This window comes from Amblyraja radiata, chromosome 10 (assembly GCF_010909765.2).
Source record: "Amblyraja radiata isolate CabotCenter1 chromosome 10, sAmbRad1.1.pri, whole genome shotgun sequence".
Taxonomy (NCBI): Eukaryota; Metazoa; Chordata; class Chondrichthyes; order Rajiformes; family Rajidae; genus Amblyraja; species Amblyraja radiata.
This window is the reverse complement of record NC_045965.1, coordinates 67,607,396-67,679,484: the sequence shown is the minus strand read 5'-3', so window position 1 is coordinate 67,679,484 and position 72,089 is coordinate 67,607,396. Positions and strand designations below refer to the sequence as shown.

The 72,089-nt window shown below is 46.3% G+C and overlaps 2 long non-coding RNA genes across 2 annotated transcripts; both read right to left on the bottom strand.

Annotated features, from left to right (window-relative positions):
- Positions 1–25,345: 25,345 nt before the first annotated feature.
- LOC116978156 lies at positions 25,346–38,074 on the bottom strand. The gene is made up of 3 exons (XR_004413398.1): positions 38,062–38,074; positions 36,012–36,015; positions 25,346–25,465 (listed from the first exon to the last, which is right to left on the bottom strand). It is a non-coding gene; the product is annotated as an uncharacterized LOC116978156 (long non-coding RNA).
- Positions 38,075–40,509: 2,435 nt separating this feature from the next.
- LOC116978155 lies at positions 40,510–57,591 on the bottom strand. Its single transcript, XR_004413397.1, has 3 exons — positions 57,559–57,591; positions 44,439–44,442; positions 40,510–40,520 (listed from the first exon to the last, which is right to left on the bottom strand). It is a non-coding gene; the product is annotated as an uncharacterized LOC116978155 (long non-coding RNA).
- Positions 57,592–72,089: the final 14,498 nt, after the last annotated feature.

The following is a 72,089-nucleotide window of genomic DNA, read 5'->3' as shown; positions in this document are numbered from 1 at the left end:
TTTATTGTGGTTGTGTTCTTTATTATTGTACCGCTGCTGGCAACCCAAATACCACCGACCTTGGTTGTGTGGCAATTAAATTATTTCAATTCAATTCAATTCAATTAGTCACTGCCTGCCTTTCTGAAAAAAGACCCGTTAATTCCTCTTTGTTTCCTGTCTGCCAACCAGTTCTCTATCCATGTCGATACCCTCCCCCCAATACCATGTGCTCTAATTTTGAACATTAATCTTGTGTGGGACCGTATTAAAAGCTTTTTAAAATTCCAGATACACTACATCCACTGGCTCTCCCTTATCCATTCTAATTATTACATTCTCAAAAAATTCCAAAAGATTAATCAAGCATGATTTCCCCTTCATAAACCCATGCTGACTTTGCCAAATCCTGTCACTGCTTTCCAAATGTGCTGCTATTACATCTTTAATAATTGAAAAGGTCTGTAAACATGTCAACAATCAAATAAGGGGCAAATTCTCATTGAAAGTGGTGAGGACGGACAAGACGTACACCCTACCTGAGGGATACGCTTGCAAGTGTAGTCATAACCATACCATGGAACGCCCATCACAAGCTTCCTGGATTCAACGCCCAGTTTGATGTAGTCGGAGAGACCTGAAAGGACAGATTGGTGAGGTTGGGTCCCAGTTATTTCAGTGATATGCGGCCATTAATGTGTCATCAGACGTACCTGTTAACACATCGTGGTAGGAAGAAATTGACTTTGCAACACATGTTTCCTGCATGTCTTTGTGAATGTTAAAGGATTCAACAAATAACAAGTCAATCACAGATGAAATCACCAAAAAGTCAAAGCATCTTTCATTCTTACAGTTCGGAGTCCAAGGCACATTAATGGAGATCTAGAGAGCAAGAGAAACAAGAATCCAATTGCACCTTGTCATTTACATTGGCTCCCATCACTGTTAAATGCTTAGTTTGGAGATGCAACATGGAAACAGGCCCTTCGGTCCAACGAGTCAATGCTGACCATCGATCAACCATTCACACTAGTTTAGTTTAGTTTATTATTATCGTGTGTAGTGAGGTACAGCAAAAAGCTTTTTTATTGCTCACTATCCATTCAACGAAAAGACTATACGTGATTACATGTATTATTGCAACATTTAAGAAACATTTAGAATGGTAAATGGATTGGGTAGGTTTAGAGGGGTATGGGCCTCCCCCATCCCCCCAACACGCCCGTATGTATAAACCTATCACTTGCAGACAGGTGGAACTAGTGTAGCTGGGGCTATAACTCTTGCCGAATAGGAGAGGGGGGAAGAGGGTGTGATTGTGGTGAAACTGGTCCATGATTATGCTGGTGGCCTTGCTGAGGCAGCATGAAGTGCAGGTGGAGTCCATGGAAGGGAGGTTGGTGTGAATGATGGTCTGTCTACATCCACAACTCTCTGGAATTTCTCATGGTCTTTGATTGAAGCTGTTCCCGAAACCTGCTGTGATGCATTGTTATAAAATGCTTTTTATGGCGCTTCTGCAAAAGTTGGTGAGGGTTGTTGGGGACTTGCCAAACCCCCGAAGCTTTCTAAGGAAGTAGAGGCGTAGTTGTGTGCATTCTTGGCCATTGCTTGATGTTCTATGTTATCCCAGTTGTGCATCCACTCCCTACACATTAGGGGCAATTCACAGAGACCATTAAACTACAAACCCGCACGTCTTTGGCATGTGGGAGGAAACTGGAGCGTCCGGAGGAAACCCATGTGGTTACTGGGAGAACGTGCAAACTCCACGCAGACAGCACCCGAGTTCAGGATGGAACCCAGGTCCCTGGTGCTGTGAGGCAGCAGCTCTACCAGCTGTGCCATTGTGCTGCCCTATATGGTTTTTAAATGAAATCCCTTCTCAGTATTGGTCAAGAAGAGTAACTGAGCTGGTCAGGCAGCATCTCTTGTGATGTTTCTGGTTGGGACCCTTCTTCAGACTGATTGTTGAAGGGGCAAAGTTGGAAGAGAGGTCGGGGTGGAACAATGCAGGGAGATTGATACAGAAAAAGACACAAAGTGCTGAAGTAACTCATCCCTGGAGGACATGGATAGGCAATGTTTCGGGTCGAGATCTTTCTTCAGACTGATTGTGATGGGTGGAATAGGGGGACATGGAAGCAACTTGGAAGAGAAAAGAGGGTCAGGCAACATCTCTGTGGATAGGTGACGTTTCAGTTTGGGATCCTTCATCAGACAGGTTGGAGTGGGAGGAGGGGGTGGGAGAAAGCTGGAAAGGAGAGGTGGGGTTGGGACAAATCCTGGCAAGTAAAAGGTGTATACATACAGGTGAGTTGGGGGGGGGGGGGAGTGGGGTGATTAGTGGATGGATGGACAAATGCCAGAGATGAAATGAGATAAGGTGAGATGCATGAATTGTGAGGCTAGAGGTAGGAATGTAGGTGGAAGGGGACAAGAGGAATGGCTAGTGGGAGAAAGGGCACAGGGAAGAGAAAGAATATAGGGGGTAGTCGATTAATTCCTAAAATTGTATGTTCATACTATGGAGAGACAAAGAACTGTAGATGCTGGTTTATAAAAAAGGCACAAAGTTCTGCAGTAACTCAACAGGTCAGACAGCAATTCTGGAAAAAAAAGGAAAGGTGACGTTTCAGGTCTGAACCCTTCCTGAACTCGAAACCTCACCTATCCATGTTCTCCATAGAATCTGCCTAACCCGCTGAGCTACTCCAGCACTTTGAGTCTTTCAATGTTCGTACCGTTGGATTGTAAGGTACCTGGACGGAATAGGAGCTGCTGTTCCTCCAGTTTGTAAAAAAAAAAAAAAATTGTCTCTTTTATGCAGTGAGCATCATATTGGAACGCAAGGCTTGAACCTTTGGCTTTTTTACCTTACTTCTAGGTAATGCATTGTAAAAATAGGACGCAGTTTTGTTCACCATCCGGGTCAAAGCATGATAATTCTTAGATCCTTTTTTAAATTTAGCACTGAGATGCATATAAATTCCATCCAAGTTATATTTTTCCACACTCCATGCTGCGACAAACAGACGTGTTCGCATCGTTGCGTCGTTTCTCAAGTGACTCACTGTTATATCTACTGAAGAAAGGTAAAAGAAAGACAGAGTTTAGACAGTTCTCAGGTCATAATGGGCATGTTACAGGGCACAATTGCAGGACAGAACTGACATTAACAACAAGGAAGGAGGATTTAGATGGAGTTTGCTCCTCAGCGTTGCTTTTTTAGGGTGTGGAAGGGATGCTATGGTGGAGGCAGATAGGATCCTCGGGTCCTGACCTTGAATAAAGGGGACTTTAAAAGTGTGAGATGGGAATTGGCTAGGATAGACTGGCGAATTATACTTAACGGGATGTCAGTAGCGATGCAATGGTGAAGATTTAAAGACCACATGGATGAACTCCAGAATTGTTCATCCCTGTCTGGCGAAAAAAATAAAATTGGGAAGGCGGCTCGACCCTGGCTGAAGAGAGAGGTCAAGGATAGCGTAAAAGCCAAGGAAGAGACAGAAAATTGGCCAGAAGGAGCAGCAAACTAGAGGACTGGAAGAAATTTATGAGTACAAAGGGGTAATTAAGAGGGGGGGAAATGAGCATGAAAGAAACGAAAAGCATGAAAGCGGGGAATATAAAAACTGAGTGTAAAAGTTTCTTTAGGTAGGTAAAAAGGAAACAAATGGTGAAGACAAATGTAGGTCCCTTACAGTCAGAGACAGGTGAATTTATATTGGGAAACAAGGAAATGGCATAACAGTTAAACGAGTACTTTAGTTCTGCCTTCACTAAGGAAGACTCAAACAATCTGCCGGAAATACAAAGGGACCTAGGATTTAGTGGAAATGAGGAACTGAAGGGAATACACATTAGTCAGAAAATGGTGTTAGGTAAATTGTTGGAACGGAAGACAGATAAATCCCCAGGCCCTGGTCTGCGTCCCAGAGTAATCAAGGAGGTGGCCCGAGAAATCGTGGATGCATTGGTGATCATCTTCCAATATTTTCTCGACACTGGATCTGTTACTGTGGACTGGAGGGTAGCCAATGTAACTCCATATTTAAGAAAGGAGGGAGAGAGAAAATGGGGAATTATAGACCAGTTAGCCTAACATCAGTGGTGGGGAAGAGGCTGGAGTCGATTATTAAATATGTTATAGCAGCGCATTTGGAAAGCAGTAACGGGATCGGTCAAAGTCAGCATGGATTAATGAAGGGGAAGTCATGTTTGACTAATCTTTTGGAATTTTTTCAGGATGTAACAAGTAGAATGAATAAGGGAGAGCCTGGACTTTCAAAAAGCATTTGACAAGGTCCCACACAAGAGATTAGTGTGCACAATTAGAGCACATGGTATTGGGGGTAAGGTATTGACCTGAATAGAGAACTGGTTGGCCGATAGGAAGCAAAGAGTGGGAATTAACGGGTCCTTTTCAGAATGACTAGTGACTAGTGAGGTGCCGCATGGCTCAGTGCTGGGTCCCCAGTTGTTAACAATATACAGTAACGATTTAGACGAGGGAATTAAATGTAATATCTCTAAGTTTGCGGATGTCACATAGCTGGGTGGCAGGTTGAGCTGCGAGGAGGATGCTATGAGGCTGCAGGGTGACTTGGACAGGTTGGGTGAGGCTTTTGTATAGGCATATGGATGTGTGAGGAATTAAGGGATATGGATCACATTCAGGCAGAGAAGATTGATTTAACCTGGCATCACGTTTACGAAAGAACTGCAGATGCTGGAAAAATCGAAGGTAGACAAAAAAGCTGGAGAGACTCAGCAGGTGAACATCTATTCACCGATGATAACACCTGGCATCATAGTCGGTCCAGATATTGTGGGCTGAAGGGCCTGTTCCTGTGCTGTTGTCTGTGTACTCTGGTTGGTTGAACTTTTGTTGAATTGTGGAAAAGAACAAAGAGCGATGAAAACTAAAATTATGCAATAGTTATGTGAGAGAGATAATTTAGCTGAGAAGGTGTCTGGGGATCGGCCTCCACAGAAGGAGACCCTCCAGGCGGACATTCACACTTGACTTTGTGTGACAGAACATTGAGCATAGCAGAGAATAGCACAGGAATAGACCATTTGGCAAAATATGTCTGTACTGAACTTGATGCCAATACAAACTCTTATCTGTCTGTACATAATCCATATCCATTTATTCCCTGAATATCCATGTACCTTTCCCAAAGTCCGTGACATCAAGCCCACAACTAACTCCCTGAAATGGCCGAACAAGCCATTTAGATCAGGGGTATTTATATGACCAACAATTGATGTTGTCCACAACCTGTGAAGGAATAAAACCTGGAGAAACAAAGAAGCAGATGCTGATTTACCCCCATAAAATGCGCAGTGCTGGAGTAACACAATGGGCCAGGCAGCATCGCTGAAGTGCATGCATAGCTGGCGCTTCGGGTTGTGACCTTTCTTCAGGCTGATTGTGGTGGGTGAAAGCTGGACCAGAGGATGGGCAGGACAAACACTAGTGAGTAGATGTGGGTGAGGGGGGTTGTGATCGGCAGATGGCCGAACAAACGGCAGAGATAAAAAGCAAAAATAATTAGATAAGATCGGAAGAAGTGTGAATTGTGATCCCAAAGCAAGTAATATAGGTGGGAGGGTTGGGGGAAGAGAGAAATGGATGTGCAAACAGGTGGGACATGGGGAAAAGAGAGGGGAGAGACTGGAGGGGAGAAGGTGGGGGAGGCTTGTGGATTTGTGTGTGGTCTTACTCTTGAAATGGAGGAAGCCCAGGCTAGAAAGGTCAGCATGGGAATGGGAAGACAAGTTAAAATAGTTAGCAAATGGGAGATCCAGTAGGCCTAGGGGGACCGAACGGAAGTGGTTGGTGAAATGGTCACCGAGTCCATGCTCGTAGCGCAGATGGTCAGACAAAGATGGAATAAAACGTGCTGAGATGCCGACTAAATTCAGCTCTACACCGGTCTTAATGAACTCTTGGATCTTTGATGGTATTCTCTCAATCATCTGGGGTAAAATTAGTTACCTTTCATGACAAGTCTAATGTTATATGAATGGGCGATACAGTAGAACTTAGCTTCCACATCACCAGACACTACAATCGTTGTAATCTTCGACCACTGATATTGCGCCCAGTTGTTTTGTTCAAGGTGAAATGCAAAGACCTGGAATAAAATTAGAATTGCCATATAAATTAAGAAATAACAATTTCCTGCAATTATACAGAATTATCTGCTCTCAGACCCTGAAGAAAATTGAGGGGTGTTGGTGGACAGATTTAGCCTGCAGATGATGTTGGTGGTACTTTTTGTTGCAATCCTGAATGGTAGAGTTGCTCCCTCACAGCATCAGGTTCTTGGGTTCGATCCTGACCTCAGGTGCTGTCATGGAAACATAGAAACATGGAAAATATGTACTGGAGTAGGCCATTCGGCACTTCGAGCCAGCATCGCCGTTCAATATGCTCACGGCAGATCATCCGAAATCAGGACCCTATTCTGGCTTTTTCCGCATATTCCTTGATTCTTTTAACCCAAAGAGCTAAATCTAACTCTCTCTTGAAAAAATCCAGTGAATTGGCCTCCACTGCCTTCTGTGGCAGAGAATTCAACAGATTCTACAAGAAGTCCAGATAGGACCTTGGTAAGGCCATAAAAAAGGCCAAAAAGGGACTTCTGCTCCAAACTGGAGGATGAGACAGATGTTCGGCAGCTGTGGTGGGGCCTGAATGCAATCACCTCCTGCAAGGCAAAACCAGGAGGCAGCTCGAATATCGGCGAAACATCACTCGCTGACGAACTCAATGCGTTTTACGCACGCTTTGATAGGGAGAATACTGATGTGCCTTCCCGAGCCCCCATTCGCTGTGATGGAATTTCAGTCTCAGTCACAGAGGCCGACGTCAGGAAATCCATCAGAGGGGCGAACCCCCGAAAAGCGCCTGGACCTGATGGTATACCCAGTCGTGTTCTAAAAACCTGTGCGGACCAACTGGCTGGAGTTTTTACGGACATTTTCAACCTCTCACTTCTGAGGTTTGAGGTCCCCACCTGCTTTAAAAGGGCATCAATTATACCAGTGCCCAAGAAGAGTAAGGTGACGTGCCTCAATGACTATCGACCAGTGGCACTAACGCCGATGGTGATGAAGTGCTTTGAGAGGTTGATCATGGAGCAAATCAACTCCTACCTCGACAAAAACCTGGACCCACTGCAGTTCGCTTACCGCCACAACAGATCAACGGTGGATGCGATCTCGCTGGTCCTCCACTCCGCACTGGACCACTTGGACAACAAAAACTCATATATCAGGCTGTTATTCATCGATTACAGCTCGGCATTTAACACAATCATCCCCTCCGTAACCAGTCACAGTGCGAACTCCATCATCAAGTTCGCTGACGACACCACTGTTGTGGGACGTATCACTGATGGGAATGAGTCAGAGTATAGAAGAGAGATCGAGCAACAGTCCATATGGTGCCAGCGCAATAACCTGGCAGCAAAACCAAGGAACTGATTGTGGACTTTGGAAGGATTAGGAGGGGGACCGACAGCCCCATTTATATCAACGGGTCGATGGTTTAAAGGGTCAAGAGCTTCAAATTCCTGAGCGTGCACATCTCTGAAGATCTTTCCTGGTCCGAGAACACGAATGCAATTATCAAGAAAGCTCATCAGCGCCTCTGCTTCCTGAGAAGCTTACGGAGAGTCGGTTTGTCAAGGAGGACTCTCTCTAACTTCTACAGGTGCACAGTAGAGAGCATGCTGACCGGTTGGATTGTGGCTTGGTTCGGCAATTTGAGCGCCCTGGAGAGGAAAAGACTACAAAAAGAAGTAAACACTGCCCAGTCCATCATCGGCTCTGACCTTCCTTCCATCGAGGGGATTTATCGCAGTCGCTGCCTCAAAAAGGCTGGCAGTATCATCAAAGACCCACACCATCCTGGCCACACACTCATCTCCCTGCTACCTTCAGGTAGAAGGTACAGGAGCCTGAAGACTGCAACAACCAGGTTCAGGAATAGCTACTTCCCCACAGCCATCAGGCTATTAAACCTGGCTCGGACAAAACTCTGATTATTAATAACCCATTATCTGTTATTTGCACTTCATCAGTTTTTTTATTCATGTGTGTATATATTTATATTATGGTATATGAACACACTTATCTGTTTTGTAGTAAATGTCTACTATGTTCTGTGTGCTGAAGCAAAGCAAGAATTTCATTGTCCTATACAGGGACACATGACAATAAACTAATTTGAATTTAACTTAACCTTTCATAGCAAAAGGATTTGAGTATAGGAGCAGGGAGGTTCTACTGCAGTTGTACAGGGTCTTGGTGAGACCACACCTGGAGTATTGCGTACAGTTTTGGTCTCCAAATCTGAGGAAGGACATTATTGCCATAGAGGGAGTGCAGAGAAGGTTCACCAGACTGATTCCTGGGATGCCAGGACTGTCTTATGAAGAAAGACTGGATAGACTTGGTTTATACTCTCTAGAATTTAGGAGATTGAGAGGGGATCTTATAGAAACTTACAAAATTCTTAAGGGGTTGGACAGGCTAGATGCAGGAAGATTGCTCCCGGTGTTGGGGAAGTCCAGGACAAGGGGTCACAGCTTAAGGATAAGGGGGAAATCCTTTAAAACCGAGATGAGAAGAACTTTTTTCACACAGAGAGTGGTGAATCTCTGGAACTCTCTGCCACAGAGGGTAGTCGAGGCCAGTTCATTGGCTATATTTAAGAGGGAGTTAGATGTGGCCCTTGTGGCTAAGGGGATCAGAGGGTATGGAGAGAAGGCAGGTACGGGATACTGAGTTGGATGATCAGCCATGATCATATTGAATGGCTCGAAGGGCCGAATGGCCTACTCCTGCACCTAATTTCTATGTTTCTATGTTTAGTCCCAATTCTCTAACTGGAAACGTTTTCCTCGTCTCAGTCCTAAATGGTCTACACCTTATTCTTAAACTGTGACCTCTGGTTCTGGACTCCCCCAGTATCAGGAACATTTTTCCTGCATCTACCCTATCCAATCCTTTAAGAATATATAATATGTTCCTACAAAATCTCCTCACCGTTCTAAATTCCAGTGAATACAAGCCCAGGCGACCCATTCTTTCATCATATGTCAGTCCCGTCATCCCTGGAATTAACCTGATGAACCTATGATGCACTCCCTCAATAGCAATAATATCCTGCCTCAAACTAGGGGACCAAAATTGCACACAATACTCCAGGTGCGGTCTCACCAGGACCCGGTACAAATTCAGTTGGGCCACCTTGCTCCTAAACTCAAATCGTCTCACAATGAAGGCCAACATGCCATTAGCTTTACACCAGCTCTTTATGTCTAACTTCTGTACTATTCCATGTTTTATTTTCTAATTCTGTCCCTTTCAGAGCATCTCTGCTTCCATCTGAGGAGATTAACTTACCACTGACATCTACTATGAACCCACTAATTACTAAAATGTACACATAGAACATAGAAGAGTACAGCATAATAACAGGCCTTTCAGCCACAAGATCTGTGCAAACATGATGCCGAGACCAACATTTATCTCCCTGCACATAATCCATACCTCTCCATTCCCAGAATATCCATGTGTCTATCCAAAAGTATCTTAAATGCCACTATCACCTCTACTTCAACCACCACCCCGGCAGCGCGTGCCAATCACTCACCACTCTCTGCATAAAAAACATGTCCTGCACATCTCCTTTAAACGTTGCCTCTCGCACCTCAAAGCTATGTCCAACCCCTTCTTCTCTATGTATATCTTTGTTGGGTACGTTGAGCAATTCCTGTTCCATGCGCACACTGGCCCTATCTCTGAACTCAATCTCTGCTACATTGACGACAGCATCAGGGCTACTACCTCCTGCACCCATGCAGAACTCACAGACCTCATCACATTTACTACTAATTGCATCCTGCACTCAAATTCACTTGGAGCATCTCTGATATCTCCCTTTTGTTTCTTGATCTCACCGTCTCCATCACAGAAAATAGACTACCGATTGACACAGAAACATAGAAAATAGGTGCACGAATAGGCCAATTCACCCTTCGAGGCAGCACCGCCTTTCAATATGATCATGGGTGATCATGCTAAATCAGTACCCCATTCCTGCTTTCACCCCAGGTACTTTTCCCAGCAGGAGATGCAACACCTGTCCCTATATTTTCTCCCTCGACTCCGTCCAAGGACCCCAACAGTCTTTTCAGGTGAGGTAGAGGTTCACTTGCACCTCCTCCAACCTCATCTGCTGTGCCCCGTGTTCCAGGTGGGGATTCCTATAAATCGGTGAGACCAAGCGCAGACTCATCAATCGTTTCACTGAACACCTCCGCACAGTCCGCCTAAACCTATCTGATCTCCTGTTGCTCAATACTTTAACTGCCTCTCCCATTCCCACATTGACCTTTCTGTCCTTTGTCTCCTCCATTGTCGAAGTGAGGCCCAGTGCAAATTGGAGGAACAGCACCTCATATTATGCTTGAGCAGCTTACACCCCAGTGCTATGAATATTGACTTCTCTAACTTCATGTAATCCTTGCTTTACCTCTCTTCCCATCCCTCCCCCTTCACAGTTCTCCGACCAGTCTGACTGCCCTGATTACATTTTATGTTTACTTTGTTGTTACCTTTTCCTAGCTAACAATAATCTATTCTACATTTTCCTTGATGTCCACTCCTTTTGATGTCCAATTCTCACACCTTGCACTTGCTTATTTCTGTATCTCCCCCTCCCCTGACTCTCAGTTTGAAGAAGCGTCTCAATCCGAAATGTCACCCATTCCTTCTCTCGAGAGATGCTGCATGCCCCGCTGAATTACTCCTGCATTTTGTGTCTATCTTCACTTTAAACCACCATCTGCAGTTCCTTCCAACAAATTGTGCATTGTAAGTCAGATACCCATTTAAGATGGAGAAGAGTGTTGTGTTCCCTCAAAGATTTGTAATCTTTAGAATGTTTAATTGCAGAGTGTTCAGATCACTCACTAAACTAGTTTAGCCAGGCTAGGAACGAAATGCAGAACAGTCCCTAGGAGTCAAAAGTCCACCTACATTTGCTCCCATTGCCATGTTATGTTCTGGTGTCCACACAACTAGAATATAGAACAGTACAGCACAGGAACAGACCATCCACGATGTCCGTAACGAACATGACCCCAAGTTAATCTATCAGTTTCCCATCAAATCTTTCCCCTCGCAACTTGAACCTATGCCCTCTGGTTCTTTATTCCCCAACCCTGGGCGACATCCTCGTAAATCCTTGCTCCACTTTCCATCTGAAGAGATAAAAGGCTACGCAGTGCTTTCCGCCTCATCACTCACCTCAGCTCGGGCGCGATGGCTTGAAGAGATGGGTTTGCACAGAGCTTGATTCTTACACTTACAAGCATCCTTGACCGTGACTATGTTTTGCATCCACAGTGTGTTTATGACCAAAGTCAGCACTGATTCCAGTCTCCATCTCATCCTCTCTTTCTGACTCTGCCAGACCTGCTGCAACGAGTGTTTTATGTATGGTAATCCACTGAGAATGAAACCTCCGATTCCTTTCTATATCTCTCTCTCTCTGCAAGTGGTAACAATGGAATATTGACGTCAAGTTCACGCAATCAAATGTAACTTTGCAGGAACAGTGATTTCCTCTCCTCTCCTGCAGCCTTGAACAACAGTCAGCACTGACTCCCTCTTTCATCTGACCAATATTCAACTCCAAGACACTAATCCCCTTCCCTCACAGACTCGGACAAAGTTTGTCCCTCAAGGAGGGTTTGATTTTCACCCTCCTCCACCATTTACACCTCTCCACACAAGTTGAGGCAATAATAATTAAACTCACTGACTCCCATGGCTATCTGGAATACACTTCTTCCCACCATGCTTTCTGTAAAGATTCTATCCCTTACTCCCAATTCATCCATCTACACGGCATCTGCACCCAGGATGAGGTGTTCCAAACCAGGGCATCAGAGATGTCCTCATTCTTTAGGGAACAAATATAGAGTACCACTTGTCCTCACCTTCCAATTTCAGGTATTCCTTGTTTTCTCCCTCTTTCCCCTCCCCTTCCCAGCACTCCCACAGCCCACTGTCTCTGCATTTTCCTTTCTTCTTCCCGCTCCCCACCCTCACATCACTCTGAAGAACGGCCTCGACCCGAAACTTCACCTATTCCTTCGCTCCATAGATTCTGCCTCACCCGCTGAGTTTCTCCAACATTTTTGTCTACCTTCGATTTTTCCAGCATCTGCAGTTCCTTCTTAAACAATAATAGAAAGATTAAACGAAAGCTTACTGTTTGAAGTTTGATCTTTATTTTATGAAAAGATGAAGTGAGGGATTACGTGAAAAGCCCGCCAGCCCGCATGCGCATCAATCTTCAGAGCAACTGTATGAAGCCACAGACCAGTTGTACGGATTTAAACTATAGAAAGATTAACGACCCTAGACTTACCGGATGATCTTTGGTTGAGAATCAGGGTTGGGAGTGGAGGGCACGTAATCCCTCACTTCAACTTCTCATAAAATAAATATCAAACTTCAAACGATAAGTTTTTGTTTAATCTTTCTATTTTATATCGAAGTCACGTGAGTGACAACGTGAAGCCTTCAAAGCTCTGTGGTTTCATGCAGTAACCCAATCTGTGTGTGAAACACTTAAACAGATAAACCATAAATGGTAGAAAACATGGGTTATTAATACCATGATAATAACTTGCATACATGGCCATTTCTCTTAATCGGACCACAGTCCCAATTGGCTTTGAGTTAGACAATAACTCATGCAACACTGTTCAGTATTCTATCTGCAAACATCCAGGCATATTCAACCAAATTTTGTAATTTCTGAAAGCGCACTATGTAAGCCTCCTGCTGTATGATCAAAAGGAAATATCCATTCTATTGGCTGCTAATGAGCCATCAGCAATCTCTTGAGAAACTATTAAATAATAATGAAGAAACTATCCTTCATCTCATAGGTACTAGCAAGCTCAGTGTACCTGTATACATAATAACACCCCCAATCTCCGATCTGGTGGGTATGCTGTCAACTCCAAATGTACGCAACCATGCCTGTTTTGCTTGATGAGATAATTTCCATAACAAGGTACCCTCATGTCAGTTATGACCCAGAGACCGAGCCAGACATTCTTGGCTGTGACTATGTTTTGCATCCCCAGTGTGTTTATGACCAAAGTCAGCACTGATTCCAGTCTCTATCTCATCCTCTCTGTCTGACTCTGGCAAACCTGCTGCAACAAATATTTTATGTATGGTAATCCACTGAGAATGAAACCTCCGATGCCTTTCTATATCTCTCTCTCTCTGTGTAAGTGGCAACAATGGAATATTGACGTCAAGTTCATGCAATCAAATGTAACTTTGCAGGAACAGTGATTTACTCTCCTCTCCTCTCCTGCAGCCTTGAACAACAGCCAGCACTGACGCCCCCTTTCATCTGACCAATATGCAACTCCAAGACACTAATCCCCTTCCCTCACAGACTCGGACAAAGTTTGTCCCCCAACCCGGATTTGATTTTCACCCACCTCCTCCATTTACACCTCTCCACACGAACTGAGGCAATAATAATTAAACCCACTGACTCCCATGGCTATCTGGACTACACTTCTTCCCACCCTGCATCCTGTAAGGATTCTATCCCTTACTCCCAATTCATCCATCTACGCTGCATCTGCATCCAGGATGAGGTGTTCCAAACCAGGGCATCGGAGATGTCCTCATTCTTTAGGGAACGAATATAGATGAGGCTCTCACCAGGATCTCTTCTATACCCTGTAGCTCTGCTCTCACTCCCCATCCCCCTATTCATAACAAGGGCAGAGTCCCCCTTGTCCTCACCTTCCACCCTACCAGCCGTCACATACAACAGATAATCCTCTGACATTTTCAACACCTCCAAAGTGACCCCACCACTTGCCACATCTTCCCATCTCCTCCCCTTTCGGCTTCATGCACAGACCGCTCCCTCCATAAATCCCTGGTGAATTCGTCCCTTCCCACCCAAACCACCACCTCTCATGGTACTTTTCCTTGCAACCGCAGGAAATGCTACACTTGTCGCTTTACCTCCCCCCTTGACTCCATCCAAGGACCCAAGCAGTCTTTCCAGGTTCAGCAGAGGATCACCTGCACCTCCTCCAACCTCATCTATTACATCTGTGGCTAGGTGTCAGCTGCTCCTCATCGGTGAGAACAAGCATAGGTTGGTCTCACCGATAGTCTCATCCAACACCTCCACTCAGTTCGAAATAACCAACCTGATTTCCCGGTGGCTCAGCAATTCAACTCCCCCTCCCATTCTGAATCCAACCTTTCTGTCCCGGGCCTCCTCCATGGCCAGAGTGAGTCCCATCGTAAATTGGAGGAGCAGCACCTCATTTTGCTTGGGTAGTTTACATCCCAGCTGTACGAACATTGACTTCTCCAATTTCAGGTAGTCCTTGCTTTCTCCCTCTTCCCCCCCCCCCTTCCCAGCTCTCCCACAGCCCACTGTCTCCGCCTTTTCCTTTCTTCTTCCCGACCCCCCCCACCCTCACATCACTCTGAAGAAGGGTCTCGACCCGAAATTTCACCTATTCCTTCACTCCATAGATTCTGCCTCACCCGCTGAGTTTCTCCAACATTTTTGTCTACCTTCGATTTTTTCAGCATCTGCAGTTCCTTCTTAAACAATAATAGAAAGATTAAACGAAAACTTACCGTTTGAAGTTTGATCTTTATTTTATGAAAAGTTGAAGTGAGGGATTACGTGAAGAGCCCGCCAGCCCGCATTGCGCGTCAATCTAAAAGACACCTTGCACATGTGAATAACCAATCATTTAGTGTCCCACTTATGGGACTATAGAGAATGACAAAGCAGCACAAGCAGTGTCAATTGTGCTATCACATAATTGCTTCTCTTAGCCCAAACTGAAAGCAGCACAAACCTCTGTTACTTCAGTTTAAAAGTAACTCACATGTCTTGTTCACAAACTTCCCATACAATCGTGCAGAGGTAGCTGCCCGAGAAAAAGGCTGCACCAGCCATCACTCGTGACTTCGAGTAAACAGGAGCTTCTTTCAACCACCTTACCATGGACACCCTGAATGAATAGGCAAAGTTGGCACTATTAAATTTCAGGTTGCCTCATCCTGAATATCCTAAGAGGCATCATCTGAGAAACCCCTAAGTCTTATCAGCTACAAATGTTGCATGTCATCTATAAACTCGATGACACAATGCTCTTTTGATCTGAGTAGGGCAGCATTAGCTTTAGAATCTCTGTAAATAGCCTAGGCCTGAAGCCAACCCCTTGGTAGAGTTTAAACATTCCACCACTGGCTTTGTTATCAAAACACCAGATATACTGTATCTGTGCCTCTTGTGTATATATATGGCAAAGTATGCATCTTCAAGATCGATAGAGGCCCTAATTCTCTGAATCAGCTCAATTGCTGAAAGCCAATCATCCATCTTAAACTGGGTAACCAAACACATGATCAGATTAGCCAAATCCTAACCTGATTTGGGATGCTCCACGTTTCTGCAATCTTGAGAAATATCAGAAATATATTCCTCTTGTTCTTGGGCAGACTACTTATCCTTTGTGAGATGTCACTGATTCCACTTGGAACCATCGTTTCCTCCATTGACCATACGGACGGAAATTTTTGGCTTCTCTGTTGCATTATCTATTTATTAATTTATTTCGCTGATAACATATAATCAGAACCTTATGACTAGAGCTGAAACACAGCATCCACTTGATGTGGGAATACGAGTTCCCTGTCAACTCTTGACTGTCAGAGTCACCACGAATCCTCAGCGTTCTTCCTCAGAGTGGAAATTAGCATAATTCAAACCTGAACCAAGAATGGCTTTGCAGTCCTCTGACTGAAACCACCTGTCTGAGTCGCCAGTGTGCACAACACAATCACTTCGACCAGCCACTCAATCAGGAATACTGATATTGAGAGCCTACAGATTATTATATATACATTTTTGATTCACAACATGAACCTGCAGGTCAGATAAAAAAATACTACATGCCAGACAGGCTTCCTGCTGGTAGCTACCTATCCCAGGGAGGATGGCAATGATGTTTCCAATGAACTGGCAACTCCACTAACTGAGCAGAAATTTAAACATGTGTTGAGAGAGACTTCAACTACTTCACTCTACTGAGCAGCCTGATAACCTCAATCACAGATGTTGAGGCAGTGCTTTCCTGGTCAATATGACCCATATGGCCAGCCAGTTCCAAGATGGTCTACCCTGAACCAGGGTAACCAAGCTGTTCCTACTTGGAACTTACAGAGGTTACTATGCAAGGCACCCTGCCAATGTCTCTGCATCAACCCGATCTTCTCCAGAGACAGTGAAAGATACTAGACAGCCCATGCTGCCAGTAAATCCAAACCTGGGCCGACAGACTGCTCCATTTCGGAGTTTTACGGAGGTTAATAAAGAGACCTTACCTGCCAACGTCTCTGAACCCAGGTCGACCTGCTTGTTGGAGCTTCAGCGAAGTTCCATTGCAGACCCTATCTGACCACATCTTCAGCCCCACGCTTGCCAACAGCTTGTTTCCGGAGCTCAAAATCGATATTGCTGTGCAAGGCATGCCTGCCAAAATTCCTGAGCCGAATGTGACAGACTACTTCTTCAGCCTCTAGAGTCATGCTGAAGCTTTGTTGTGCAGGCCAAGATACCGGTTTATTCCCAGCCTGGTTAGACAGGCTGCTCCTTTGGCCAGCTGCACCTTCGGAGCCTCAGCGGGACTCACTGGACAGGTCACGCCTGCCATTACTGCAAGCCTGGTTCAACAAGCTGTTCTTGCAAGGCCAGCTAGTGACTCCCGACTGCTCCTTTCCGGAGCTTCAACGGCGCTTCCTGCTCCTTGAATACAGGGTGAAAACCCACTGGAATACTGGAGCTTTAACCACCTAGAATGGTACTCCACCCCCGCAGCCGCATTAAATTCCCCCTGCAAGTCTTCAACTTGCTACATAAGTCCTCACTGAAGAGATACTATGCAGGCTGCACGTTACTGGCCCTGTAAAAATGAGCCATTTTGGGAATTATCTTATGCCTTATAGCATTTTGCGAAGGCAATAGCCCCAACTGGGTACTACAGAGAAGTGAAAATGCAATTTCCTGCACTTCCGAGAGTTGAGACCCATCTACTGACTTGCAAAAGGCCGTAATGACTAAGAACGGTTTTGGACTGGCTGACATAATTTCTTTGCCTACATATCATCACTGGGATATCCCAACTGATGAAATTGACGTATGGAAACATCCAAAAGTCTGGCAGTTATCTGGACTGGCATATTTCCCAGATACTTTTAGCCAGATCTTCCTCCAGTGAATCTCCTATCCCCAAGGGGATGGAAAATATGTGACAAGAGCCGGTAGCTCCATCATATGATTAAAAATGAAGCATATCTCCCATTAGTTCAGGGATTCGATTTCCTTATCGATATCCACATAGTTGGAGTCACATATGTAAAAATCTCCAACACTCTCTCTTCTGAGCGGGAAATATCATAACGCAACCCTGAGCCTGGTATTGCTTCCCTTCTTCTGAGCGAGAGATATTATAACGCAACCCTTTGCCAGGTATTGCTTCCCTTCTTCTGAGCAGGAGATATTATAACGCAACCTTAAACCAGTTGTTGCTGCCATAGGCATCTGACTGACACAGCCTGTAAATGTCTCCTGAGCTAGGAGCACATTTCTTTATTCCATTATATTTATTCATCCATTTATTTTTTCTTTATATATTTGTTTGTTTATTCATTTATTTACTTTACTTACTAGACAGGTTGCGACTGCTAGTGACTCCGAGTCCTTGCTCCCTTCTGGAGCCTCAACTGAGTTTTTTAGGGGAGGAAATAGAACGCAACCCTGAACCAGGTGTTGCCTCCCCAGGCCTCTGGCTGACTCCCTTTCGGAGCTCCAATCTGTACAGGCATTGCCCATCAGATGCTCCGAACAGCCGCCTGCTCCAGTGGAGCCCCATATGTCCCGGTCGAACCGGCGGCGCTATTGCTGCTGAGAATAAAGAGGGACCTGGTGTGGAGGGGGGCTGCCGAGAACAAAAGAGGGACCATTGGCAACTAGATGGAATAACTTTGTAACTTTGCCAGCGCCCTATATGTGGCGACTCTTTGCCTACTTGTACATGGAAAACAAAGAATCTCATTGTGACATGTCACATGTGATAATAAATTATCATTCATTCATTCAGCTCACTGCTACCATTGGGAAGATGGTACAGGAGCCTAAAAACCGTGACCTCCAGGTTCAAGAACAGCCTCTTCCCAACAATCATCAGGCTCTTGATCACTGCACAGCACTAACCTCAGCAACCTAGTATTAGTTATTAAGTTATTATACTTTTTATTATATTAACTGAAGGTAGCAATATGACTCAGAGTTGACTCAGTGTAGCATTAGATAAGTTAAAGATACAATGCCCGGTGACCCTATTAAGTTAAAAGTAATATTATAATAATGTAGGTACACAAGATGTGTAAAGGAACTGCAGATCCTGGTTTACACCGAAGGTAGACACAAAATGCTGGAATAACTCAATGGATAAAGCAGCATCTCTGGACAAAAGGAGTGGGTGATGTTTCGGGTCGAGAGCCTTGTTCAGACTGAGAGTCAGTGGCGAGGGAAACTAGAGGTAGAAAAGGCACAAAGAACAAATGAATGAAAGGTATGAAGAGAACAAATCAAAGCCAATAATGATGATCAAGGAAAGGTGGAGCCTACAATGGTCCATTGTTGACTATGGAAAAGGTGAAAACAAGTAGATGCAAACAGTGAAACTCAGGACGACGACAGTGAAATTAGGACAACTAGGGTGGGGGAGGGACGGAGTGAGAGGGAACGCAAGGGTTACTTGAAATGAGAGAAATCAATATTCATACTGCTGGGTTGGGCTGTGTAGGTGGTGGGTATATGGAACAAGCTGCCAGAGGTGGCTACTGAGGCAGGTACGATATCAACATTTAAAAGACATTTGAACATGTACATGGATAGGATAGGGTGAGAGGGATATGGGTTTAATATAGGCAGGTGGGACTAGTGTCGGTGGTACCTTGGTCAGCATGGTCAAGTTGGGCCTGTTTCCATGCTGAATGAATCTGTGACTGTCCATGACCCAAAATGCAGAGAAGGCAAGATGCAGGAATGTGCTTACATGTTGAACACTAAAAGGTTCAGAAAATAGGCTTAGAACATGTTGAATCGAGAAGGAATGTAGTAATGAAAGGAAAAAAGTCACTTTGCTGGAGGAACCCAGCAGGTCAGGTAGCATCTGTGGAGAGAAATGGCCCAGCAATGTTTCATGTCAAGGTTTCAAGGTCAAGATCAGTTTATTGTGACGTATACTAATTAATGTACCGTGAAATCCGAATTAGCATGCAGCCATATTAAAAAACACGCAACCAAATAAAAGTTAACATAGATATCCACTTCAGCGGATTTCCCACATTCCTCACTGTGATGGAAGACAATAAATTTCAATCTTCTTCCTCTTTATTCTCCCACGGTCGAGGCAGTCAAACCACCTGCAGTCGGGGCGATTGAATCTCTCGCAGCCGGCTATCAAAGCTCCTGCATCGGAGCGATCGAAGCCCCCGTGTCGGGGAGATTGAATCTCCCGGGTGGGGGTGATCGAAGCTCCTGTGTCGGTGCGATCAAAGCTCCCGCGTTGGGGCCATCAATGCCCCGGCATCGGGGCGGTCGAAGTTCCTGCGGCTTGGAGCTCCCTCTCTAACCAAGGACCGCGAGCCCCATGATGGTACGTCCCGCAGGCTCTTGCAGTTCGAGCTCCTGAAGTCGGTCTCCAGCAAATGCCGCCAGTTCCTCGATGTCAGGCCTAAGTGCGGATGGAGATACAATGCGGAAAAAAAATCGCGTCCCCGTTGAGGTAAGAGATTTTAAAAAGATTCCGCAACCCCCCACCCACATGAAACAAGCTAAAGAACACTAAAACGTGCACATAACACTTCTCGGTACATATGACAACGATTATTGGCTTTACATGACACTAAACATTATTTCTGTTTTTGTATCTTTACACCATAATGGCCAATTGTAATCATGTATTGTCTTTCTGCTGACTGGATAACATGCAACAAAAAGCTTTTCATTGTACCTCGGTACACGTGACAATAAACTAAACTGAACTGAATTGCAAGAAAGCACTTGGGTCACTACAGTTCAGTTTCAGCCACAGTTTTAAACATGTTCAAAACAACACATTATTTAAATGTGTACTTGTGTTGTAGTCAGCTGAAGAAAGCACTGCCATTTTGTTTCCACGTGAAAAATCTGGAAATTGAATTAGTTAATTTACACACACTGACACTTGCGCAGCAGGTAGAGCTGCTGCCTCACAATGCCAAAGATCCAGGTTCGAACCTGACTTTGGGTGCTAATGATGTGGAGTTAGGATGTTCCCCCTGTGATTACATAGGCTTCTTCTGGGTGCTCCGGATTCCTCCCACATCTCAATGACGTGCGGGCTTGTAGGTTAATCGGCCTCTGTAAATTGCGCCCAGTGTGTAGGGAGTGGATGAGAAAGTGGGATAACATAGAACTAATGTGAGCGGGTGATTGATGGTCGGCGTGGACTCGGTGGGATGAAGGACATGTTTCTCTGTTGTATCTCAAAACTAAACAAGACTAAGCTAAACCTTAACTGAACATCGCACATTTACAGCTAACAAAATAAAAAATATTTTTGGCCTCCTATAATTGATATTGGTTTATCATTGTCATATGTACTGAGATACAGTGAAAAACATTGTTTGCATGCCATCCAGTTAAATCACACTGTATTAGAGTACAATCAAACAACACATAAATACAACAGTGCAAAGAGAAAAATATCAGAGTGCACAATATTACAGTCACAGAGAGAAAGTGCAAGGTCCACAATGAGGTCGGTTGGAAGATCAGAATCACACCCTAGTTAATAGGAAGATTGTTCAGTAGTCTGATAATAGACAATAGATCATAGAGGGTGCTGCTCTGGCAGCAGCCATGTCATGCAGCTCGTCAGTTTTTCAAATTTTTTTTTTTTTTTAGTATGTTTTAAAGTCTGTATTTAATGTTTCTTTGTGTGTTTTATGTGGGGGGTGGTGTGGGGGGGTAAGGGGGAAACCGCCTCGGTCGCCTCCTCCACGGAGGCGAGTTTTTCCAGGTCGCCTCCCCCGTGGCCTAACATCAAGGATCGACGCGGCCTTTCCCGGAAACGCGCCCGGGGCTTCAGCGGCGGGCGCAGCGTGGACTCTCGACGTGGAGCGGGTGAGCCCTCGCTGGAGGGGAGCGCTCCGTTTCGCTGGCCCGGGGCAGCCGGCAGCCTGAAGTCGCGGTCTGCAGAGCTCCAGCTGGTGCGGCGTCTACAGCCCGGGATCTCACGTTGGGGACCCGGGGGAAGAAGAAGCCATCACTGCCGGCCCGCGGCCGACTTCTACCGCGGGTCCGGCATGGACTTACCATCACCCCTGGAGGGGAGCTTCAACCGCCGGCCCTGCAGTCTACGGTGCTTCTGGCTGCGGCGGGGTCTTTAAATCTTGACCACCGGCCTGCGGCCTACAACAACTTAAAGCCGCGGTCTCCGGTGAGGAAGAGCCGATCCTGGACTGACTCTGGACTCTGGTCCTGTCCACGGGGGGGAAATGGAGGAGGACTGGCCAAATTTTGTGCCTTCCACCACAGTGATGAATGCTGTGGTGGATGTTTGTGTTACAGTTTTATTGTGGTTGTGTGTTCTTTATTATTGTATCGCTGCAGACAACCCAAATTTCCACCAGCCTGGCTGTGTGGCAATAAATTATATCTAATCTAATCTAATCTAGACAATAAGTGCAGAAGTAGGCCATTTGGCCCTTCGAGCCTGCACCACCATTCAATGTGATCATGGCTGACCATCCACAATCAGTACCCCGTTCCTGCCTTCTCCCCATATCCCCTGACTGGAGGGAATGACTGGTGTCATTGAGTGGTCCTAGATTATGATCATTGCTTTCCTGAGGCAGCATGGTGTTATTTGAACAAAAATAAATTGAAGATTTTGGAAATCTGAATTGGAAACAGAAATCATGGAAAGTTTTCAGCAGCTCAGGCAGTGTTAGTGTAGAGAGAAACAGAGTTGATGATGTTGGTTTAGGTTTAAACTTGTCATGGGTACCGAGGTACAGTGAAAAGCTCTGTTTTGCATGCTATCCATTCAGATCAGATAATACCTTGCATAGATACAATCGCCAAACTCAAGTACGATGGAAAAACCAAAGCTAACCCGAACCCTAACCCTCTCAAATTGTAGAATAAAACATTATATTACGGTCACTACCTCCTAATGGCTCCTTTACCTTATTTCCGGTTTGGAAATATCTAGTCTGGACAAGGACAATTTTACACAACTAACTGATGTGTTCAGACGTAAAACCATGCCTATTTCTCAGCTAAACATTCCCAGACAATCATCATTCCCAAGCGGAAGATTCCAAGGTGAATAAAGGGCGACCGTGGCTGACAATGGACGTCAGGGACAATATAAAAATAAAAGACAAGTACAACGTAGCAAAGATGAGCGGGAAGCAAGATGATTGGGTAATGTTTAAAGAGCAACAGAAGATAACTAAAGAGGCAATACAGGGAGAAAGGATGAGGTATGAAGGTAAACTAGCCAAGAATATAAAGGAGGATAGTAAAAGCTTCTTTAGGTATGTTAAGAGGAAAAAATTAGTTAAGACCAAAGTTGGACCCTCGAAGACCGAAAAAGGTGAATTTATTATGGGAAAGAAGGAAATGACAGATGAGTTGAACAGGTACTTTGGATCTGTCTTCACTAAGGAGGACACAAACAATCTTCCTGATGTACTAGTGGCCAGAGGATCTGGGGTGACGGAGGAACAAAAGGAAATCCATATTAGGCAGGAAAATGTGTTGGGTAGACTGATGGCTCTGAAAGCTGATAAATCTCCAGGGCCTGATGGTCTGCATCCCAGAGTACTTAAGGAAGTGGCTCTAGAAATTGTGGACGCATTGGTGCTCATTTTCCAATGTTCTATAGACTCAGCATAAGTTCCTGTGGATTGGAGGGTAGATAATGTTATCCCACTTTTTAAGTAAGGCAGGAGAGAGAAAACGGGGAATTATAGACCAGTTAGCCTGACATCGGTGGTGGAGAAGATGCTGGAATCAATCATAATAGATGAAATAACGGCACATTTGGATAGCAGTAACAGGATCGGTCTGAGTCAGCATGGATTTACGAAGGGGAAATCACGCTTGACTAATCTTCTGGAATTTTTTGAGGATGTAACTAGAAAAATGGACAAAGGTTAGCCAGTGGATGTGTACCTGGACTCAGAAAGCATTTGATAAGGTCCCACATAGGAGATTAGTGGGCAAAATTAGGGCACATGGTATTGGTGGTAGAGTGCTGACAGATAGAAAATTTGTTGGCAGACAGGAAACAAGAGTAGGGGTTAACGGGTCCCTTTCAGAATGGAAGGCAGCGACTAGTGGGGCACCGCAAGGCTCGCACTGGGACCGCAGCTGTTTACAATATAGATCAACGATTTAGATGAAGGAATTCAAAGTAACATTAGCAAATTTGCAGAAGAGGTTATTGTGCAGTTGTACAGGGCCCTAGTGAGACCACACCTGGAGTATTGTGTGCAGTTTTGATCCCCTAATTTGAGGAAGGACATTCTTGCTATTGAGGAAGTGCAGCGTAGGTTTACAAAGTTAATTCCCGGGATGGCGGAACTGTCATATGCTGAGAGAATGGAGCGGCTGTGCTTGAATACTCTGGAATTTAGAAGGGTGAGAGGGGATCTTATTGAAACGTATAAGATTATAAAGCGATTGGACACGTTAGAGGCAGGAAACATGTTCCCGATGTTGGGGGAAGTCCAGAACCAGGGGCCACAGTTTAATAATGAGGGCTAAGTCATTTAGAACAGAGATGAGGAAATACTTTTTCACACAGAGAGCTGTGAGTCTGTGGAATTCTCTGCCTCAGAGGGCGGTGAAGGCAGGTTCTCTGGATACTTTCAAGAGAGAGCTAGATAGGGCTCTAAAAGATAGCGGAGTCAGGGGATATGGGGAGAAGGCAGGAACGGGGTACTGATTAGGGATGATCAGCTATGCTCACATTGAATGGCGGTGTTGGCTCAAAGTGTCGAATGGCCTACTCCTTCACCTATTGTCTATTGACAGGAAGACCTGAAGCGATAGCCTAACAGATTCAGACAAGAACCAGTTGCTTTGATGGCAAATATTCACGCTGTTTCACCAGGTCAAGGTATCAAAAGACCATATTGACTATTTGTGATTCCTGTGGTGGCCTGAGTGTGATGTGCAGCAAGATCTTGTTGAATACCGGATGAAGGTACATTTTTTTGGAGCAGAAGGTAGGAGGTAGTTGAGGCAGGTACGTGTAAAAAACATTGAGACAGGTACATGGATAGGACAGATTTAGAGGGATACGGGCCAAAAGCAGGCAGGTGGAACTAGTGTAATGGGGCATCTTGGTTGGTGTGGGCAAGTTTTCTGAAGGGCTTTTTTCAATGCTGTATGACTGAATGACTCTACGATTCAATTAAAGTAACATTGAAGCACATACTGTATAAAGGTTAGATTTAAGTTGCAAAATAAATGTACAGTGACACAGAATTGCATAGAATGTAGCTGTAATCTGTAACAGTGACCCAGCCGTATATCTGCTGCCTCACGGCATCCTAGTTCAATCCTCACTACGGTTGCTGCCTCAGCGTAGATTGCACGTTCTCCCTGTGGCAGCACGAGTTTCCTCCAGTGCTCCGGTTTCCTCCCACATCCCAAAGACGTACAGGTTTGTAGGTAAATTGGCTTCTGTAAAATTGCCCTTAGTGTGCAGGATAGAACTAGGGTAAATGGGTGATCCATGGCCGACGTGAACTCGGTGGGCTGAACAGCCTGTTTCTGCGCTGTTTCTCAAAACAAAACTGAAAATGAAGCTAATGATTTTATGCTTGCATTTCAATACTGGAGCAGCGCATTCTCATACACCGTAATGGACACGCACGCGCACACACTCACACGTATACGCACACACACACACTCATAGACACACACATGTGCATTCACACTCACACACACATACACACACACTCATACATGCACGTATACACACACACATGCATTCACACACACGCATACAAACACACACATGCATTCACACACTCACTCACTCACATGTGCACACTCACTCTCATACACAAGCATACAAGAAACAAGATACATTTATTTGTCACATGTGCCAGATGGCACAGTGAAATGAGATAACCATACAGCCATACAATAAAAATAAAGAACACAACACGATAGAATTCAACATAAAAACATCCCCACACAGCAGAATCAAAGTTTCCCAATGTGAGGGAAAGTCAGTCTCTTCATCCAATGTTCCCCAATGTTCACCCGGGGCCACTCCGAGCCCCCGCAGTCGCCGCTACGGGCAGCCCGATGTTCAGGCTCGCACCGCCGGGGTGATGTAAGTCCGACGTCGGGGCTGGGGGACGTCCTCAGCGGCCTGGACAACAGAGTCAGCCACCTCCTACCGGAGTCCGCGGCTCCCAATTTCCGCAGGCCGCGCCGGGCGGAGACTCATGCTGGCGGCCCAGGACTCCGCGATGACGGTCAGCGCCGCCCGCATTGGAAGCTCTCCCAAACCGCAGCTCCACGATGTTGGAGCAGCGGCCCAACGCTCCGGTTCTCCAAACGGCAATCCCGGTATGCATCGCCCGCTCCGTGGTGAATTCAGCGCTGCGCCGCCACTGTTGCAGCTCTGGTCCGGTTCCCGGTTCCCGGCAGGAAAGGCCGCTCCAATCCAGCTGGTAGGCCGCGAGGTGGGGGCGAGGACGCGCTTCGGAGAAATCGCCGCCAGGAATCGACTGGGAAACAGTTTCCCCCTTACCCTGCCCCCCTCCCCCACATAGAAAAGTTAATGTTTCCCGCCAAAACAGACGTTAAACTAACTGAAAATTTAAAAAAAAGATTGAAAAGACGAACAGGCTGGAGGCAGAGGCTGCCACCAATGCAGCCAGGTCTCGTTGCATCTCCCCTTTTCCTAATCGCCCGCCATTCAGGTGATAGTCAACTTTCCTGTTTTTCCCACCAAAGTGGGCGCGCGCGCGCGCGCGCACACACACACACACACACACACACACACACACACACACACACACACACACACACACACACACACACACACACACACACACACACACACAAACACACACACACACACACACACACACACACACACACACACACACACACACACACACACACACACTTCCTATAATTAGTCTGCAATAATCTAGCTTGCATCAGAGCTCAGAAGAACATTCTCTTCTCCAGCAGCTGAATCATTTACCGTACAGGACAACTCGAGCCTTATGTGCGTGGGCATGACACAATAGACCAGGCTCAAAAACTCAGTGGATATGACAGTCGTCACCTTCGACCGGTCGTAATGCTTGCACTCTTTCCCTCCATTGTCAGCAATCATGACCTGCAACAATAGTAAAGCCACAAGAACCAAAATAAATGTACCATTCGAAAAATAGAATACTTTATAATCAAATGTAATTGTTCCGTGGACAGAGATAAGGAAACGTAGGCAGGCAGAGTTGCTGGTAACAATGTGTTCCTCCCCAAACAACAAAGAAAGGACAGGCAGACTGTTCGCGAGGCTGCCATTGCTGGCGACACTCGGTGATTACAAGACCCTTCTTCATCAACTGTGCATTTCCCTCCGCAGATGCTGCCTGACCTGCTGAATTCCTCCAGCAATTTGATTTTGGCTCCAGATTTGAGCATCTGTGATCTCTTGTGTCTCTGATAATTATAGCATGTGAGGGACAGGTTTTTTACACAGAGAGTGGTGAGTGCTTGCAACGTGCTGCCAGGGGTTGTGGTGGAATCCGATGTGAAAGTGATGTATAAGAAGCTTATGGATAGACACGGTTGTCTGAGAAATGGAGGATAAGGATCACGTCCAGCAAGATATGCTGGTCTTGATGTCATGTTCGGCACAGACATAAGGTAGAAGAGTAATTGCCCTGTCCCACTTAGGCGACTTTTCAGGCGACTGCCGGCAAATGGCAACTGTCAGGCGGCTGTCAGAGTGGAACACACACACACATCGCTTCCTTCACCTGCCCGTTATGCAGGCGGGGGACAGGGCAAGCGGGGGGTGCTGTCTGAGTGAAATTCACACGGTGCAAAGCGAAGGTGATACAGTCACACATCACGATGAACAGGAAGGTTGGCGCTGTATTTAAGACGGCTAAAGCACTGTGTACGGTAAGTCCTTTAAAGGAAAGGGGAGGGGTGAGAGGTGAGAGAAGGAGTGGGAACAACTTTTAAGAAGCTAGAGATACACGGCTGTGAAGCTCGGCGGACATTTAACATTACCGGGTCGGTTATTCTTGGTTCAGAAAACTACTGCTTACGTTTTATTTTCCCTATGAGCCAATGACATTCACCGGTCAGCACCGGCTACAACCTACGAGAACCTAAGAGAACTTTCGACCTCCTGGCGACCTACCAACAGCACGAGAATTCTCCCTATTCTCCATGGCGGCTTCATTCTAGTTGCCGCTAACTTTTCAACATGTTGAAAAATTTCTGGTGACTATAATGAGGTCGCGACTAGTTCCCCGAGAACTCCTCACAACCATGAAGGCGACTCCCCGGCAGCCACCCACCATGTGGTGACTGCATAGTCTCCTGCAGTTGCCTATTAGGCGCAGAATTAGGCCATTCGGCCCATCACTACTCCACCATTCAATCCTGGCTGATCTATCTCTCCCGCCTAACATTTTCCTGCCTTCTCCCCATAACCCCATCACCTCCGACACCCGTATTTATCAAGAATCAATCCATCTCTGCCTTAAAAATATCCATTGATTTGGTCTCCACAGTTTTCTGTGGCAAAGAATTCCACAGATTTACCACCCTTTGACTAAATAAATTCCTCATCTCCTTCCTAAAGAGCATCCTATAATTCTGAGGCTTTGACCTCATGTCTTGGACTCTCCCACTAATAGAACCATCCTCTCCACATCCACTCTGTCCAAACCTTTCACTATTCGGAAAGTTTCAATGAGGTCCTCCCTCATTCTTCTAAACTCCAGCAAGTACAGGCTCAGTGCCGTCAAATGCTCATATGTTAACCTGCTCATTCCTGCGATCATTCTTGTAAACCTCATCTGGACCCTCTCCAGAGCCAGCACACCCTTCCTCAGACATGGTGCCCAAAATTGCTCAAAATACTCCAAATGCAGCCTGACCAGTGCCCTGTAGAGCCACAGCATTACATCCCTGTTTTTGTATTCTAGCACCCTTGAAATAAATGCTAGCATTTATTTCAGGTGAGGGGGGGGGGGGGGGGGGGGGGGGGGACCGTTTACTCTCTTCCCTGTACGGGGACCCGACTTTTTCCCTGTCGGATCTCCGATGTCGTTGGGCCTAACATCGTGGAGCCGGAGCTTGCCTCCAACCGGAACCAACCTGAGGGCTCCAGTCGCGGAGCCTGTGGACTCCCCATCGCGGAGCTGGCTGACTTCGGAGCGAGGAGAGCTGTGGTGGCGCGCTGCTGCAAACCGACTTCGGAGCTTCGGAGGCTACGGCCGCAGGCCCGGTGGACAGGAACATCGGGAGCTCGCAGGTCCCTAGTGGGAGACCGTTTTTCGGAGCTCCCACAACAGCAACTTCTCCCGCTGGAATTGCGGTGTTTAAATGAGTCGGAGCAGGACCTAACAACGCTCGGCGCAGCTTAAACGGCCGCGGGACTTACCATCGCCCGTCGGGAGCTTTAACATCGTGAGCCCCAGTCGCCTCAACGCTGCAGTCGGACTGCTGGACCGTAGGAGAAGAACATAGGGAAGAGATAAGACTTTTGCCTTCCATCACAGTGAGGAGGTGTTGGTGATTCACTGTGATGGATGTTTGTGTAAATTGTGTTAAGTGTGTGTCTTGTTTTTTTTGTAATATCATGACTGCAGGAATAAAATTTTGTTCAAACCTTTTCTGTTTGAATGACAATAAAAGGCATTCTATTCTATCTATATCTGTCCTATATCTGTCTATCTATATCTATCTACCTATCTAACTATATCTATCTTCTGTCTTCTATCTTCATCTATATCTAATCATCGTTCCATCCATCCATCCATCCATCCATCCATCCATCCATCCATCCATCCATCCATCCATCCATCTTACTAAAACTTTCACCTTGTCCTCTTCCGGTTTGCGTTTTATTTAAATTTGCACAAAAATGGTACCCTATATCTCTAGGATATTTTTGCCACCTTACTCACCGTCCTCCTGTGCTCCAAGCGCACCAAATATTGTTCCGATCAGTGAAATATCACAAAGGTTATGGGTCTGTTATTCGCCGGGACGGCGAAGCCCCTTCCGGTAACCGCTGTCAATCACCGGTGCTGAGAATAAAGCTCAAGGATCGGAGTGTGGGCTCTGTTCCGCGGCCGGAGGCTGGCTATGCTCACGGGCGGGGGGCTAGCTGCGCTCGCGGGCGGGGGGGGCTGACTGCACTGGCGGGCGGGGGCTGGCTGCGCTGGTGGGCGGGGCTGGCTGCACTGACGGGCGGGGGCTGGCTGTGCTGGCGGGTGGGGCTGGCTGCGCTGGCGGGCGGGGGCTGACTACACTGGCGGGCGGGGTCTGACTGCACTGGCGGGCGGAGGGCTGGCTGCGCTGGCGGGCGGGCGGGGGGCTGGCTGTACTCGTGAGTCCACACACCCCCTACCCCACCCCCCCTCCCCCCCCACACACCCCCTCCCACACACAAACCCTCCCCCACACGCACACACCCCCCATACTCCCACCACCCTCTCCCACAAACCCCCTCCCACACACACCCCCTCCCCCACACCCCCCACCAGCCCCGCCTGAAGCTGTCCCCTCCCCTTGCTGCAGAACTCCACCCGCCTGCAGCCGTCCCCATCCCCCGGCTGTAGAACACTCCCGCCGTTGCGTTGGGAACAGGTGAGTGGTGGAATATTGCATTGTGGAATGAGTTGCAACGGGTCCCACTTAGTCTATATATATTAACTATTTAAACAAGGAAATTAAATGTAAACAGATGGTTGACACAAAATGTTGGAGTAACTAAGCGGGTCGGGCAGCATCTATGCAGAGAAGGAATTGGTGGTGTTTCGGATCGAGACCCTTCTTCAGACTGACGTCAGGGGAGGGGGCGGGAAAAAGAAAGAATGTAGGCAGAGACAGTAGGACCAGTGGGAGAACTGGGAAGGGGAGGGAATGGAGAGAGAAAGCAGGGGCTACCTCAAGGCAGGGGGCTAGACAAGTCAATGTTCATACTGCTGGGGTATAAACTACTCAAGCGAAATATGAGGTGCTGTTCCTCCAATTTGCGCTGGGCCTCACTCTAACAATGGTGGAGTCCCAGGACAGAAAGGTCAGATTGGGAATGGGAGGGAGAGTTGAAGTGCTGGGCCACCGGGAGATTAGCTTGGTTAATGCAGACTGAACGGAGGTGTTCAGCGAAATGATTGCCGAGCCTGCGCTTGGGCTCGCCAATGTAGAGAAGTTGACACGTGGAATAGCGGCTGCAGTAGATGAGATTGGAGGAGGTGCAAGTGAACCTCTGCCTCCCTGGAAAAACTGTTTGGGTCTTTGGATGGAGTCGAGAGGGTACGTAAAGGGACAGGTGTTGCATCTCCTGCGATTGCAGGGGAATGTACCTGGGGAGGGGGTTGTTGGGTGTGAAGGGACAAGTTGACCAGGGACTTACAGCAGAAAGCATAAAGGTGTGGAGATGGGAAGATGTGGCCAGTAGTGGGATCCCTTTGGAGGTGGTGAAAATGTTGGTGGATTATATGCTGTATGCGACGGCTGATGGGGTGAAGGTGAGGACAAGGGATACTCTGTCCTTGTTACGAGTGGGAGGAGGGGGAATCAGAGCAGAGCTACGGGATATTGAGGAGACCCTAGTGAGAGCCTCATCTCCTATAGACAAGGGGAACCGCCGTTCCCTAAAGAATGAGGACATCTCCGATGCCCTGGTATGGGAAACCATATTAAATTAAATTAAATGTAACATTTCCTAGTTTGCAGATGACACAAAGCTGGGTGGCAGTGTGAGCTGCAGGGAGAATACTATGAGGCTGAAGGATGACTTGGATAGGTTGGCTGAGCGGGCAGATGTATGGCAGTTGTATGTGGATAAATGTGAGGTTATCCACTTTGATGGCTAGAACAAGAAGGCAGATTATTATCTGAATGGTGTCAGATTAGGAAAAGGGGAGGTGCAACGAGACCTAGGTATCCTAGAACATCAGTCACTGAAAGTAAGCACACAGGTACAGCAGACAGTGAAGAAAGCCCATGGCATGTTGGCCTTCATTGTGAGAGGTTTTGAATTTAGGAGCAAGGAGGTCCTACTGCAGTTGTACAGGGCCCTGGTAATACCACACCTGGAGTATTGTGTGCAGTTTTGGTCTCACAATTTGAGGAAGGACATTATTGCTATTGAGGGAGTGCAGCGTGGGTTCACCAGGTTAATTTCCAGTATGGCGGGACAGACATATGATGAAATAATCAACTGAACTTATATTCACTGGAATTTAGAAGAATGAGAGGCGATCTTATAGAAACACTAGACCAAGTGGGACTCGTTGGGTCCCGTCACCATTATATTCCACCATTCACCCATAGCTCCCAACTGCGCAGGCGTGGCTGACGGGTTCCTGTTGTGACATAGAAGATGGAGGCATTACTGCGCAGGCGCGGCTGACGGGCACAGCAAGTTGAAAAGTGATTTATTAAAGTTAAAAATGTGAATAACTCTTAAAAGGTAACAATTTAAACGTTAAATATGAGATTTATTCAGTTAAGTTCTTTCTTGTGTCTTTTGCTTGTTCTGTTTTGTGTTCTTTCTTGTTGTGTCTCTTGCTCTCTCTGTTTGTTCTTTCTCGTTGATCCTTGACATGTTCAATTATTTCTTGTTGTATCTCTTGCACCCCTCTGTTTTACGTTCTTTCTCGTTGATCATCAAGACGTTCAGTTTTTCTTGTTGCATCTCCTTATGCGAGTCGTGCATTTTGTTTTCTTGTATCTCTGCCCCGCTGTTCATTCAGCCTTCTAGTTATTTTGTCTCCCATCCCTTCATCTCTTCCCCTTTGTATTCTTTCACATCGTTCCTCAAGATGTTGAGTTGTTTCTTGTTGTCTCTTGCTCCCTTCTCTCCTGCTCTCTTGTTTATCGCTGAGACGTTGAGTTGTTTCTTACTGCGTGTCTTTCTCCCTTCTCTCCCGCTCTCTCTCTCTCTCTCGATTATCTCTGAGATGTTGAGTTGTTTCTTGCTGTGTCTCTTGTGCCCTTCTCTCCTTCTTGATTTTCTCTGAGAGGTTGAGTTCTTTCTTGCTGCATCTCTTGTGCCCTTCTCTCCCGCTCGCTCTCGATTATCTCTGAGATGTTGAGTTGTTTCTTGCTGCGTCTCCTGTGCCCTACTCTCTCGCTCTCTATCACTATTATCTCTGAGACGTTGAGTTTTTGCTTGCTGCGTCTCTTGTTCCCTTCTCTCCCTCGATTATCTCTGAGACATTGAGTTCTTTTTTCCTGCGTCTCTTGTTCCCTTCTGCACCTTGCTACTTCTCGCTGTCTCTTTTTGTTATTCCCTGACCATCTTGCACCTCTTTTCCTCCCTCTTCTTGGCATGATGTTATAAAAATAGCCTAAACACCATCTCAGCTGTTAATAAACACAGATAAATTTGATAAAAATTGAGTCTTTCCTGTGCAATGAAATTAATCACAATGAAATTTTTTTAATTGGAATTATAAATAAAAAATGTGCCTTTTGTTTAAAATATGCGTCTTTTGTTTAAAATAACCTAATGAACATGGCATAATTTGATCAAAATGGAGTCTTTACTATGGAATGACATAAATCTCAGGAAATGTTATCTTTTACGATTTGGCAGTTAATTCCCTCAATGAATCAATCAACAGCCTGGAACAGTGGCCAATCACAAAGTCTTATTTAAAATGCAAATAAAAAGAATTAGTAGAATCAATTAAAAAATCACTAAGTCTTTTAAAATAAATGTTATCTTTAAAGTGCAGAATTCAAGCAGCAGCACCAGTGATCGGAATAAAACCAAAGTTAATTTTTTTTTCAAATTATATAAATGTTTTTAAATTTGCGAAGTATTATTCAAAGAATTAGTACAATCAAGTAAAAAATCGCGAAGTCTTTTAACAACAGTGGAAACGATCGGATTAATACCAACAGGAGATAAAAATGTTGGAGAAACTCAGCGAGTGAGGCAGCATCTATGTAGCGAAGGAATTAGTGACATTTCGGGTCGAGACCCTTCTTCAGACTGATGTAGAGGTGGTGGGGGCGGGAAGTAGAAAGGAAGAGGCAGAGACAGTGGGCTGTGAGAGGGATGGGAAGGGGAGGGGAAAGAGGGAGAAAGCAACGACTGCCTGAAATTGGAGAAGTCAATGTTCAGGTAATTTTCTTTTCAATATATGTTTTAAAAATCGGAAAGTATTATTGAAAGAAGTACAAAAATTGCGAAGTCTTTTAATATCAATCTTATCTATTAAATTTAATAACTCAATTTGGTCAGTTCTCAGGATATAGAATTAATTGGAATAAAAGTGAAATCATGCCAATAACAAAACTCAATCTACATACATTACAACAATCCCCTTTTAAAATAGTTAAAGATAAATTTAAATACTTAGGAATCTATGTAACTAAGACATATACCTCTTTATTTAAACTAAATTTTCCACCCTTACTGAATAAACTACACAAGAATATTCAATACTGGAAAACACTTCCCATTTCAATGCTTGGTAGAATTAATGCTATAAAAATGATCTTCTTACTGCAACTACTGTACCTATTTCAATTAATCCCGATATATATCCCAAAAACTTTTTTCAAAAAAGTCGACTCCATTGTTACAAGTTTTATCTGGGATTATAAGAATCATAGAATAAGTAAAACACATTTATGTGAGTCAAAGATAAATGGAGGTTTGGCTCTGCCAAATTTCTTGTTTTATTTTTGGGCAGTCCATATTAAAAACATGAATTTCTGGCTGGAAGAAATGGATCAACAACCAGATTGGTTAAGGATGGAAAAGGAAGACTGTTTACCTTTTGAAATTGGACCGATCATATTTGCTACCACAAAACTGCACAAAAAAACCTATAAGGAGAACCCCATAATACATAGTGGAATACAAATTTGGAAACAATTAAAAAAAGTTTTAAAATTGAATAATATACCACTATGCTTTCCCATTGTAAATAATCCCTTATTCAAACCATCCTTTTTGGATAAGGGTTTCATACAATTAAAAAATTATGGAATTAAAATGATTGGACATCTTTATGGGAAAGGCACTTTTCTTTCATTTCAGGAGTTACAACAGAATCATGGACTGCACACAAATAATGTCTTCAGATATCTACAAATTAGAGATTATGTTAAATCTAACACACAAGTATACAGGACTAGGGAACCAGAAATCCTTGATGAATGTTTGAACAAGCATCCTAACACAGTAAAATTAATAGCTTATATTTATAACACCCTCCTAAACAATGAGGTACCACCGACGGAACCATATAGACACACATGGGGAAATTAATTAGGTCATCCTATAACGAAAGATTTGTGGGACGAAAGTTTACAACATATACATCAATGTTCGTTAAATGCCAGACATGCTTTAATGCAATTTAAAGTCTTACATACACTACTCTAAAATAAAACTAAATAGAATCTTCCCACAAATCTCTCCTATTTGTGATAAATGTCTACATCTAGATGCTAATTTAACACATATGTTTGCAAATTGTATAAAAATTAAACACTTCTGGACTGATATTTTTGAAATAATTTCAGAAGTTATTAATACAAAGCTTGATCCAAACTCAAAATTAATAATACTTGGAATATCAGAGCAAAGTTTAACACTCACAACAAGCCAAAGAAATTTCCTCGACTACAGTATAATAACCGGGAAAAAATTAATATTAAAATTTTGGAAAGGCCCTACGACCCCCACAATTAAAATGTGGATTGTGGAAATGTCGGAGACCCTATATCTAGAAAGAATTAGACTTGTCTTAATGGACAAACAAGAACTTTTTGATAAAATATGGGCTCCATTCATTAATTATCTGACGGGATAGATTGGCCCGGCACGAAAACCCAACTGAAACTTGAACTCAGGATTAGATGAAAAGTCATACTTTATAATCTACGAACCTATCTCCAATGACGTATTATAAGTAATCCATTCCACCTTTTTTGTTTTTTTTGATATTTGTAACTTTTCTCTCTCTTTCTCTCTTTTTCTATATTAAAAAAAACACTAGAAGTAGAAGTGATTGACAATTGAAAATTTTAATAATGTATGACTGATGTATATGAAAAGTTTTTTTTACTATAATATGCAACTATACTTTATAATATGTCTACTTCTAATAAAAATATTATTAAAAAAAAAATAAAAATAAATCAATCTTATCTTTAAAGATCGAAGTCAGAATCAATAATAAAACCAACGATCGGAATGAAACCAACGTTAATTGAAAAATCGAAAAATCCGTGAATAGTTTGAGGAACGTTCTCGAAATGCCTTCCCCCCACCCCCCCATCCCATTCAAGCAGTAGCAACAGGGGAAACGATCGAAATAAAAACAACGTTAATCTTTTTTACAATAAATGTTTTAAAAATCACAAGGTAATATTCAAAGAATTAGTACAAAAACAGAGAAGTCTTTAAAGATCGCGAAGTCAGAATGAAGCAGTCAGAATCAATCAGTCCATCAAGCAGTCAGAATGAAGCAGCTCGACTGAAGCGTTGTGATTGTGAAGCGTTTGAGGAATGTTCTGGAAATGCGGCCCTCCCCCTGACGTCACTCGAAGCTGGTGGAATATTCTGTGCGTGAAACGGGCGCCGACCCGAGCCATCGTGCCCGCCCACCTCATGACGACGTCATCAGTCAAAGCTGATTGAAGAATCTATGTGAGAAAGTCAATTTAAAAGGCAGTTTTGTCTTTTTTTTTTAACTTAATCACCAAATATAGCATCAAATCTTAAATGAGCCCGATCAATGAGTAGAGGGGAAAAATATGAATCAAAATATGTAAAAATGTAAGTACTACCGCATAGCATTTTGACGAAAATACAAAAACACACACTCAGACATACAAGATGAGACTTTAATACGTATAAAGATAGTAAGTTCTGAAGCAATTGGACAGGCTGGATGCAGGAAATTTTTTACCGATGTTGGGGGAGTCCAGAATCAGGGGTCACAGTGTAAGTAAGGTGTAGGCCATTTAGGACTGAGACCTTTTCCCCCAGAGAGTTGTGAATCTGTGGAATTCTCTGCCACAGAAAGAGAGTTTGATATATTTCTTAGGGCTAACGGAATCAAGGGATATGGGGAGAAAGCAGGAACGGGATACTGATTTTGGATCATATTGAATAACCATATTTAATGGCGGTGGTGGATCGAAGGGCCAAATGGCCCACCCCAGCACCTACATTCTATGTTTCTATGATGAGTGGGAACCTTATTGAAACTTATCGAATAGTGAAAGGCATGGATGGAGTGAATGTGGAGAGGATGTTTCCACCAGTGGGAGAGTCCAGGACGAGAGTTGTTGCCTCAGAATAAAAGGACGTACCTTGAGAAAGGAGGGGAGGTGAATAAGAGGACAAGAGGTCATGACTTCAGAATTAAGGGACAGAAGTTTAGGGGTAACATGAGGGGGAACTTCTTTACTCAGAGAGTGGTAGCGGTGTGGAATGAGCTTCCAGTGGAAGTGGTGGCGGCAGGTTCGTTGGTATCATTTAAGAATAAATTGGATAGGCATATGGATGAGAAGGGAATGGAGGGTTATGGTATGAGTGCAGGCAGGTGGGACTAAGGGAAAAAAATTGTTCGGCGCGGACTTGTAGGGCCGAGATGGCCTGTTTCCGTGCTGTAATTGTTATATGGTTATATGGTTATATGGTTAATACCGAGGTCAAAGTGTTGTATATGAATGCGCGAAGTATAATCCAATCCAACTTTATTTGTTAAGCACTTTAAAACAACCAATGTTGACCAAAGTGCTGTACAGAAGAATAAACAAGACATCATAAACAGATAACACAACAGAACATAACATAACAGCTCACATAAGGCGCAAAAATTACATATGAAATACAACAATAAATTAAAAGACATAAAACATGAGTAAAAATAATAACCACGCAATAAAAGCAATATAAGAAATAAAGTGGACGAGTTTGAGGCTCAGTTAGAAATTGGCAAGTATGATGTTGTGGGAATTACAGAGGCATGGCTGCAAGAGAGCCAGAGCTGGGAACTGAATATTCAAAGTTATACCTCCTATCGAAAAGACAGACAGGTGGGCAAAGGGGGTGGAGTAGCTCTGTTGGTGAGGAACGAAATTCACTCCCTTGCAAGGGGTGACATTGAAACAGGAGATGTGGAGTCAGCATGGATAGAACTAAGGAATTGTAAGGGTAAAAATACCCTAATGGGACTTATCTGCAGGCCCCCAAACAGTAGTCTGGATATAGGGTGCAAGTTGAATCAGGAGTTAAAATTGTCATGTAGTAATTGCAATGCTACAGTTGTTATGGGAGATACTGAGTTGGATGATCAGCCAAGATCATATTGAATGGCGGTGCAGGCTCGAAGGGCCGAATGGCCTACTCCTGCACCTATTTTCTATGTTTCTATTTCAACATGCAGGTAGACTTTGAAAATCAGGTTGGTACTGGACCCCAGGAAAGGGATGTTTGTGGAGTACCTCCGTGATGGATTCTTAGAGCAGCTTGTATTGGAGCCTACCAGGGAGAAGGCAATTCTGGATTTGGTGTTATGTAATGAACTGGAATTGATAAAGGAACTTGAGGTTAAGGAGCCATTAGGAGGTAGTAGAACCATAGAAACATAGAAAATAGGTGTAGCGATTTTTTTCAAGGTGAAATGTAAAGATCTGGAATAAAATTAGAATTGACATCATATTTAAGAAATAACAATTTCCTGCATTATTCAGAATTATCTGCTCTGAGACACTGAAGAAAATTAAGGGGTGTTGGTGGACAGATTTAACCTGCAGATGATGTTGGTAGTACTTTTTTGTTGTAATCCTGAATGATAAAGCTGCTGCCTCAAGCACTAGAGTCTTGGGTTCAATCCTGACTTATGTTGTCTGTGTGGAGTTTGCATGCTAAATAACAGGCATAAGAACAGGCCCATCAGCTATTTCTTTCATAATGCACATAGGGACGACGCAGTATGGACAATGACTATATGATACACTTGTGGGAGGGTGATCTCACACGCCACATTGGGAATATTGTGAGCAATTTTAGGCACCATATCCTGAGGATTGGTGTGCTGGCTCTGAAGAGGGTCCACAGGAGCTTTACAAGAATGATCCCTGGAATGAGCAGGTTAACATATGATGAACGATTGACGGCACTGGGCCTGTACTCGGATTTTTTGAAGAATGATTGGGGAAATCATTGAAATGTACAGATTAGTGAATGGCTAGGATAGAGTGGATGTGAAGAGGATGTTTCCACTGGTAGGAGAGTCTAGGGCTCGATGTCAAAGCCTCAGAGTTAAAGGAAAGAGATGAGAAGGAGGGTGGTTAATCTGTAGAATTCTTTGCCACAGAAGGCTGTGGAGGCCAAGTCAGTGGATATATTTCAGGCAGTGATAGATTCTTGATTAGTACGGGTGTCAGAGGTTATGTGGAGAAGGCAGGAGAATGGGGTTAGGAATAGGGTTGCCAACTGTGCCCCATTAGCCGGAAAATCCCGTATATTGGACTAAGTTGGTTTGTCCCACACCGGACCGGCGTTGCCCCATATTTTACTGCTACTACTCTGTAATCACCAGAGCGTACACTTACAGACAGATCCTAGATCGTGTACATCCCTGAATCACAGCACTGGCTAAACAGAATGAACAGACTAAGGGGGCCCTGTGCTAGGGCCGAGGCTCCAGTTTGTCCCTGGGTGGTAGAGGAGACCCAGTGGTCGGTCGCTCCACCCACCCACCCATCAACACAGTTAGCCAGCCTCCCGCGTTGAGGAGGTCTCGTCCTTGGTGCCAGGGCTGCTGTACAAGTGATGCTGTTTGACCCGCTGAGTTACTCCAGCATTTTATGTCATGTTAGGTGCTTATCTTCTGCTTCCTGAAGCACTTACAGCCACCTCCCTTAGCCTCTCTTCTAACTGGGACTGATAAGGAAACACCTCCCTACTCTTCCTCTGACTCCTGCCCGCCCCTGAATCCCAGCACCGGCGGGGCAGCACCGGGCCGAGTCTGCGGGCCGGGGCTCCAGTGGTTCCTGGGTAAAGGAGGAGATATAGCGGTCGGCCGGCCCAGCCATAATATGGTAAGTTTTAATCTACTATTAGAGAGGGAGAAGGGAAAATCGGAAGTGTCAGTATCACAGCTGACTATGGAACCATGAGAAAATCATTTTTTACACAGAGAGTGGTGAATCTGTGGAATTCTCTGCCACAGAAGGTAGTTGAGGCCAGTTCATTGGCTATATTTAAGAGGGAGTTAGATGTGGCCCTTGTGGCTAAAGGGGTCAGGGGGTATGGAGAGAAGGCAGGGATGGGATACTGAGTTGGATGATCAGCCATGATCGAAGGGCCGAATGGCCTACTCCTGCACCTATTTTCTATGTTTCTATGTTTTTATGAGGGGGGAGCTGGCCAAAGTTGACTAGAAAGATACCTTTGCAGGGATGACAGTGGAACAACAATGGCTCATGTTTCTGGGAATAATACAGAAGGTGCAGGAGCAGTTCATTCCAAAGAGGAAGAAAGATTTTAAGGGTAGTAAGAGGCGACGGTGGCTGACAAGAGGAGTCAAGGACAGTATAAAAATAAAAGAGAAGTATAACATGGTGTAGAGGTCCACACGTAGTGTAAACACTCGGTTTAATAATTAACCGATGCAGCCCCGTCGCTCACGCGCGCATTGTTAATATTTTACTCCAACTACTGTGCCGTCGCTCGTGAGCACACCCGAGTTCCACTCCAACTGCCGCCTTTGAATTCCAACTGCCTAACGGCCCGCCCCACGACCACATGATTGGTCGACCCAGATCACGCCCGGTCCACGCGAGAGTTTGGGCCTGCCCAGCGACGGTTTGATACCAAAACGGCTCAGGCCACCAAATGACCACCCTCAGAACCGGAGTAATGGAAGCGGTTAAGCTCACGAGTGAGACGGCCTGGTCTCATGGACACGTCTCCTATGTTCGGGGAATGTTTTTTTAGCCAATGGGTGCAGCAGTAGACTATTCGGCCCTTCGAGCCAGCGACATTCACTGTGAACATGGCTGATCATCCACAGTCAGTATCCCATTCCTGCTTACTCACCATATCCCCCGAGTCCTTGGCCTCTGCCTTCTGAGGCAGAGAATTCCACAGATTCACAACTCTCTGGGTGAAAAGGTTTTTCCTCATCTCCGTTCTAAATGGCCTACTCCTTATTCTTAAACTGTGGCCCCTGGTTCTGGACCCCCAACATCAGGAACATGTTTGCTGCCTCCAGTGTGCCCAAATCCTAAATAATCTTATATGTTTCAATACGATGCCCTTTCATCCTTCTAAATGCCAGACTATACAAGCCCAGCAGCTCCATTCTATTAACACATGACAGTCACCCCATCCCGGGAATTAACTGTGTGAACCTACGCTGCACGCCCTCATAGCAAGAATGTCCTTCCTCAAATTTCGAGACCAAAACTGCACACAATACTCCAGGTGTGGTCTCACTAGGGCGCTATACAACTGCAGGACTTGTTTGCTCCTATACTCAACTCCTCTTGTTATGAAGGCCAACATGCCATTTGCTTTCTTCACTGCCTGCTGTACCTGCATGCTTACTTTCATTGACAGATGAACAAGGACCCCCAGATGCCATTGAACTTCCCCGTTTCCCAACTTGACACCATTTAGATAATAATCTGCCTTCCTGTTTTTGCTACCAAAGTGGATAACCTCACATTTATGCACATTAAACTGCATCTGCCATTGAGTGGAGACCCAATACCTGGAAATCATGTGACCCAGCTGTCGCCACCAAGTCTGGACTCCTGAATGTACTGACAACTGTTATGTATCTGTGATTGGGCAAAGGGGTTGCCTCCCAAGGGGTATTTTCCTGCCGGTATCTGAAATTGGGCTAAAGCGTTGCCTCCTTCTGTACTTTCCTGCTTTTGGTTTCCCGCCACTGTACATCTGTATAAATAGGAGATTGGTTCTTTGGGTCGTGTCGTCTTTCTTTCTGATCTGTTTGCGCGAGGCTGCTGTGGGCTCGAGTGAGTGGATCCAAAATCGACCCCGCGGTGAATAAAGGGTTTGGACCACAATATTTGAATCAGTGTTTCGTGACCCAGAACCAGAATCAACACTTTCAGTGACTGATGAACAAGGATCCCCAGATCTCATTGTACTTACCCTTTTCCCAACATGACACCATTCAGATAATAATCTGCTTTCCTGTTTTTGCCACCAAAGTGGATAACCTCACAATTATCCACATTAAACTGCATCTGCCATGTGTCTGCCCACTAACCCAACATGTCCAAGTCACCCTGCATCTTCATAGCATCCTCCTCAGTTCACACTGTCACCAGCTTTGAGTCATCTGCAAATTTGCTAATGATACTTTTAATCCCTTCATCTAAATCATTAATGTAGAATGTAAATAGCTGCGGTCCCAACATTGAGTCTTACGGTACCCCACTAGTCACTGTCTGAAAGGGACCTGTTTATCCCTACTCTTTGTTTCTTGTCTGCCAACCAATTTTGTATCCATGTCAGCACTCTACCCCCAATACCACGTGCTCTAATTTTGCCCACTAATCTCCTATGTGGGACTTAATCAAATGCTTTATGAAATTCCAGAGACACTACATCCACTGGCTATCCCTTGTCCATTTTCCTAGTAATATCCTCAAAAGATTCCAGAAGATTAGTCAAGCATGATTTCACCTAAGTAAATCCATGGTGACTCAGACCGATCCTGTTACTGCTATCCAAATGTGCCGCTATTTCATCTTTTATAATTTCCTCCAGCCACTTACCCACCACCGATGTCAGGCTAACTTCCGTTTTCTCTTTCCCGTCTTTCTTGAAAAGTGGGATAACATTAGCCACCCTCCTACCACAGGAACTGATCCTGAATCTATAGACCATTAGAAAATGATCACCAATGCATCCACGATTTCTAGTTCTTTAAGTACCCTGAGATGCGGACCATCGGGCCCTGGGGGTTTATCAGCCTTCAGTCCCAACAATCTACCCAACTCCATTTCTTGCCTAATGTGAATTTTCTTCAGTTCCACCGTCACCCTAGATCCTCTGGCCAGGGAGATTGTTTGCGTCTTCCTTAGTGAAGACGGATCCAAATTACCTGTTCAACTCGTCTTCCATTTCCTTGTTCTCCATAATAAATTCACCTGTTTCAGTCTTCAAGGGTCCATCTTTGGTCTGAATTAATTTTTATCCTCTTCACATACCTAAAGAAACTTTTACTATCCTCCTTTATATTTTTCGCTAGCTTACATTCATACCACATCTTTTCTCCCCGTATTGCCCTTTTAGTTATCTTCTGTTGCTCTTTAAGTTTCCCAATCCCCTGGCTTCCCGCTCATCTTTGCTATTATACTTCTCTTTTATTTTTATACTGTCCTTGACTTCCCTTGTCAGCCATGGTCGCCCCTTACTCCCCTTGGAATCTTTCTTCCTCTTTGGAATAAACCTATCGTGCACCTTCTGTATTATTCCCAGAAATACCTGCCATTGTTGTTCCTTGTCATCCCTGCTAGGCTATCTTTCCAGTCAACTTTGGCCAGCTCCTCACTCATGGCTCCATAGTCCTCTTTGTTCAACTGTAATACTGACACTTCTGAAGACTCTTGAGCCAAAGATTCGCACGTTTGTCACAAGGCATTTCCCTCGACAAGGCTGCTCCCCGACAGGTCGTTCACCTAGATTTTACTCAAGATGGCGCAGCCGGGTCCAGTCGCCGTTGTGGTAGCTCCGCGGAAATTGTGCATTTTTTAAACTATTATGTTTATTTTTAATATCTTTCTTACTACTATATCATCAGATGTGGGTGAGGGGGGTTGTGATCAGCAGATGGACGAACAAAGTGCAGAGATGAAAAAACAAAAAATGTTAGATAAGAACGGAAGAAGTATGAATTGTGAATCCAAAGCAAGTAATATAGGTGAGAGTGTTGGGGGAAGAGGGAAATGGATGTGCAATCAGGTGGGACATGAGGAACAGAGAGGGGAGGGACTGGAGGGGAGAAGGCGGGGGGAGGCTTGTGGATTTGTGTGTTTTCTTACTCTTGAAATAGAGGGAGCCCAGGTTTGAAAGGTCAGCATGGAAATGGGAAGACAAGTTAAAACAGTTAGCATCTGGGAGATCCAGTAGGCCTAGGCGGACCGAGCGCAAGTGTTTGGCAAAATGGTCACCGAGTCTATGCTCGTAGAGCAGATGGTTGTGCAGTACATGGAATAAAACGTGCTGAGATGCCGACTAAATTCAGCCTTAATTAACCCTTGATTCTTTGTTAGTATTCACTCAATCATCTGTGGTAAAATGCATGGGCCGCGCAAGTGGGGCTCCAACCACCCAAAATTATCCGGCCCGCAGGCGTATTTTTCCCTCTTCCTCGGAGGTCCTCCACCATCCAGAATCTCAAAAGAAGCGCACAGTGAGAAGCGCAAAACCACGACCAACCGTGGCGGAAACCGACTGCACGCCAAGACCCTCCCTCCCCTGAATGGCCAATCACAGCGCAGTTCATGCAGTCCAGATATCGGGCAATGAACGAAGTGGAAGGAAGGGGGAGAGGGGGGAGGAGGAAGAGGGGGGAGGAGGAAGAGGGGGGAGGGAGAGAGGAGAGGGAGAGGGAGAGGGAGAGGGAGAGGGAGAGGGAGAGGGAGAGGGAGAGGGAGAGGGAGAGGGAGAGGGAGAGGGAGAGGGAGAGGGAGAGGGAGAGGGAGAGGGAGAGGGAGAGGGAGAGGGAGAGGGAGAGGGAGAGGGAGAGGGAGAGGGAGAGGGAGAGGGAGAGGGAGAGGGAGAGGGAGAGGGAGAGGGAGAGGGAGAGGGAGAGGGATTATACGTCCTGTCTCCTATGCCTCCCGCACCATGACCAATACCGAACTGCGCTACGCGCAAATCGAGAAAGAGCTGCTGGCTGTAGTCTTCGCTTGTTCTAAATTCAAGGACTTTATGGTTGGGAATGTTTTCACGTTCGAGACAGACCACCAACCTCTTGAGACCATTCTCAACAAACCTATCCACGCAACACCTGCAGCGTATGATGATGCAACTCCAGCGATTTGACTTCAAAATTGTTTACAAGAAGGGTAAAGACATGCTCGTTGCTGACACTCTCTCTTTCGCACCACGGGCATCCAACGAAAGACACCCCTACGAATGGGACGAGTTTCCAGTTCTCAGCATTGACTTTCTTTCCACAAAACAATTGCGCTGCTTAGCCGAACACACAGCCGCTGACGCCACCCTCCAGCTACTCTCATCCATAATCAAAAGAGGCTAGCCAGACAGGCAATCCAGCATACCACCAGAGGTGCATCGTTCTTCTTAGTCCTTGATGAACTGGTAATACAGGACGGTGTCATAGTTAAGGGCCACAAAGTCGTGATCCCTTCATCGCTACGTGACGAATACTACAAAGAGGCACACAGCGGTCACCTAGGCACCGATGCCACGCACAGAACATGTTTTACTGGCCCGGCATGCCCAAGTACATACGGGACAGGACAGCCTCCTGCCCCATCTGCAACAGCCTGGCGCCGCACCAACAGAGACAGCCCCTACGGCAACAGCCTCCACCAGCACTGCCCTGGACGTCACTGGCGGCAGAAAATTTCGAGTGGCACAGTAAACACTATCTAGTCCTAGTTGACTCCTATTCTAACTAGTTCAAACTCGATTTACTGCCTTCTATCACCTCAGAGATGGTCATTCAAAGGCTACAGAAACACCTCCACATTCGGCGCGCCTGTCCGCTTGTAGACCGACAACGGAAGACAGTTTACCAGTCACACCTTCAAACACTTTGCTAACCGATGGAATTTCCACCACGTCACGAGAAGCCCTGAATACCCACAAAGTAACAGGATTGCCGAACAAGCTGTCAGAAGCGCTAAACAGCTAATGGAACGTGCCCACCTAGCCAAGTCAGATGGGTATCTCGACCTCTTAAACTCAGGAACATTGCTAGAAACGGGATCTTGGGCTCACCAGCCCAACGACTGATGTCCAGGACAACGAGACCTCCGATTCCGATTGCCCAGCAGAAGCTGGTGCCACAGGTGCTGAAGCCAGCTACGATCCAGAAGCGCATCGAGGAGAAACACGATATCCAGAAACGATCCCATTACAAGTCCTGCAAACCACTTAAACCACTACTACCGGGCCAAGTCGTCCGTTTACAAACTCCTGTGGGACATTCCCGTTTGGTTTGCGTTGTTGGCCTGTCTGAAGAACCATGATCTTACCTTGTTGACATTGATGGCGCCTTGTACCGTCAGAGCTGCCAACACTTGCTGGCTGTGAAGGAGCCACGTCCACCACCAGCTGATCCTTTCGCTCCACCTCTACTGTTCCAGCCGCCTGCTGCCGCGTCCACCACCAGTCCCAGCATGTCCCTTAGCCCACAACGACCGGCGGCCATGACTAACAACAATACTACCTTTACCGCATGTTCCCCCACGGGTGTCCCCTGCTGCTTTCTCATTTCAGGGTTCACCGCCTCCCTCTAATTTTTCTGGTGAAGGAGGAGAGGGCTTGGTCCGTACGCGTTCGGGCCATATTAGTAGACCGCCTGACAGATATGGCGAGTATGTTTAATTTAAGCTGCATGTGTGTTTAACTATATTCACTCTTTACGGGGTAGGATGTAGATTGATTAATGCATGTGGACCAATAATAGTAGAATAGCATCACTAACCTCACCTTACTGTATGATTCATACTAACACCCACTTCCCATACTGAGCAGTCTTGGAAGCGGTACTGATGAACTAACAGCTAATAACCTGCTGTACCGTTATAATATGGGTACTGATTAAAGATGATCTTGAACTACAGATTGTGTAGATTACTTATTTACAAAATCCATGGTGACTCAGACCGATCCTGTTACTGCTATCCAAATGTGCCGCTATTTCATCTTTTATAATTTCCTCCAGCCACTTCCCCACCACCGATGTCAGGCTAACTTCCGTTTTCTCTTTCCCGTCTTTCTTGAAAAGTGGGATAACATTAGCCACCCTCCAATCCACAGGAACTGATCCTGAATCTATAGACCATTAGAAAATTATCACCAATGCGTCCACGATTTCTAGGCTCACTTCTTTAAGTACCCTGAGATGCGGACCATCAGGCCCTGGGGATTTTTCATCCTTCAGTCCCATCAGTCTACCCAACACCATTTCCTGCCTAATGTGAATTTCCTTCAGTTCCTCCGTCACCCTAGATCCTCTGGCCAAGGAGATTGTTTGCGTCTTCCTTAGTGAAGACGGATCCAAATTACCTGTTCAACTCGTCTGCCATTTCCTTGTTCTTCATAATAAATTCACCTGTTTCAGTCTTCAAGGGTCCAACTTCGGTCTGAACTAATTTTTTCCTCTTCACATACCTAAAGAAGCTTTTACTATCCACCTTTATATTCTTGGCTAGCTTACCTTCATACATCTTTTCTCCCCGTATTGCCTTTTTAGTTATCTTCTGTTGCTCTTTAAATGTTTCCCAATCCCCTGGCTTCCCACTCATCTTTGCTATTACTGACACTTCCGAAGACTCTTGAGCCAAAGACTCGCACTTTTCTCACAAGGCATTTCCCTCGACAAGGCCGCTCCCCGACAGGTCGTTCACCTAGATTTTACTCAAGATGGCACAGCCGGGTCCAGTCGCCGTTGTGGTAGCTCCGTGAAATTGTGCATTTTTTAAACTATTATGTTCATTTTTAATATCTTTCTTACTTCTAACACATCAGCACTGCCACTCAACGATCGTAAAACAGTTTAAAAATTAAACTTTAGCGTAACCCAAGGTTTTGTAGACACTTTACTCACCGATCCAGCATAGCCAGCAGAGATCACAAGAACAAGCCGCGGCAACAACAATGGGAGCACATCTCCGGGAAAAAGTCGGAAAAAACATCGAGGTAAGCGTGGGGGGGGGGGGGGGGGGGGGGGGGGAGATTCGGAATAGACTAAGAGCTGAAGCCTACCATCCACTTTGCCCAGCTTCTTCTTGCTAATGTCCAGTCCCTGGAAAACAAGATGGATGATCTCAAGGCGAGGATTAGATTCCAGCGCAACACAAGAACCTGCAACATCTTTTGTCTGACGGAGACATGGCTGACCCCGCTGGTACCAGATCAAGTGATATGCCCAACCGATTCCTTCTCTGAACGGAAGAATCCGGGAAATCAAAGGGTGGAGGAGTTTGCTTCATGACCAACAACTGGTGCAACCTTAAGAATATTAAGACACTTTCTCGTACCTGCTCGCTGGACCTGGAGCATCTGACGATCTCATGCCGTCCATTCTACCATTCCCCGGGAGTTCAGCTCAGTCATCATAACAGCTATCTACATACCACCGCATGCGGACACCGATGCAGGAGCATCGGTCCTACACGATGTGTTGTGTCGGCATCAGAACAAGAATCCTGATGTAGCTATGGTGGTGGCTGGAGATTTTAATAAGGCAAACCTCAAGAGTTATGCTTTACTTCTGCCAACAAATCACATGTGTCACCAGGGGGGAAAGAACTTTGGACCACTGTTACATGCCGTTCAGGAAAGGATACAAGGCCATTTCTCTCCCTCCATTTGGAAAATCTGACCACGCTGCCATTTTCCTGCTGCCGGAGTATAAACAACGGTTAGTACGGGAAGAGGCAGTGACGAGGGACGTAGAGCGTTGGTCTGACCATTCAGAGGTCATGCTATAGGGATGCACTGAACGATGTCGACTGGAATATGTTCCAATCAAATTCCAGAAACGTCAATGAGTTTGCAGAAGCTGTCACGGACTTCATTGCAACAATAGCTGACAACATCGTCCCCACGGTAAGGATTAGCATCTTTCCTAACCAAAAACCCTAGGGTGGACAGGTCCATTTGTGTTGCTTAGAATGCTCGCACCGCTGCTTACAACTCCGGCCTGGCATCCAGCAACATGGATGACTACAAGGCGGAGCCCTATGGACTGCGAAGGGCGGTGAAGGATGCAAAAAGCAGGTACAGGGACAGGATGGAGTCACAGATGGAGCAGCGTGACACCAGACGCCTATGGAAGGGGCTATGGACTATAACTAACTACCAGAACAGCCCCCCCTCAACCGGGAGTGCTGGCACCTCCTTAGCTGATGACCTGGACTCTTTTTACGCACGATTTGAGGCGGGCAACGACACCCTTAGCTCGCCGGCTAACAACAACGTCATCAGCACACTGGCTAGCGAGGCTGGAGGGAGTTCCACCGCTGGGGATGTGTACACATTCTCGGTGTCCGAGCACGATGTGAGGTGGCCTCTGATGCGTGTGAACATGAGGAAAGCTGTAGGCCCAGATGGTATATCTGGGCGAGTGCTAAAGTCTTGTGCTAATCAGCTAGCTCCAGTGTTCACCACAATATCCAACCTCTCCCTGGCCAAGTCCATGGTCCCTGCCTGCTTCAAGAGACCCACCATTGTACCAGTGCCTAAGAATGCCTCTCTAGCATGCTTGAATGACTACCAGTGACCCTCACCTCGGTGGTCATGAAAAGCTTCGAGAGGCTGATCAAGAACTACATCTGCGCCTTCCTCCCTCGCACCATGGACCCGCTGCAGTTCGCATACCGTCCAAACAGATCCACGGATTATGCGATCTCCCAGGTTTTGCGCACCACTCTCTCTCACCTTGACAGCCAGAAGGGGGGCTATGTGAGGAAGCTGTTTGTTGATTTCAGTTCAGCTTTCAACACCATAGTCCCCACCAGACTTGCTGAGAAGCTGCTGGAACTGGGACAGAACACTCCCCTGTGTGCCTGGGTCCTGGACTTTCTCACCGCCATGCCCCATGTGGTCAAGATGGGGAGACATACCTCCAACCCCCTCACCATGAACACAGGATCTCCCCAGGGTTGCGTCCTCAGCCCCCTACCGTACTCCCTGTACACACATGACTGCAGCCAGGTTCAGCTCCAACTCAATCATAAAGTTTGATGATGACACTGTGGTGGAGGGCCTGATCTCCGATAACAATGAGAAGGCCTACCTTGTGGAGGTTGTTTGACCTGGCACTCTGGTGTCAGAACAACAGCTTCCTCTTGAATATCACTAAAACTAAGGAGCTGATTGTGGACTTTAGAAGGGCACAACAACCGAGGATATACACTCCACTGGGGATAAATAGGACTACTGTGGATAGGGTTAGCAGCTTTAAATACCTGGGAGTCCACATCACAGAGGATCTGACATGGACAACACACACTGCCGCACTGGTGAGAAAAGCAAGGCAGTGCCTTTACCTCCTCAGGCAGCTGAGGAAATTCAGTCACTCTGAGGATCCTTCAACCCTTCTACTCTGGTACAGCAGAAAGCATCCCAACTGGAAACATCTCGATCTGGTTTGGCAACAGCTCTGCTCAGGACAGGAAGGCTCTGCAGAGAACGCACCATGGGAACTACCGCCCCCCCCCCCCCCCCTTTGCAGGACCAATACACCAGGAGTTGCAGATCCAGAGCAAACAAGATCATGAAAGACTCCTACCACCCCAGCAACGGACTGTTCCAGCTGCTACGGTCAGGCAAGCGCCTCCATTGTCACGCTGTGAAAACAGAGAGGATGAGACAAGTTTCTTCCCACAGGCCATCAGGACTGTAAGCTCTGATCTCACATGGGTGTAATTACTTTTGTGTCTTTAAAAAAAAAAATGTAAATACTGGTTCTGTTCTGTTGTTGTTTTGCACAATCCCGCAGGCATTGCCACTTTCATTTCACTGTACATCTTGTATGTGTATGTGACAAATAAAGTTGACTTCACTTAACCTGACTTGACATGACCTTGCTTATATTGGCTGATAAATGGCCGAATTTACCAATTGGCGAATTAAATTCCTCAGTCAATCACCGAACTCACTCCTTCTCCTGCCGCTCCTCTGCTGACCTTGAAGGTATGTGTTCTAGGCTGGTCCCGCCCAGTTTGAAAACTAACTGATAATGAAAAGAAACACTAAAAAAACTCCCAAGAGCTTACCTCTCAGCCAATTTTGAACTTGGACTCCAAGGTCCTTCTGCACATCAATGTTGCTAAGGGTCTTGTCATCAGCTGTATATTTTCCCCTTATATTCAACCTCCCAAAGCACCACACTCATGCTCAAGCTACATCCATCTGCCATTTCATCACCCATTTCAGCATCTGATCTATATCTTTGTATCTTCTGAGTCTTCCTCACTGTCTGCAGGCAGAGACAGACCCAGGTCCAACAGCATGAACTCCACCATGATTGGGAATATTTCCCTGCTGCAGCACTCTTTCACTCTCTCAGCCCTTGTGTTGCTCCACCCGCCGGCCAGCCACCATCCCGTGCCTGTTCCACCGCTGAGGTCTTCTTCTTGGGTTGTGCTTTGTCAGGAACCTCCCCCTCGACTTGCCTGCCGTGGGTAACCCTGTCAGGACCACAGCTCCAGATGGTTTAGCTTTCAAGATCTCAGGCATACACCAGACATGGCCACCATGTCTCGACCATCACTAGCTGGTGACCCTCACAGAAACCAGGTGTATACCAGAGCAAACACTACAACATGGCGTGAGAGGTGATTCTGTTCAGAGATGCTTTCTGAGGTTTGCAGCCAGCAATTTGACTGTAATGTAATGACAGGAAGGAGGAGTTCCCCTACAGCCAGGGAAATACATTAGTTCAGATGGAGAATGGCACAAGCCAAGTAAGAGTAAATGTTACTTAGATCAGAAGGTGTTAGGTATGAGAGATTGGACAAAGTTGGACTAGTTTCCCGGGAGTTTCAAAGAATGGAGATGGAGATGGAGATGGGGACTGAGATTGAGGTTGAGATGAGGATGGAGATGGAGATGGAAAGGTAATAGTGAGAAAAAACACATTTTTACACAGTGGGTAATTCAGCGGGACCGGCAACATCTCTGGAGAGAAGGAATGGGTGACTCTTCTTCAGACTGAAAAGCCACGGGAAAGGGAAGCGAGAGATATCAAAGGTTTCAAAGGTTTCTTTATTAGTCACATACACCAATTGGTGCAGTGAAATGCTTGTTGCCAATGCAGCACATAAAAAAAGAATACAGACATGACAATAATAAAGAAGTTGAAACATAAAAAACATCCCCCCACAATGGTTCCCATTATGAGGGAAGGCACAAAGTCAAGTTCCCATCCCCATGTCCACCCATAGTCGGGCCTATTTTGGCCTCCGCAGTCGCCTTTACGGAGGCCCGATGTTCCAGGCCGCTCTCGCCGGATGATGTTACCTCCGGCGTGGGGAGAAACCTCACGGCTTGGGAAACCCGGAACGGCCGCCTCCTTACTCGAGACCGCGGCTTGCGAAGCCGACAGGCCGCGCTGGATGGAGGTCCACCACTGGTGATCTCGGCGAGAGATCCCAGGCTCCCGTTGTAAAGTTCAGCGCCGCCGCCCGCGGCTGGCCGCTCCACAGACCGCAGATGTTTTTCTCGGCGGTCCCAGCTCACCGGAGTTCCGGCGCGGTGACCCAGGTAGGGCATCGCCCGCTCCGCGATAGTGCTCCAGCACCGTGCCGCTGACAAAGCCGAGGATCTGGCCGGTCCCGACAGGAGACGCCGCTCCAGGCCCGCTGGTAGGCCGGGTCGGAGGTGCTGCCCGGAGAAAAGCAGCCTCCCCGACCAGGTGGGGACCCTGAAAAGCAGTTTCCCCCTACGCCCCACCCACCCCCCACATAAAAAAGACTAGAGCTCCAGAACAAAACACTTTTAACTACCTAAAAATAAAAAAGAGGTGAAAAAAACGGACAGCTGCAGGCTGGGCAGCCATACCGTACAGGACGGCGCCCCGATATAGACATGATGCAGAGAGATAAGAACAATGAATTAAAGATATGCAAAAAAAATGATGGTAAAGGAAACAGGAAAGAGTCCACATCTTGAACAACAGATACAATAGATAAGGTTAGAGGAGGTGAAACTGAACCTCTGCCTAACCTGAAAGGACTGTCTGAGTTCCTAGACAGAGTCGAGGGAGGAGGTATAGGGACAGGTGTTGCATCGTCTGCAGTTGCAGGGGAAGGTGTCTGGGGAGGGGGTGGTTTGGTGGTCTGGGTGGGAAGGGATGAATTAACCAGGGAGTTGCGGAGGGAACGGTCTCTGCGTAAGGTGGAAAGGGGTGGAGATGGGAAGATGTGACTAGTGTTACAAACCAGTAGTGAGATTTAAAAAAAATTCTCTCACAGAGGGTGATGAGTGCCTGGAACACACTGCTAGATGGATGGTAGAAGCAGATAATATAGTGGTGTTTCAGCGGCTTTTGGATAGGCACATGGGTATTTGGGGAATGGAGGGATATGGCTTACATGCCGGAAGTGAAGATTGGTTTGACCTGGCATCAAGGTCGGTCTAGATATTGTAGGCTAAAGGGCCTGTTCCTGTGCTGCCGTCTGTACTATGGTTGGTTGAACTTCTGTTGAATTGTGGAAAAGAACCATGAGCGATGAAAAATAAAATTATGCAATAGTTATGTGAGAGAGATAATTTAGCTGAGAAGGTGTCTGAAGTTCGGCCTCCACAGAAGGAGAGCCTCCAGGAGGACATTCACACTTGACTTTGTGTGATAGAACATTGAGCATAGAAGAGAACAGCACAGGAATAGGCCATTTGGCAAACAATGTCTGTGCTGAACTTGATGCCAGTACAAACTCTTATCTGTCTGTACATAATCCATATCCATCCATTCCCTGAATACCTATGTACCTATCCCAAAGCCCATGACATCAGACCCACAACCAACTCCCTGAAATGGCCAAATAAACCATTTGGATCAGGGGTACTTATATGACCAAGAATTTATATTGTTTTCAACCCGTGAAGGCATAAAACCTGGAAACAAAGATTTGCAGATGCTGGTTTCCCACAAAAAAAGTGCATAGTGCTGGAGTAACTCAACGGGCCAGGCAGCATCGCTGAAGTGCATGGATAAGTGTTGCTTCGGGTTGTGACCTTTCTTCAGACTGATTGTGATGGGTGAAAGCTAGACCAGAGGATGGGCAGGACAAACCCTAGTGAGTACATCTGGGTGAGGGGGGTTGTGATCGGCCGAACAAAGGGCAGAGATGAAAAAACAAAAAATGTGAGAAGAATGGAAGAAGTGTGCATTGTGAAGCCAAAGCAAGTAATATAGGTGGGAGGGTTGGGGGAAGAGAGAAATGGATGTGCAAACAGGTGGGACATGGGGAACAGAGTAGGGAGAGACTGGAGGGGAGAAGGGGGGGAGGCTTGTGGATTTGTGTGTGGTCTTACTCTTGAAATGGAGGAAGCCCAGGCTAGAAAGGTCAGCATGGGGATGGGAAGACAAGTTAAAAGTTAGCAACTGGGAGATCCAGTTGACTTAGGCAGACCGAGGGCAAGGGTTTGGCAAAATGGTCACCGAGTCTATGTTCGTAGAGCAGATGCTTGTACAGTAGATGGAATAAAATGTGCTGAGATGCCGACTAAATTCAGCTCTACACCGGTCTTAATTAAACCTTGGATCTTTGTTGGTATTCATGCAATCATCTGTGGTAAAATGAGTTACCTTTCAAGACAAGTCTAATGTTATATGAATGGGTGTTACAGTAGATCTCATCTTCCACAGCATCAGTCACTCCAATCGTTGTAATCTTCGACCAGTCATATTGCGTTCAGCGATTTTTTTCAAGGTGAAATGTAAAGACCTGGAATAAAATGGAATAAAATGCCATCTAAATTAAGACAGAACAATTTCCTGCAATTATACTGAATTATCTGCTCTCAGACCCTGAAGAAAATTAAGGGGTGTTGGTGGACAGATTTAGTTTGCAGATGGTGTTGGTGGTATATTTTTGTTGTAATCCTGAATGCTAGAGCTGCTGTCTCACAGCACTAGAATCTTGGGTTCAATCCTGACCTCGGGTGCTGTCTGTGTGGAGTTTGCATGCTCTCCCTGTGAATGTGTGGGTAGTACATCATAGCATAAGAACAGGCCCGTCAGCACAATGTGATCTCAGCACAATAGGGATGTAATGTTGATGCTCTACAGGCACTGGTAAGGCCACATTGGGAATATTGTGAGCAATTTTGGGCACTATATCTGAGGATGGATGTGCTGGCTCTGAGGAGGGTTCAGAGGAGGTTAAGTTCAAGTTCACATATATTGTCACATGCAACTATTACGGTAGAGTGATATTTGAGTTCCCATACAGCCATACAAGTAAAAAGAACATAATACACAATGGAATTTAACATAAACATCCACTACAGTAGAATCAGCATCCTTCACTTTGATGGAAGACAATACATTCTGTCATCTTCCTCCTTTGTTCACCCATGGTCGGGGCCTTGAACCCTCCGCAGTCGCAGCTACAGATGTTCAGGCCCTCTCGTCGGGAAGATCAAAACTCAGGTGTTGGGACGAATCAGAACACACAACTTGGAGTTCCAGAATCGGCCGCTTCTTACCGGAGACCACGGCTTCACGATGTTAAAGTCCACAGGCCCCGCGGTCGGAGTCCAAGACGCGCCCGTGGCTAGAAGCGCCGCAGCTGCTCCACGATGTTAAAGTCAACAGGCACCTGCGGTGGGATCCCCAACACTGGCGATCCTCGGCAAAGGATCCCAGGCTCCCGTATATTGGACTAAGTTGGTTTGTCCTATACGGGACCGCCCTTGCCCCATATTTGACTGCTCTGTAATCACCAGAGCGCACGCTTACAGACAGATCCTATCTTGTACATCCCTGAACCCCAGCACTAGCGGAACAGCATCAACAGGCTAAGGGGGCCCTGTGCGAGGGCCGACGCTCCGGCTTGTCCCTGGGTGAAGGACGAGACCCAGCGGTCGGTCGCTCCTCCCACCCACCCATCAACAGATAGCCAGCCTCCTACACTGAGGTCTCGTCCATGGTGTCAGTGCTGCTGTACAAGTGATGTTGGCTGACCTGCTGAATTACTCCAGCATTTTGTCATGTTAGGTGCTTATCTTCTGCTTTCTGAACCACTTACAGCCACCTCCCTTAACCTCTCTTCTAACTGGGACTGATAAGGAAACACCTCCCTACTCTCCCTCTGACTCCTGTCCGCCCCTGAATCCAAGCATTGACGCGCGCATCAAGTTAATATTTTACTCCAACTACTGTGCTGTCGCTCGTGAGCACACCCGAGTTCCACTCCAACTGCCAAACCTTCCAATTCCAACCGCCTAACGGCCCGCCCTCGACCGCTTGATTGGTCGGTCCAGGTCATGCCCGGTCCACGCAAGAGTTCGGGCCTGACCAGCGACGGTTCGATACCAAAATGGCTCTGACCACCTCCAGAACCGGAGTAATGGAGGCGGTTAGGCTCATGAGTGAGACGGCCTGATCTTGTGTACGTGTCTCCTGTGTCGTGGGGCAGTTTTTTAGACAATAGGTGCAGGAGGCCATTCTGCCCTTCCAGCCCACACAGCCACTTACCTTGATCATGGCTGATCATCCACAATCAGCACCCCGCTCCTGCCTACCACCCACATCCCTTGATTCCGCTATCTTTAAGACGTCTATCGAACTCTCTCTTGAAAGCATCCAGAGAATTGGCCTCCACGTCCTTCTGAGGCAGGGAATTCCACAGGTTCACAACTTTCTGAATGAAAAAGTTTTTTCTCATCCCCGTTCTAAATGGCCTACTCCTTATTCTTAAACTGTGACCTCTGGTTCTGAACTCCCCCAACATCGGGAACATGTTTCCTGCTTCTAGCGCAGGGGTGTCAAACTCATTTCAGGTCACGGGCCGGATTGGGCAAAATGCGACTTCATAGAAACATAGAAATTAGGTGCAGGAGTAGGCCATTCGGCCCTTCGAGCCTGCACCGCCATTCAATATGATCATGGCTGATTATCCAACTCAGTATCCCGTACCTGCCTTCATGAGGGCCCGATCAGATGCGCGCGCGTGCTCCCACAGCTTTCGTTGCCTTTCGTTTTTTCAACCTGCTCTCATGTGTCTCAGTCTCTGCTTTAACTACAAAGTTACGAATTTTGTTTCTTATGAAGAAGATTGCCTAGCAATTTTATGATTGGAATTAACTTACAGTCGTAGGCTACAAGAAAGTTGATGTGATCACAATTACAATAATAGAATAGTCAGAAAATGGATCACAATATTATGACGCTCTTCTTCTTCTTCTTGCGTATGGCGTGCACAGCCTAAAGTTGTAGGACAACTTGTTCTATTTGATCTTCCTTGATTGTGCACGCCAGGTTGATTGCATTCGTCGAAACAGGGCGAACCACGTGAAGGTTGCAATCTCCCACGCCAATGACACGCAATATTTCATAATGCATTTTATTTACATGTCAAACAGTGTCACTCATTTTTCACTTGCTGTTTCCAGACACCTGACATCGCTTGGCTTTAACCAGCCTGTCAACATCAGGGACCAGTTTCTGGGCAGTTGTGATTTTCATAATGTCATTTAGATTTCTGTGTGTCAGCTGCGAGCGCAGTTTGGATTTGTTAATGTTCATTATGGAGAGGTGTCTGGTCTGGGGTTGTCTGGTCTGGGGTGGAGTGGTGTCTGGTCTGGGGGTGGGGGGTGTCTGGTCTGGGGGGAGGGTGTGTCTGGTTTGGAGGGGTGTGCCTGGTCTGGGGGGGGGGGGGGGGGGAGCGGGTGTCTCGCTTGGGGGAGGGTGTGTCTGGTTTGGAGGGAGGGTGTGTCTGGTTTGGGGGGGGGGGGGGTTGGTGAGCGGGTGTCTCGTCTGGGGGGGGGGGGGGTCGGGTCTGGGGGTGGGGGGGGGTTTGGTCTGGGGGGAGGGTGTGTCTGGTTTGGAGGGGTGTGCCTGGTCTGGGGGGGGGGGGTTGAGCGGGTGTCTCGTCTGGAGGGAGGGTGTGTCTGGTTTGGAGGGGTGTGCCTGGTCGGGGGGGGGGGGGGGGGGGGGGGGGGGGGGGGGGGGGGGGGTTGAGCGGGTGTCTCGTCTGGGGGGAGGGGGTGTCTGGTCTGGGGAGGTGTCTGGTCTGGGGGGATGTCTCATCTGAGGGGATGTCTAGTATGGGGGGAGAGGGGTGCCTGGACGGTGGAGGTAGAAGGGGGTGTCTGGTCTGGGAGGGGACAGGGGGACGGCGCGTCGGGCAGCCGCCAAATTCAGGCGAGGCCTCACCTGCCGGCAGGCGGTGTCCGGAGGGACACTGCGCTGCGCATCGAGAGTCAGGAGCTGACGCCTTCAGCGCAGTGAGGAGGCAGCCACCGATGGCGATGATGAGCCGGGCGCCGGGTCCGTCTATGGCGGCGCCGCGATGCCGCGCCCAACCGGCAGCGCGATTCGAACGCACGCGCTGTTGCCAACCGCCCGTAGCCGCGCGCACGCGCAGTGCTCCCCGTACTCCGCCACGCGAACGCGCACGCGCAGTGGTGCCCGCCCGCCGCGCGCGCGCACGCAATGGCCCCCGTATGCCGCCGCGCGCACGCGCAGTGCTGCCCGTACTCCGCCGCGCGAACGCGCTGTGAACTCCACCCGCCGCCGCGCGCGCGCGCAATGGTTGCCGCTCGACAATAGACGCAGGAGTAGGCCATTCGGCCCTTCAAGCCAGCACCATCATTCAATGTGATCATGGCTGATCATCCACAATCAGTACCCAGTTCCTGCCTTCTCCCTATATCCCCTCACTTCGCTATCTTCAAGAGCCCTCTCTCTTGAAATTTTCCAGAGAACCGGCCTCCATCGTGCTCTGAGGCAGAGAATTCCGCAGACTCACAACTCTCCGTGAAAAAGTTTCCTCATCTCCGTTGTAAATGGCTTACCATTTATTCTTTACCTGTGGCCCCTGGTTCTGGACTCCCCCGATATCGGGAATATCTAAGGGAACATCTACGGAGTCATCTTGGGGAACGGCTGCTGACCAGCAGCCGTCCGTTTAATTCACTTTTTTTTTGTAGTTCTAGTGAGTCCTGTGTTTTGTTTGTGGGAGAAATAGACTTTTTAATGTGGGGGGAAGGGGGTAACTATATTTCTAGGTCCCTACCTGGTCGGAGAGGCAGCTTTTTCTCCGGGCTGCCCCGTCGACCTGTCCTCGTGGCCTACCAGCGGGCGTGGAGCGCCGTTTCCTGGCGGGGACCGCCCAGCACCTCGGCTTCGGTGGCGGCACAGCGCTGGAGCGCTATCGCGGAGCGGAGCGGGCGATGCCTTGCCTGGGTCGCTGCGCTGGATCGACGCGCTGGAGCTCCGGTGAGCTCTGACCGCCGAGTTCAATACCTCCGGGCTGCGGGTCTGCGGAGCGGGCGGCGCCGACTTCAACATCGGGAGCCTGGGAGCTCCAAACCGGCGCGGCCTTGTCAGCTTCGGAAGCCGCGGTCTCCGGTAAGGAAGCGGCCATTCCAGGTGGCCCAGCCGCTGAGAGGACTCTCCCGACGCCTGGGCAACAGCACCCGGCGAGAACGGCCAGGAACATCGGGCCTCCGTAGAGCGGAGGCCTCAATAGGCCTGACTTTGGGAGAACTGGGGATGGGGACTGGACATTGTGCCTTCCCTCACAGTGGTAACCATTGTGGGGGGATGATTTTTGTCTGTAAGTGATTATTTTAGTTTGTGTCCAAGATGGCTGTCGGAAGGGAGAGTGTACGCTGGCGCGGTTTAGCTGCCGCTGCTCTCTCTTCACATTGTGTTTTTGATATTTTTGTCTTTGGATCGAATTCTGTCTTTAATTTGTGTATTGGTGATGTCTTTATTATTTATTTTACTCCGATTATAAGTTTTTTACTCTCGTTAAATTCTGTAAGGTGTCCTTGAGACTTTTGAAAGGCGCCCATGAATAAAATGTATTATTATTAATATGTTTCCTGCCTCTAACATGTCCAAACCCTAAATAATCTTATATGTAGCGATGTTACAATGCTTACCTTCAGCGGCGCTGCAGTTCCGCCATTGGCAGTGTGCGCGACTTTGGCGCCTTTGAGGGGGGAGGCGGGATTAAAATCCCGTTTTGTACTGCCTATCGGTGGCGGACTTCCTCGGCTGCTGCTGAAGAATAATCGATCTGCCTCCCGTTCGCGCTATTTTTCTTTTTTAAACGCTGAACAATTTAATATTTGGATTAAAATTAAAAGTCACTTCGAACGCCCTCAACGCCTACAACGTGACGGATTTCAAGAACGGGACGAAACAGAGTGTAAGTCGTGTATTTTACATATAATTTTGCTTCTTGGGATGGCTTTAATCTAATTTTACGTTGCGAAAGTGTGATTTGGGCCCACTGTTTTTCCTGCCGATATGGGGTTTAAATTCACTACAAATGCAATGTTCCAATCGATCGCTTTCCAGAAGCAAGATGATTTAAATGCCCATTTTATTTGGAGATAAGTCGTCTAAATTGTCTAGATTTTGTGTTATTTTCTCTCTCCATGATCATTATTTTTAAACTAAATATTCACGACAGTATGAGTCACATGTATTGTGCAAAAAACAATAATTTGATTATATTTTGGGTGTTTCTAGATTAAATTTACGGGAATTAAACATTAAATTCCTCCCATCTGGGATATAAATCCATAACAGTGTGATTTAAAAATCATGTTATATTGTGAATTCTTGTGTGGATAGGATTAGTTTGTTATTTGGATACATAGGCTATTAATTTTTTTTTTATCCTTTTCTTAAGAAATGGAATTTACAGGACATTGTTAATGGGAAAGTAGTGGGCAGAAAGGCATGTCATGTGTGGGTTGAAGAGCAAAAATCTGTAGTTTACAATGCCAAAATTGAAAAGTTGAGGAAAAACAAGGTGTACAGAGTTGCTTATTGGTTACAATCTGAGGAGTATGATGATGCTACTGATTATGATATGCCAATGTACCAAGTAGCAACTGATCTTCTCCATAAAGACTTGATCTATTGCTAGAAATTGTAATTTATATACCTATCTGTTACAGACTTACAGCATATTATACAATAATATTAAAGTTCTGATCTTAAGAATATCACATTTTTGAATTTTCAAGGCAGTCTGGGTGTTCATTACTATTTCCGTCACAACAGTCAATTTTGTAATTAGCTACAATTAGGTTAACTAATTATATGCTTTAATTTCAGGTCATCCAAGTAAGATGTTTTATATTTATTTCAGAAAACTTCAATCTATAATAACTGAAAATTTCATTCAGTTCTCTTAATTTTTAAGAAAGTTATGGGCTTTTGACTGTCCTCGATCACAGCTTTTGTGTTAAGTCAATGGATAAGCAATCAGGAACAAGATGCTAATTTCCGTGTATGAAAATGTCCATAACATTTTTAATACTGAAGATATGAAAGTGAATTAGGTGTCAAATTAAACTTCTTTTTATGCTTTATCTGATGAGATAAATTGCAGACTTGATTTTTAAAATTTCAATATTTTGTGACATTGCTATTATATGTTTCAATAAGATCCCCTCATCTTTCTAAATTCCATAGTATACAAGTTGAGCAGCTCCATTCTCTCAGTATATGACAGTCCCATCATCCCGTGAATTAACCTCCTAACCTACGCTGCACTCCCTCAATAGCAAGAATGTCCTTCCTCACATTTGGAGACCAAAACTGCACAAAATACTCCAGGTGTGGTCTCACTAGGGCCCTGTACAACTGCAGAAGGACCTTTATGCTCCTATACTCAATTCCTCGTGTTATGAAGTCCAATATGCCATTTGCTTTCTTCACTGCCTGCTGTACCTGCATCCTTATTTTCAGTGACTGATAAACAAGGACCCCCAGATCTCTTTGTACTTCCCCTTTTCCCAACTTGATACCATTCAGTCTGTAGAAGGGTCCGGACCCGAAACGTCACCCATTCCCTCGCTCCATAGATGCTGCCTCACCCGCTGAGTTTCTCCAGCATTTTTCTGCAACCTTGCCCACACCAACCAACATGCCCATCTCCATGAGTCCCACCTGCCTGCTTTTGGCCCATGTCCCTCTAAACCTGTCCTATTTATGTACCTGTCTAAATGTGTTTTACACGTTGTGATAGTACCTGCCTCAACTATCTCCTATGGCAGCTCGTTCCATATACCTACATTTGTGTAAAATAGTTGCCCTTCAGGTTCCTATTAAATCATTCACCCCTTACCTTAAACCTATGTTCTGTGGTTTTTGATTCTCCTATTCTGTGTAAAAGACTGCATTTATCCTATTTATTCCTCTCATATCTCTCTATAAGATCACCCCTTCATCTTCCTGTGCTCCAAGCGATAAAGTCCTAGTCTGCTCAACCCCTCCAGTCCTGGCAACATCCTCGTAAATCTTCTCTGCACCCTTTACTTCTGAACAACAATATTTGCTGATATATAATCCTGAAAATGAACAAGTCTCAGAGAAGAGTTGTTATGTTGGAAATAGTGCAGGGAAGATTTACGATGAATTTGACAGGACTTGAGGGCCTGAGCTATAGGGACAGGTTGGGCAGCCTAGGACTTGATTCCTAGCAGTGCATGAGGACGAGGGGTGATCTTATAGAGGCGTATAAGACCATGGAAGATATAGATATGGTGAACAGTCACAGTATTTTTTCAAAGTGTTAATAATAGAGGGGAAAGATTTAAAAGGGAACTGAGGGAAAACCATTTTATTTAGAGGGTGGTGAGTATGTGGAATGGGCTGCCAGAGGAGGTAAGTTGAGTCAAGTACTATAATGACATTTAAAATATATATGGACAGGTATCTGGAAAGGAAAGGGATACGGGCCAAATGCAGGCAGGTGGGAGCAGTGTAGGCAAGTTGAGCCGAAGGGCCTGTTTCCGTGCTATATGGCTCTATGACTCTATGAGAAGGTTCCAAAGACGTTTGGGCAGGTTCATGGAAAGCAATGGGATTTTGGGCGTAATGCTGGCAAATGGGAGCAGCCCAGAAAGACACATCGATTGGCATGGATGAGAGTGGAAGGGCCTGTTTCTGTATTATATAATTCCATGACAACATATTCCTGCCTTAAATGGATGACTCCTTACTTTGGAATCTGACCCCTGGTTCAGGATTCTCACATGGGAGCATTCTAAAACTAGAGGGCACAGGCTTAAGGCGAGAGGAGAGAGATTTAAGAGGGAGCTCAAGAGCAACCTTTTCACGCAGCAGAAAGTCCATACTTGCCCTGCACAGCTCCTTTAACCATTCTCCCTCCGACGTTACAGCTATGCTCCCTAGACATTGACATTTCCACCCTGGGAGACAAGGTTCTGACTGCCTGTCCCAATCATCTGTGTTAGCTACATGACCTCCGTCATATACTTCATCTTGCACTAAACGTTATTCCCTTTATCATGTATCTGTACACTGTGGGAGGCTTGATTGTAATTATTTTGTTTAGTGTAGTTATTAGTTTAGAGATGCAGTGCAGAAACAGGCCCATTGACCCACCAAGTCCGCACCGACCAGCGAGCCCTGCACTATCTACATATAGGGACAATTTACACTTATACCAACTATAAAAACCCAAGACAATTACCCTACAAACTTGTACGTCTTTGGAGTGTGGGAAGATATTGAAGATCTCGGAGAAAACCCACGCGGTCACGGAGAGAACGTACAAACTCTGTACAGATAGCACTCGCAGCCGGGATCGAGCCCCGGTCTCTGGTGCTGCAAGCGCTATAAGGTAGCAACTACCGCTGCTCTCCAACGCCATCCTTATGCATGTTTAAGAAGGAACTGCAGATGCTGGAAAAATCGAAGGTAGATAAAAATGCTGAAGAAACTCAGCGGGTGAGGCAGCATCGATGGAGCGACTTTCCATCCTTATGTATAGTCTTTCCGCTGACTTGATAACACGCAACAAAAACATTTTTCACTGTACCTCGGTAGACGTGACAATAAGCTATACTAAACAAACTAATGCTCCATATTTCTCCTTTTCTGTTTATGGAAATCTTGTTAGCGCCTGATACACAAAAAAACAGATCAGCATCTCTGGAGAAAAGGAATAGGTGATATTTCGGGTCAAAACCCTTCTTCAGACCCATCTCAACCCGAAATGTCATCTATTCCTTTTCTCCAGAGATGCTATCTGACCTGCTGTTACTCCAGCTTTTTGTGCCTATCTTCAGTTTAAACCATCATCTGCAGTTCCTTCCTACATATTTCCTGTTTTAGCTCCTGTTTAAATCTCTCTATCCCTCTCTTCATTGGAATACACTTAATCTGAAGCTGAAACATCTCTACTTTAAAGTCCTGGCAATGTTTAATTACCGTTTCAAATTTCCTGCATCAGAATTATTGTCATCTGATGGTATTTGATCCTTTACAAATTCATTATTTCACTTGCGTCTGAAAAGTGGTGCAGCTGTGCATATCTGAGAGAGGTTTGCGTTATGTTCTCATCCCATCCGAGGTTTTCCTTTACAGAGCTCCTGCATAATCAGCTTGACTGGCAGAGTGAATGGTGTGAGAAATCCTAAAGGGTCGTATATAGAGCCAATCACGGACAAGATGCCCCGTCTTGTGTATGGTCATTCCTCTGCCGCAATTCTGAACTTGAACACATCTGTTTCAACGCACCAGTGTAATCCCAGTGCCCTTTCCATCAGCAGATTGTCTTTGTCGGTCCAACTCTCTGGTCTTCTTGGCTCTGTTTTCTTGTGGAATGGTTGCCAATACTGCAAGGCTGTTGCTGATCCACTTTGACAGCATGAATCCTCCCATTTGGCAGAGGTTGTCTTGCCATTTGAACTTCTTCCTGTTCCGAGGGCATGGGTTTTCAACAATCATCAACATAGAAGTTGTTCTTTCCTGTGCTTGTCACCTCCACTGGAAAGTGAGCTTTGTTGCCTTCAGCAGTCTTGCTTAATGCAAAGTTTTTATGCAACTTGGTGATGACACTGCTCCAAAAAGTTGTACCGTTTTCCGGTATTCAACAAGACCTTGCTGCACATCACCCTCAAGCCACCACTGGAATTACAAATAGTCAATATGGTTTTCTGATACCTTGACCTGATGAAGCATTGCTGTAATATCAGCCATCAGAGCAAATGGTTCTTGTCTGAATCTGATGTGAAAACCAATGAGTGAGTTGGTAGGGTCTGGACCCTGCCGCAGTTGGTAGTTAAGTGATGTTCTTTTGAAGACTGTGCCACAGTTAAAGACTACCCTTAAGGTACTTTTCCTTGAGTGATACACCCCATGATGAGGGATGTACCAGAGTTCTGCATCACTTCGATTCAGCTGGTCCACTGGTACCATTTCAGCATAACCATCATCAATCATTTCTGTAAGGAAAGATGTATAGCGGAGTCAAGGGATGTGGGGAGAAGGCAGGAACGAGGTACTGATTGTGGATAATCAGCCATGATCACGTTGAATGACAGTGCTTGCTCGAATGGCCAAATGGCCTACTCCTGCACCCATTGTCTATTGTCAATGATCAGACTGCTGAACGATCTTACCATTAGTTGCGGTGTAATCCAGATCTTCCAACCTGCCTCATTGTGGACCTTGCACTTTCTCTCTGTGACTGGAATGCTATAACACTGTAATATTGTGCACTCTGATATTTTTCTCTTTGCACTACCTGTTTTATTTATGTGTCGATTGATTGTACTCTAATACAGTGTGATTTGACTGGATGGCATGCAAACAATGTTTTTCATTGTCTATCGGTACCATATGACAACGATAAACCGATATCAATTATAGAAGGCCAAAAATCATTTTTATTTTGGTAGCTGTAAATGTGCGATTTTCAGTTTAGTTTTAGCTTAGTCTTGTTTGAGAAAAACAGAGAAACATGTCCTTCGTCCCACAGAGTCCATGCTGATCATCGATTACCCGCTCACATTAGTTCTATGTTATCCCACTTTCTCATCCACTCCCTACACACTGGGCGCAATTTACAGAGGCCGATTAACCTACAAGCCCGCACGTCTTTGAGATGTGGGAGGAATCCGGAGCACCCAGAAGAAGCCTATGCAATCACAGGGAGAACATACAAACACATCATAATCAGCACCCGAAGTCAGGATCGAACCTGGATCTTTGGCACTGTGAGGCAGCAGCTCTACCTGCTGCGCAAGTGTCAGTGTGTGTAAATTAACATGCAATTTCCAGATTTTTCAAATGGAAATAAAATGGCAGTGCTTTCTTCAGCTGACTACAACACGTACACATTTAAATAATGTGTTGTTTTGAACATGCTTAAAACTGTGGCTGAAACTGAACCCTAGTGACCCAAGTCCCTTCTTGCAGTTCAGTTCAGTTTAGTTTGTGTACTGAGGTACAGTGAAAAGCTTTTGCTGCGTGCTAACCAGTCAGCAGAAAGACATTACATGATTAAAATCGAGCCATTTATAGTGTAAAGATACTTAAAACAGGAATAACGTTTAGTGTCATGTGAAGCCAATAATCATTGGCTTATGTACCAGGATGTGTATATGTACGTTTTAGTGTTCTTTAGCATGTTTTATGTGGGTGGTGGGAGGGGTGGGGGCAGAGAGGGAGGGGGTGAGCAGCGAGGGAGGGAGAGGGCAGAGAGGGAGGGAGGGGTATAGAGGAGGGGGGGCAGAGTGGGAGGGGGCAGAGAGGGAGGGGGGCAGAGGGGGAGTGGGGCCGAACTAGGCTGCGGCCGGCGTGGACCAGAGCAAGGCCCGGAACCATCTGAGGACGGTCAAAAGCAGTGGAGGGCCAGATGATCGTGGCTTCTTCGAGGACAAGCCCTCACACCCGCGTGACTACCAATTGGGCGGGGGAGGCGGAGAGGAGGTCGTCCCCCGTGACACCCAAGTGTGATGGGGATCGCTAGCAAGGAAAAGGCGTCACGATTCTCCGAGTCCCTGCGATCGACAGAGGAATCGCAGATCTCCATAGAAGGTCTCTCCCAGAGGGAGTAATGGCCGCCAAGGTCATGCTCCCATCGCTCTGTCCCGCGCCCGCGAGGCAATAATGGCTGCCGCCGCAATGTTCTGGGACTTCAAGGAGCACAGCGGAGCGCGCAGCACGACCTGAGCAGCAGTTGAAACACGCTAAGTTACAAATTTAAAGTAGGGAAAGTTAAGAAGCCAAGAAGTACAGAAGACAGAACAGGGGTGACGCCACTTGCAGCACGAGCAGAGGCAGGCAGATCCATTGTGACAGCGCGAGCAGAGGCAGGCAGATCCATTGTGACATCATCAGCGAGACCATCATATATCATCATATCTACCTATCTATATATTAAAACTCTGTCTGTGTGTGTGTGTGTGTTTATTTGTGGGTGTCAGATTTGGCCTTTGATTCCTTGGTCCGCCAAAACTACATGCAAAAACTCCAAGATTTTTTCAATTTCGCTAGCGAATTCGCATTTACATTCACTAATGCACTCCTCAAAACATCTGGACATTTTTATGTACACATTTTTAAATAAAATCCTCCCCCCCCCCCCCACTAACTCATTTTAAAATCTAAACGGGACTCACCAGCAGCTGACGTCACAATCCCACATGCCGACCAATCCAAGCAGCTTCTCTCTCTCTCTTCATTTGGCAGCCCGGCCCACCACCACTCCCCCCCCCTCCAACTACACTCACGCCACGCCTCCCGCAGCTCAACTCGCCCGCCCGTGCCCCGATAACGGCTGCTGGCCCTCCTTCACCTCTCTCTCTCTCTCCCCCTCTCTCTCGCTCTCTCCCTCTCTCTCTCTCTCTCCCTCTCCCTCTCTCTCTCTCTCTCTCTCTCCCTCTCTCTGTCTCTGTCCCTCTCTCTGTCTCCCTCACTCTTCCTCTCTCTCCCTCTCCCTCTCCCTCTCCCTCTCCCTCTCCCTCTCCCTCTCCCTCTCCCTCTCCCTCTCCCTCTCCCTCACCCTCACCCTCTCCTTCTCTCTTCCCCTCCCCCTCCCCCTCCCCCTTCTCCCCTACCCCCCCTGCCCTCCCCTAAACCCCCTTCCTCCCTCTCCTCCATCCCTCCCCCTACCCTCTTCCCTCCACCCCCTCCCCTCCCCCTCACCTCTCCCTTCCCCCCACCTCTTCCCCTCCCTTCTCACCCCTTCCCCCCCTCTCAGGCCCCCTCTCCCCCTCTCTCTCCCATTTCTCTCTCCCCTCTTCCCCCACCCTCCTCCTCTCCTCCACCCTCTCCCCCTGTCTCTTGCCCTTCTGTCTTTGCCTCTCTCACTGTCTCTCCCCATTCTCTTTCTGGCTTCACTCTCTACCCCCCTCTCCCTCTCTAGACGCGCCTGCGAGTTGGGGGCTATGCGTCAGTGGATAGGGCGGTTATGGGATAAAATGATCTAATTAATAATATTAATATAATATCAAGGGGGTAGTTAGTGTGGGGGTGTTTAGTGTGTGATGCCGCATGCCGCCCCGCACCCCCCCCCCGCAAACGCGTACATTTAGACATTTTTCTGTACACATTTTTAATAAAATCCATCCCCCACTCACTCATTTTTCCGCCTCCTGCTGGCCAGCCACCATAATGGCTGCTACTGCCCGCCTCTCCTCCAAAAACGCCGACATTTTTCACATTTCGCTAGCGATTTTCCCTGCTGCTGCCCGGAACCCTTCCACTCCCCCCCCCCCCCCCCCCCCCCCCCGGCCCGGCTCTGTCACGCTGGCTCAAGCCAAAGATTGGCTGTTCCCCCGCTGGTTTTCGCCCTCTGTCCGAGGACAGCGAAAAGCAGCGGGGAACAGCCGATCTTTGGCTTGAGCCAGCGTGACAGAGCCGGCGCGTCAACTGCCTGTCGGCCCGCAGGTGCATTGAGGGCGTACGCAGCGTCTCGACGTCATACGCAGCGTCTAGACGTATGCAGCGTCTTGACGGCGTACACCTAGCGCGTGGCGTTGCGCGATGACGTCAGGCCACCCCCCTCGCAACCGCGCATTGCGGGAACAGACCCAATGGGTCTACTCTTGGGCAAGTATCTATTAAAACTGTGTGTGTGTGTGGATGTGGGTGTGTGTTATTTTGCATGTGAAACATATTTCCTCGAAAACCAGACGCAAAAACGCGGAGATTTTTACCATTTCGGTAGAGATTTAACATGAGTTCAGAAATCCACTCCTTGGTCAATTATTTCCCCAGATTTTGAATAATTAAAAAAAATAATTTAAAATATTTTTATTAGAAACAATGTACAGTCGTATAAACCGTGGCATATAAGATAATACATTTCGTGTACAACTTCTTGTTTTAAATTTATCAATAGAAAAATAACAGACGCAAGAAAAGAAGAAAAAAGAAAAGATTATGGAAAGTAGTGATGTGTAAGCCCCAGAAGTTAACAATTCGTAGTTTGTGGATAGATAGCGAGAAAGAGCCCATAAATATGTAGAAAAAAAGAGAAGACCAGAAAGGAAAAACAAAAAAAAATAGAAGAAAAACGGGGGGGGGAAACAGAACAGAAAAGAAAAGGAATATACCTACTTCATATCTTTCCACACCTCTCACCTGAAACGGTTAATTTCCAGAGTTATGTATTATACTTGTAATAAATCGATGCAAGGAGACCATATCTTTAAGAATTGTTCTGATTTTCCTGCTAGGGCGAATCTCATATCTTCGAGATGTAACATTTCAGACATGCTTGTGATCCACATTTTAAGCGTTGGGGTGGGTGCATTTTTCCAAAATTTGAGTATAGGTTTTTTTGTCGTTATCAAGCCATAGTTAAGGAAACAATTTTGAAATGAAGTTAGCTCAGAGCATTCTTGTGTATGTCTTTTCAAGTAATCTCGAATTTGAAGGTATCTAAAATATTGATCACTTTTCTTTCCCAGTGAGTAAACGTTTTGTCGATAATAGATGGTTTAAACGACGGATTATTATTAAAGAGGTAATAATGGGGCATTTGGATAACAGTAAAAGGATTAGTCCAAGTCAACATGCATTTATGAAAGGGAAATCATGCTTGATTAATCTTCTGGAATTTTTTGAGGATGTGACAAGTAAAATGGATGAAGGTGTGCCAGTGGATGTAGTGTATCTAGACTTTCAGAAAGCCTTTGATAAGGTCCCACACGGGAGACTGGTGACTAAAATTAGAGCACATGGTATCGTGGGTAGGGTGTTGACATGGATAGAAAATTGGTGCGCAGACCGGAAGCAAAGAGTAGGAGTGAATGGGTCCTTTTCATAATGGCATGCAGTGGTGAGTGGTATGCCACAAGGCTCGGTGTTGGGGCCGCAACTGTTTACCATATGTATTAATGATCTGGAAGAGGGAATTAGGAGCAACACTAGCAAGTTTGCGGATGACACAAAGCTGGGTGGCAGTGTGAAGTGTGAAGAGGATGTTAGGATGTTGCAGGGTGACCTGGACAGGTTGAGTGATTGGGCAGATGCTTGGCAGATGCAGTATAATATAGATAAATGTGAGGTTATCCACTTTGGCAGCAAAAACAAGGGGGCAGATTATTATCTCAACGGGGTTAGGTTAGGTAAGTGGGTGGTACAGCGAGACCTGGGTGTCCTTGTACACCGGTCACTGAAAGTTGGCGTGCAGGCACAGCAGACAGTGAAGAAAGCTAATGGAATGTTGGCCTTCATAACAAGAGGATTTCAGTATAGGACTAGAGAGATTCTTCTGCAGTTGTATAGGGCTCTGGTGAGACCACATCTGGAGTATCTGTATCTGGACACACATCTGGAGTGTGTGATAGGGGGCGCCGTCCTGTGTGGTATGGCTACCCAGCCTGCAGCTGTTTGTCTTTCACTCTTTTTTAAATTTTTTAGTGAGTTTTAGTGTTTTGTTTTTGGAGCTCTAGTCTTCTTTATGTAGGGGGTGGGGGGGGGGGAGGAAGGGGGAAACTACTTTTCAGGGTCCCTACCTGGTCGGAGAGGCAGCTATTCTCCGGGCTGCACTTTCGACCCGTCCTTGCGGCCTACCAGCGGGCCTGGAGCGGCGTTTCCTGAGGGGACCGCCCAGTACCTCGGCTTCGGCGGCGGAGCTGGGCGGGCGGGCGATGCCTTGCCCGGGTCGCTGCGCTAGAGCTCCTGTGAGCTGAAGACCGCCGATGAAACATCGCGGAGCTGCAGTACTGGGGAGCGACCAGCCACAAGGGCGGCGGCGCTGACTTTTCATCGGGAGCCTGGGATCTTTCGCCAAGATCGCCAGTGGTGGAGCTCCATCCGGCGCGGCCTTGTTGGCTTCGGAAGCAGCGGTCTCCGGTAAAGGAAACGGCCGTTCCAGGGCTCCCATGCCACTGAGAGGATTCTCCCGACCCCAGAGCACCATCACCCGGCGAGAACGACCTGGAACATCGGGCCTCCCTAAAGGCAACTGTGGAGGCCTCAATAGGCCCGACTATGGGTGGGCATGGGATGGGGACTGGATATTGTGCCTTCCCTCATAATGGGAACCATTGTGGGGAGATGTTTTTATGTTTAAATGTCTTTATTACTGTTATGTCTGTATTCTTTCTTTATGTGCTGCATTGGCAAGAAGCATTTCACTACACCTAGGTGTATGTGACCAATAAAATAACCTTTGAACCTTTGATTATTGTGTTCAGTTTTGGTCTAATTTGAGGAAGGACATCCTTGTGATTGAGGCAGTGCAGCGTAGGTTCACGACATTAATGATCTGGATGAGGGAATTGAATGCAATATCTCCAAGTTTGCGGATGACACGAAGCTGGGGGGCAGTGTTAGCTGTGAGGAGGATGCTAGGAGGCTGCAAGGTGACTTGGATAGGTTGGGTGCGTGGGCAAATGCATGGCAGATGCAGTATAATGTGGATAAATGGGAGGTTATCCACTTTGGTGGCAAAAACAGGAAAGTAGACTATTATCTGAATGGTGGCTGATTAGGAAAAGGGGAGATGCAACGAGACCTGGGTGTCATGGTACACCAGTCATTGAAAGTAGGCATGCAGGTGCAGCAGGCAGTGAAGAAAGTGAATGGTATGTTAGCATTCATAGCAAAAGGATTTGAGTATAAGAGCAGGGAGGTTCTACTGCAGTTGTACAGGGTCTTGGTGAGACCACACCTGGAGTATTGCGTACAGTTTTGGTCTTCTAATCTGAGGAAAGACATTCTTGCCATAGAGGGAGTACAGAGAAGGTTCACCAGACTGATTCCTGGGATGGCAGGACTTTCATATGAAGAAAGACTGGATAGACTCGGCTTGTACTTGCTAGAATTTAGAAGATTGAGGTGGGATCTTATAGAAACTTACAAAATTCTTAAGGGGTTGGATAGGCTAGATGCAGGAAGATTATTCCCGATGTTGGGGAAGTCCAGAACGAGGGGTCACAGTTTAAGGATAAGGGGGAAGTCTTTTAGGACCGAGATGAGAAAATCATTTTTTACCCAGAGTGGTGAATCTGTGGAATTCTCTGCCACAGAAGGTAGTTGAGGCCAGTTCAGTGGCTATATTTAAGAGGGAGTTAGATGTGGCCCTTGTGGCTAAAGGGATCAGGGGGTATGGAGAGAAGGCAGGTACAGGATACTGAGTTGGATGATCAGCCATGATCATATTGAATGGCGGTGCAAGCTCGAAGGGCCGAATGGCCTACACCTGCACCTATTTTCTATGATTCTATGAGATTGATCCCTGGGATGGCGGGACTGTCATATGACGAAAGATTGAAAAGACTAGGCTTGTATTCACTGGAGTTTAGAAGGATGAGGGGGATCTTATAGAAACATATAAAATTATAAATGGACTGGACAAGCTAGATGCAGGAAAAATGTTCCCTATGTTGGGCGAGTCCAGAACCAGGGGCCACAGTCTTAGAATAAAGGGGAGGACATTTAAGACTGAG